This window comes from Plutella xylostella, chromosome 7, assembly GCF_932276165.1.
Source record: "Plutella xylostella chromosome 7, ilPluXylo3.1, whole genome shotgun sequence".
NCBI lineage: Eukaryota > Metazoa > Arthropoda > Insecta > Lepidoptera > Plutellidae > Plutella > Plutella xylostella.
The window spans coordinates 8,363,708-8,423,705 of record NC_063987.1 but is presented as its reverse complement, the minus strand read 5'-3'; the positions used below and the strand labels follow the sequence as shown (position 1 = coordinate 8,423,705).

At 39.4% G+C, this 59,998-nt stretch overlaps 4 protein-coding genes across 10 annotated transcripts; 1 reads left to right on the top strand and 3 right to left on the bottom strand.

Annotated features, from left to right (window-relative positions):
* Positions 1-1,969: 1,969 nt before the first annotated feature.
* LOC105394955 lies at positions 1,970-4,503 on the bottom strand. The gene is made up of 2 exons (XM_011566874.3): positions 4,318-4,503; positions 1,970-2,187 (listed from the first exon to the last, which is right to left on the bottom strand). Exons 1-2 carry the CDS (start codon positions 4,439-4,441, stop codon positions 1,985-1,987), a joined length of 327 nt encoding a protein of 108 aa, XP_011565176.3. The 5' UTR covers positions 4,442-4,503; the 3' UTR covers positions 1,970-1,984.
* Positions 4,504-6,280: 1,777 nt separating this feature from the next.
* On the bottom strand, positions 6,281-8,273 carry LOC105394953. Its single transcript, XM_011566872.3, has 2 exons — positions 8,143-8,273; positions 6,281-6,508 (listed from the first exon to the last, which is right to left on the bottom strand). Exons 1-2 carry the CDS (start codon positions 8,240-8,242, stop codon positions 6,303-6,305), a joined length of 306 nt encoding a protein of 101 aa, XP_011565174.3. The 5' UTR covers positions 8,243-8,273; the 3' UTR covers positions 6,281-6,302.
* A 31,945-nt stretch (positions 8,274-40,218) lies between these two features.
* Positions 40,219-48,818, bottom strand: LOC105396270 (ankyrin repeat domain-containing protein 49). 4 transcript variants are annotated; one of them, XM_048622162.1, is made up of 4 exons: positions 48,459-48,818; positions 43,994-44,126; positions 41,158-41,463; positions 40,219-40,671 (listed from the first exon to the last, which is right to left on the bottom strand). In XM_048622162.1, the coding sequence occupies exons 2-4, from the start codon at positions 44,022-44,024 to the stop codon at positions 40,424-40,426; spliced, it is 585 nt and encodes a 194-aa protein (XP_048478119.1). In that variant the 5' UTR covers positions 44,025-44,126; positions 48,459-48,818; the 3' UTR covers positions 40,219-40,423. The 4 variants fall into 4 exon arrangements, with proteins under 4 accessions (XP_048478119.1, XP_048478118.1, XP_048478117.1 ...); XM_048622161.1 differs by lacking the exon at positions 48,459-48,818 and adding an exon at positions 47,086-47,129; XM_048622160.1 differs by lacking the exon at positions 48,459-48,818 and adding an exon at positions 45,918-46,177.
* Positions 46,543-54,454, top strand: LOC105396273 (modifier of mdg4). 4 transcript variants are annotated; one of them, XM_048622158.1, is made up of 6 exons: positions 46,543-46,990; positions 49,401-49,541; positions 50,090-50,257; positions 52,066-52,381; positions 53,596-53,684; positions 54,298-54,454. In XM_048622158.1, exons 1-6 carry the CDS (start codon positions 46,940-46,942, stop codon positions 54,412-54,414), a joined length of 882 nt encoding a protein of 293 aa, XP_048478115.1. In that variant the 5' UTR covers positions 46,543-46,939; the 3' UTR covers positions 54,415-54,454. The 4 variants fall into 4 exon arrangements, with proteins under 4 accessions (XP_048478115.1, XP_037962997.2, XP_037962998.2 ...); XM_038107069.2 differs by lacking the exon at positions 54,298-54,454 and having other exon boundaries at positions 46,546-46,990; positions 53,596-53,893; XM_038107070.2 differs by lacking the exon at positions 54,298-54,454 and having other exon boundaries at positions 46,546-46,994; positions 53,596-53,889.
* Positions 54,455-59,998: the final 5,544 nt, after the last annotated feature.

Here is a 59,998-nt window from a genome sequence, read left to right as displayed (position 1 = left end):
CTAGCGCCTACAAAAGGTTCAAAGTGCAATTTAGATACTACTGCCCGTTCTATCGGGGCTCCCTATGAAGAAAAAATAATAAAATAAAGGTTTTAACCCGCTAGAGTCCACCCGGGTGCTGCCTTTGCAATCCTACATTCAGCAGCGGCGTTAGAAGGCTGATGCCGCTGAAGATTAATGGAAATCCTAAGGAAATTCCTTAGTATCCGCTCAACGAACATACAACGGCCAACCTGGACTGCCGGACGAAGCCAGGACAGGAGCTCCGGACGGCTCGTGGCTCGCTGACGGCTCTGGTCACCAACGACACCTTCTTGGAGGTTGGGGTCAGGTGACACGCGTCTGGCAATCGCACGCTTCACCGGGCAGGATTGAAATTGTCGGCAATTCTGGTTAGGTACACGTGGTGTGATGCTGCGTGGGTGTCTGTGGCACGTATCTGGTAACAGGAAATATGAAGCAAGGAACTTGGTACCAATACGGCCTGTGCCACGCGGACCGGGAAGAAAAATCTCACCACACACGTTCTACTCGAGACGTTCTGACAGAGAATGGCTCGCCTCCTTGCCAGTTCCGAAAAAGAAAAAACCTTCACCGGGATGCCAGCTCATCGTCGGGTCCAGCTCACAAAACTACTCTGTGGCCAGTCAACACCATCATTGTTCTGAGCGTCATATCGCCACTGACCACTGTCCGATGACGATCTAGCACGAGTTTTCTCAAAAGACCACAGACAACAACTGAAACTATATCCTGTGTGTCGAATTTGACAGCTGATACTTGACAAGACTAACAAAGTAAACAACAAACATAATGTTTATTGTAAACAATAAACGAAATGTTAAGTTACAAAAATAATGGTGTTACACGTGGCGTAGCGGATAAAACCTCGTTCTCGCTTTCGGGAGGCGGTGGGTTCGAATCCTGGCCTACTAACCAGATAATTACCATACCACGATGAAGGAAATCATCGTGAGAAAACCTGCACACTGCACAGTAAGTATAAGTAGATTGTTATGGCGTGCCTCGGAAGTGGCCTACAATACAAGTATATCCGACAGTGCACGATTATTCCCTCTTCTTACCGTATTACGGTTTGTCAAAGTGGTGAAAGGATCTTCCAGTCACAGCCCAGCCGCACAGTGCACCAAGTGTCAGAAACAGGTGATACACGTCATTCAATGAAACACCATCATTCATTCAAATCCACATCCATTTATTCCACCTTATCGTAGTACTCCAGTTTCACACACTTCTTGGTAGTCACTGCCGGCGACGTATGTATGCGTGCCTTCTTCGTAGTCTTTTGACACCTGCTGCTGGTACACGGGTTCTTTATCGCCGTATATAAAAGTTTATATTGCGATTTATCATAAATATGACGTGTGTTTTGACGTCGATAACGGGTTCGTTATGGCCATAGATAAACATTACGATTCTTCATAAATATGATGTGTGTTTGGACGTTAGTAACGGGTTTGCTAGCGTAATAGATAAACATCTATATCTATTCTATTCTCTATTCTATTCTCTGTGGGGGTGTAAGTACCTGCACCTGGCTCTCTCGAATGGAACCTTTGTGCATATGCCCAAGGTCTAAACTGCCTTCCTAAGCTTGGACCATTTCCCACCACGCTGGTCCACTGCGGGTTGGTGGGTTCACATATCTAGATGTGCTAAATCTAGATATGCAGGTTTCCTCACGATGTTTTCCTTCACCGTAAGAGCGATGGTATACATTGTACTTAAGTTAAAAGAACTCATTGGTACATGTCAGCGCCGGGATCGAACCCGCATCTCTTGCGTGAGAAGCGGGCGCTTACCCGACTGAGCTACCACCGCTCCACCCAACATCTATATCGCGATTCGCCGTAAATATGACCCTGGGTTTTGGCATTGATAACGAACCCGTGTAGCAACCACAGGAACAACATTTACGTCAAGGAAACGCCAAAAAAATACATTCAAAGATAGGGGCATCCATTTATTCCACCTTATCGTAGTCCTCCAGCCTCACACACTTGTCGGTGCCCTCGTGCCGGACGGTGGGCGCGTCGCAGTAGCACGCGGAGAAGTCGCAGATGAGCCCGCGCGACGCCGGCGTGGGCTGCGCGCAGGTGGGCTCCGACATCACTGTGGCGCAGCCCACCGCGTACGCGTGCGTGCCTTCTTCGCAGTCCTTCACGCCTGGAAAGAGGTTGAGGTTCACGCACGGTTCACGTTATAATTATTGTGCTTTGCTATATTACTCTGTGGTACTTTGTAAAATCTAGCATAAGCCATGTGACAGCTATCAAATTAATGAATTTTATTTATCACTTGTTCGTATTCTAGAAATTGTATTTGGGAAATTACTCCGCCTTCCTATACTTATTTATTAAAGTTTCATGATATTAATGTGTCAAAATCGTCTGAATTAGATATTTCCTCTAGTACCCACCACCTATGATTAGCAATTAACAATCCCTAAGCAGCGTCGCCGTTGCTCGCTTGTCAAATCTGACGTAACTTGTACAGAGTTGACTAATGTTCGACAGGCGCTAGGCGAGCGACGCCGACGCCACTGGATTGTTAATTTCTAATGTATCGGTGGTGTTACGGTAGCTGTTATAGTCTGAACCTGCTGGCCAGTAATTTCATTACGAATGACCTCTATATATGTTTTGTAGATTTTGTAGAGTAAGCAGACTATGTTGCATGGCTTGTACACGATTTGTATAAACACAAACAATAATATTATGTTTGTAGCAATTAACGGATAACACAACCAATTTACAATACAATACAATACAAAACACTTTATTTGCACCAAGAATAAAAATTACAAAAAACAAAACTTAAAAATAAAACAGTACAAAAAGGCGGCCTTATTGCTTATAGCAATCTCTACCAGACAACCTTTGGATGGAAGAGAGTAAGTCTATATGATTGTGAGGTAGTTGTGGTGCAAGTATATATATACATAAAATATATACTACTTAAACAGTACATACACTAAATAAATAAATAAAACAACAAATAAATAATACAATTTAATAGCTGTTGATGTCTAATCGTCTATAACTCAGTTTTATCTTTATCAGTAAGTTGTTATACCTAGTGGAAACATGAATTATTTGAAATAAGTTTTGGTCCAGTGGTTAAAAATATCTCAACTCATATAAGTATTTGCCTAATAAAATATAATTTGAATCAATATGAACAGTTGGTTAGTTTAGGATAAACACCACCACACACATACATAAGTATGTGTGTGGAGGTGTTTATCCTAAACTAACTAGATATATAAACCATAGCCAAAGCAAAACATTACGCAATGTACGTTTAAGTGTTAAGGCTCAGTACCTATATAACAATAGTACATGGGCAGTACAAATCCATCCTTGATTGGATTGGCATAAGGGTCTGTCTTGAACAATAGATAATACGGGGAATACCCGGTAAAATGACCTCACTAACCAAACTCAATACTTAACTAAATAAACTTCAGGCGAATGATGTTATGAGCATGGCAAAATACGATTTTCCTCTTATCATACATATACAGCCCATGTATAAAGTCATGAAAATAATTAGTGAATACATAGGTTGTTATACAGCCCAGGTCATGAAAATAATGATTGCGATTTTGCACATAAGAATCGAATAAAATTAATTTTCCTTTGTAAACCAACAAATGACAGATAGTTGAATGAATGGACAGCTGTCATAGGGCTCATGCTATATTTTACAAAGTGTACCGACTTATTTATATTTATAAGCTAGTCTACTTAAACTAGATTTTCAATCGTTCAATCTTCTTAGACAGTATTTTAAATATATTTTAGCTAATTGGTTCATCTTTAGTGCCAAAATTGTGCTTAGGTATATAATTTAAAATGACTGATTAAAGTTAATAAATCTGTTTATGAACTTATCCAAATTACTATGTAGGTACCAAAAAGATGACCAGCAAATTGTAGCGCGGGACGCCCTTCGGCAAACTGGACCAAGATAAAATAAATGTGCGCTGTGAACAATTCACAGTGAACCTATCGCGAACTTGTTTTGCAAACGTTTATTGGATTCAAATTGAATTAATTTTGACACTAATAATTACTTCTTAAATGTTACTTTGTTTTGATTTCGCGATAGGGCTCCTGGACTGTCAAAACGAGACAACCTTAGACATATGGCTGGTACTGACTGGACGAGGAAGACCGAGGACCATCCGAGGACAGAGCGTTGATGTGCTCCTTGTGGAAAGCCTTACGTCCATGTGACTGATGATGATGATCATGATGATGACAATAAGTGATAAAAGCAACATCAACTTACATCTTCCATTAATATAATAGCATCCTCTACTATGATTGGTCTGCGGCGCAGCCGTGGATAATGCCACCAAAAACGCAAGGCCTAAAATCACAGCCAACTTCATTGTAAATAAAGACTTTTTCATTTCGCCTGATAATACGTTGTTTCGTTGTATGCGCGAGAGGTCCACTAACGTGAGTAGTGATGACCTCTGGTTTTATACTATGAAGCGGTTATTCTGGTTGTTTTAATGTGTGTAGGTATTGTTAACAATACGAGTATACAAACAAGATGGCGATGACGGTCGAATGGCGTAGTGGGTAGTGGCCCTGACTGCTTTGCCGAAGGTCCCGGGTTCGATTCCCGGCTGGGGCAGATATTTGTTTAAACACAGATATTTGTACTCGGGTCTTGGGTGTTGATATTTATATTTAATGTGTATCTAATATCTATCAATGTATTTGTGTAGATAGCTCATCAGCTGTCCGATACCCATAACACAGGCTCTGTCTAGCTTGGGGTCGGATGGCCGTGTGTGACATGTCCCACATATTATATTATTATTATTAAGATGGTGTGTCAGATACAAGAACAAATAAAAAAAACCGTCCACACTTTTTGTTTACCGACTAACCGTTTTAAGTTCAACATTATGACAACTATTGTTCCTACCAATGAATAAAATCACAAATCTTCCAACCAAACTAATTCAAAATAAGAGCTCATGGTGTAATAATAAGTGGTGTGTTATTAATTGCCGAGACGATTTTTTGTTCGTATCGTATATTGTTAATCTAATATATATTGATAGTATAAAAAACACTGTATTGCGGTTTTTAATGACTAGTGCGCTTAGTGTCTTCACATAGGTTTACTATTTACTGACCACTACTAAATGTACCTATTTCTAATGTAAAGTCAGCTGCATAAGTAGCTAAGTATACACTTTTGTGCATTGTCAAACTACCTACATATCAAACTGCCAATGTTTGAATTTGAATAGGCAGTTTGTGAGTTTGAACAGGTACAAAAGTGTACAGATACTTATGCAGCTGACTGTACCTATGTAGATATTTGTAAGAAAATGAAGTATATACAGTGTGTTGTTTTTCGGACCCGACAAACTTTAAGGGTGGATTCTACAAGTAATGTCATCGAGAAAAAATCCCCATATGTGGGGGTCTAAGTAACTTAAATTAGATTTTTTTCTTGTAGAAAATCATATCTCGAGATTTAAACGCCTTACGGACATGAAATGAAATACTTTTATCCGCAAAAAGTCATCTCTATCCAATAAAAATATCCACAACTGCTTAAAAGTTGCATAAAAAAGTTTAAAGTAACTTTAAAATAGCCGCCATTTCTAGAATATTGAGATTTCACCCCACATATGGGGGTTTTTTCGCGATGAAATTACTCGTAGAATCCACCCTTAAAGTTTGTCGGGTTCGAAAAACAACACACTGTACATCGGATGAAGAGTTTCTAGCGTTTCGCATTATCTATAAAAAAACAATGCACTAAAGATAATAATACGTTCATAACATTTTAGTTTAGCACTAATATTTGGTAATGTGGCAACAACACTATCTTTTTATGCCAATGAATTATTTATAGGTTATCACTCATCACAACCTATCACAATAAAATTAAATATATGTATATAATCTCGCATAGTTTCGTACCAATATTATTATGTATACAATATACATAGTAAAAGTAATGTAATAGGGACTATGCATGTGATTAAAAAAAAAGGTCAAATATTTTAATTTTTAATAACCTTTGTTGTTTCAAAATTATGCCTTCATCAATATTTTTTATTATAATTTATTTTTTAACACAAAACTACACGTCTAACATAATTTAATATCAAATAGAAATATATTTTCCATAAGCCATAAAAACAAAAATTGACCCTGTGTTTCGACGTGGATAACGAATCCGTCTTCAACTCTTCGCCAGCCCCAATGAAACAACAAAACACTCAACCAATCCCCACCCATTTATTCCACCTTATAGCAGTCCTTCAGTTTCACACACTTCTTAGAAGCCTTGTGCCGGACGGTGGGCGCGTCGCAGTAGCACGCGGAGAAGTCACAGGTGTTCCCGCTCTCCACCTTCGGGGTGGGCTGCTCGCAGGTGGGCTCCGACATGACCGGGCCGCAGCCGCTGCCGTATGAGTGGGTGCCTTCTTCGCACTCCCTCATGCCTGGAAGAAAAGTTAGGATTGTTAGATACTATTAAAAAAGTGGGTGCGGCTGTATCCCCTTGGACACAACCGTACCGACGTGAATACAAAGTTAAAACTTTGGATGAATAAGTAGTTATGTAAACTAATATTAATTTAGGTACCTACTTGGCACCATAAACTTAGACTTCATAATTATTTACTTGTAATATTAATTTAAATAAATAAGTCGCTCAGAATTACCTTCTGGGTCACCCCTTACTCTACCACTTTTGCATCACCCTGTAGATAGCCGAGCGAAGCGGGGCAATAAAAACCTAAACGGCATTTCCTAAATCGTAAAGAGCCGAGCAAAGCGATGCCATGCATCTCAATCCTGCATTCCTTAAAGCCTAGAGAGCCGAGCGCAGCGAGGCAATACTAACCTTACCGGCATTTTCTAAACTCTAAAGAGCCGAGTGAAACGAGGCAATACAAACCAAACCGGTACTTTCTAAACCCCAAAGAGCCGAGCGAAGCGCGGCCACACAAACTAACCCCGCATTCCCTAAAATAAAAAAAGCTTAGCGTAGCGAGGCGATTCAGGTAATACAAGCCAAACCGACTTTTCCTAAAATATAAAGAGCTAAGGGAAGCGAGGCAATAAGTATATTTGGTTTTGCCAAATTGGTATTTCCTAAACCCTATTACAATAATGTTAGTATCCTTACATAGGTTTACTATTTACTGACTACTACTAAATGTACCTATTTCTAATGTACCTAACAGTAATGTACCTAAATGTACCTAAACTGATGATGATGATGATAATGATGATGATGATGATGATGATGATGATGATAATCTATACAAAAGGTCTGACTCATTACGAAATCTCAAAAACTACAAGTGCTAGGTGTCTTAAATTTTGTATGGGGGTTCCTTATAGGACTAAGGTGCTCACTAAGACGGGATTTTGCGAAATTCAACCCCTAAGGGGATAAAAAGGGGTGTCAAAGTTTGTATGAAACTTCTATAAGTAGTTTTAATAGCAGGGTTTTGAAATTTTGAAGGAACGTAGCTTAACCCGCCACTGGTGACGTCAATTTGACTTACATCGTTGGTGACGCCGGTCTCACGCACCGGGATTTTTAAACTTATTTTTTTTACATACCTACCTACCCGAAATCACAACAAAAATCGATGGATAATAAGAAAGTTATTGGACTTTTTCGAACCACCCGGTCTCACAGACATGTACGTCACCAGTGGCGGGTTAAGTACCGTAGAGGTGCACTAAAAAACGATTTACTCGAAATTCCCACAGGAACGGGAATTAGAGAGAAAATACTTTTTATGAAAAATGTAAACCCCTTAAGTTTGACGGTTGAATTTATTTTTTTTATTTTATTATAGTATATTTCAAAATTTTCCACGGCAACGGGAGTTAGCGGGAAAATACATTTGTGTGAAATACTTAAATATTTCATTAAAGTTAAGTAGGTTGGTTTGTTAAGTTTATTTGTTTGTTTTATATTTGTTTTCACTTTAAGCCAAAACTACACGGGTTTTGAACAGACTTATTTTTTTTCGCAGAATTCCCACGGGAAAATCTTACAAGGCGAAGCGAAGCTCGCGGGAAATGCTAGCAAGTGATAAAATCAACATCAACTTACAATGTCCAGAATCATCATAAATGCATCCTCTGGGATGATCCGTATAATTGGTCTGCGCAGCCGCCACCAAAAACGCAAGACCTAAAATTGCCAGCTTCATTGTGAATAAATAAAGACTTTTGATTCCGCCTGACTATATGTACGTTGATTCGTTGTATAGCCGAGAGGTCCACCGTGTGTGTGTATAATTATATAGTGATGACCGCCGCCGGTTTTATACTATGAAGCGATTATTCTGGTTGTTTTAATATGTGTAAGTATTAATGGGTATCATCGGCCGCAGTTTAGATGATTAAATTAATATTATTATTATTGTTTTCAAAATAGTATGCTTAGTGCCAATTTCTCTAACCGACAGGGATTGATTTATAAATTAAACGTCAAAAGTTAACCACTACTCCCAGGTTATGCTCTAACCGAGAATGGAGAAATTGGCACTTAGTTTTTAATGACTAGGTTGCTGACCTTTTAAGGTAGATATTTCTAAGAACATGAAGTTAATTTTATATCGGATGTAGAGTTTTCAGCGTATCGTATGATCTACTTATACAGGGTTATTGGTAAGTAGACCTGATCCTTTCAGGAGGTGATAGAGGATGGCATATCCAGTCGATTGAACCCTATAATGCAATAGCCGAAACTTAACCATTTCTAAGATATTTAATATTTAAGTAAGTTTTTTTTTCTTAAAACCGAAAATAAAAAAAACCGAGCCATATTTCAATATTATTTTTTTTGTTTTGTATAAGTGACATCTTAATAAACTAATTACCTAAAATAATCAAAAGTGCATTCTTCGACTTAAATTAGACACAAGACCTCAAAATAGTTGAAAAAATATTCAAGACTTAAAAACAGATACTTAAGTTAGATTAAAAAAGAATGTCATGTGACAATTTTTGTGCATTTCAGCTTAAAAACATTGTCAACTTATAAGCTTTCAAATAAGATATTTCAATATCAAATCGATTTAGGTATCACCAAGATATGGCCAAAACAACCCAGAGAAGGCTGAGGAACTTCAACCGGGGTTTCCATACTAAAGTCAACAGGACTGAAAACAATCACACTTTTTACCTTTAAATTGGGCTAATTTTGTTAGTTTTCCTGTTGAATTTTGTGCGCCCTTGCTGGTTGTTTTGGCCATATCTTGGTTTGGTTATACCTGAATCGATTTGATCTTGAAATATCTTTTGTTGTTCGCATTTTATGAGTAGAACTATATTTCATATATATAATAGAAACAGACCAACATGAATAGGCATCCTATAATAGGTAAATACCTCACATTCGCCACACAAAACTACACGTCTAACATAATTTAAACTCGAATAGAAACATATTTTCAATAGGTAAGCCATAAAAACAAAAACTATAAAACGTATTTTCTACGCCAACATAATCAGCCAATTTCCCGCCAAATGTTCAGATAATGCATTTATAGAGGACAAAACTCAACTTTTTCTTCCAAAAAAAGGCAATATAATTTTGTCTTTATATTTTTTTGATCTGTGTGTATCGGGGACGTCGTAAACCCGTTTTACCGTGGATCGTAAACATCCCTTTGGGTTAGGTCCTGCACGACTTTTAGAGTCGACTCTGAATTAATAGTGAAACACGATATTTTTTATAAGGCAAGACCTAGACTGCAACTACACTGCAATTTCCACACTATAGAGCTTCCACTATGTTATTGTATTTTTGACGTTTCCTTATGTCTGGTAAGTAAAGTTGGTTTTACTTTGCAGTCATCAAATATGTATGGGATTTCGAATGTCAAAAAACCAATAATATAACGGACAGAGTATAGGACACTGCAAAGGAAAACCAAATTTACTTAACAGACATAAGCAAACGTCAAAAATACAATAACAAAGTGGAAGCTCTATAATTAGAATAAAATATTAATTTACTAATAATTATAAAATTAAATAAAAATGAACCAATTTTAAGTTCTAAGCAAGACAAGCCCTTCAAGACTTCTCAGACGGCAATTTTACAATCGATCTGTTACAACTTGAAAGAGTTTATCCTAACCTTTTATGTTTATTTACATTGACTGACAAAACTCAATGGGAGATTTTTAACCATAGACAACAACCATACACAAAAACCGATTATAGATGGCGCTAGTAAAACTTTATACTCAACAGCACTGCATTTTTTTTAGCAGGCATGGATTCCAGTCCTTTCATCCAATACAAAAACCCACACACACACACACACTCACGCCTTGTACTAATGTACTCCCTTGCGGGGTAGGCAGAGGTGCATTGCTGCACCCACTTTTCGCCAGAGTGTTATGTTAGTCCCAATATGTAATAGGGGGCGGGCCTATTGCCATTTTACGGGCACATCCAAGACCCGAAAACAAATATCTGTGTTTAAACAAATATCTGCCCCAGCCGGGAATCGAACCCGGGACCTTCGGCTCGGTAGTCAGGGTCACTAACCACTACGCCATTCGGTCGTCTACAAAAACCCAATGAATGTGAATTCAACCATATGCGATAACTAGCTGTTATATTATGCATAATATTAAGTGTTAACTAGTTTAAGACAGCTTTATACCATTTATGACATCTTCCGTTCCCTCAGAAGAATGCAGCTCATAAAAAACGACAGGCCGAATGCCATCTATCGGACGATTTTGACACTTTCAAAATGTAGACATCATAAAAATTATCATCCCAATTTTTAGACCATTTAACTTAGAATTAGATCGATATAAAATATTAACGCTTTTAGTTGATAATATTCTGATGAGCTTTTAAATGTACAGTTCCTCAGAAGCATTATTAATATGAGGGAGGTCAGGTTTCTCTGCACCTGACCGTACGTAAAATACGTTTTCATTGGAGTAATTTGGTGGTATTGTCACTGGACTTGCAAGCTAATAAGGATACCTATTTACTCCTATTTAAAAACGCGACTAGGAAATCATTACATCGCAGGAATTACAACTAACATAGTACCCGTAGTATTCTTTGTATAATAATTCACACAGGTGTGTCCATTTCCTCGGCATTCATACATTTATGACAATCCCTTTGGTGCGATACCGATAGGGGAACCTTAACCCCGCGTTGTTCTATGGTTTCACAAGGGTTTCACTTACATTAGTAGGTATAGGTTTTGTAGTAAGAACAATAATATTTTATATTCATGTAAGTTGGTATTTGTGATATTTTTTAATATATAATTATTCACATAGCGTCCACAAGAACATAGCCAAATTAACTATCCAGGGGCACCTGAACGACACACAACTATCTGTTCTAAGTGCTAACTGGAAACTTCCCGACTTACGACCTAAGATAAGTGGCCTGCCCGTTGCATTAACCTTCCAGCAACTTCACTCGATGTACTTCGGATACTTAGGTGGGTACTTACTTACCTTTGTCCATCGATTTCGGACTAAAATACAAGTTTGTCCTATTATAAACTAAATTTGAAGTTGACCCTTAGAATACATAAGAAAATGATGAACAGATATTGACGAAGTGACACGGAGCTCTCTGGATATAAAATATCTTGCGACGTAAAATGCATTCAAATTCTTGCAATTTTACTTACTTACCTTCACGAACAAATATACTTAAATGACACCATAAAATTATCAAACGATGCGTGTAATAGAACTAAGTACTAAGTACATGCCATCAAAGTTGATTTAATGTAAGTTTTGTATTTAATTATTTATTAATGACTTTTTTCTGACATGTAATAATATTATTAATCATAAATACAATACATGCGGAGCAGGCTGTTTACACAAGTGTATTAGTTAAATTAGGAATATGAGCTAATTATAATATTTTCTACCTGAAAATACCGTCTGCATTGAACCGTCGCGTCGCGTGGTTATACCTAGGTCCAAAGGTTCCGTGCCTAGATCTTGGCTAGGCAGCCTAGGCACAGAGCGGTGCGCAGTCAGCGCGGATCACAGATTAATTACGACGTCGTCGTCTGCCGATGCGGGCTGCTTTTATCTATTCTTCGCAATCGGGGCCTATTCTCAGGTTTTCTTGAAATTCTTCCAGTAAATATACACTCCCGGGCAATGAAAAAGTTCCACACACAAAATGCCGGCACCAAACGACTTAAATTTTTTCAAAGATTTAATTTAAAATTGGAATAAAATATTGCCGTTTTTAGTTGGTCATATCCTGAGACTCCGTTAAATGTACTTCAATGTTGTAGAAGATGTCATTAAGCTAGCCTTTTCCGTTTAGAAGTAATTTGGTGCTTTTCTAAGTGGAACCTTTTCATTGCCCGTGAGTGTAATAAGCTACAAATGCCAAAAATACGAACAATGATGACCGGTGGTAGCGCAGTCGGGATAGCGCCCGCTTCTCACGCCAGAAATGAGGGTTCGAATTCCGGCGCTGTATATCATCGCTCTTACGGTGAAGGAAAACATCGTGTGGAAACCTGCATATCTAGATTCAGCACACCGAGATATGTGATGTGAACACACCAACCGCAGTGGACCAGCGTGGTGGGAAATGGTCCAAGCTTAGGAAGGCAGTTTAGACCTTGGGGATATGCACAAAGGTTCTACTCGAGAGAGCCAGGTGCAGGTACTTACACCCCCACAGAGAAGAGAATATAGATAGATAGATAGAATACGCTTTATTTGCATACCAACGAAGAATCATATGAATAACAAATTACAACTTAATTAGGGTACAAAAGGCGGTCTTATCACTAAAAGTGATCTCTGCCAGACAACCTTTGGATGGACGGAATAAGACATGATAGAATTCGTAAAGTGCGATATTCTAGTAATTCATATACATATTAATTAAGTGCATAATAAACGTGCGTTAAGCGAAATTGAATGGCTAGAAAAACATTTCAATTCGCATCTTACGTTAGATGACAGCAGAAAGATTACTAACACGAAAGTTTACCCGACGAACACCCGACACTTTGCTACCGACAGAAACTTTTCGCACCTGGCAACATTGACAAAAGGCGACATTTCCTCCAATCACACGCTCCAACTGACCCAACAGACCCGCAACTTTCATGCCCTGTGTCCTGTGAACTTCGGGCGTGCGGGTCCAAGAATAGGGCCCCACAAACTATGCCCACTCCCCTGTATCTTGGCCTTTGCTTTGAGTAAAGTTTAATTTTATCAGTCGGAACTTCTGTCCCAACATTTGCTTCTTAGAAATTGTCTTCGTCTCGTTTTTGGGGTCGTGTCGTTGTAGTTATGGCCGAAATTACGGACGTAAAGTCGTGAAAATAAAAGAGTGCAATTTTGCATTTTTTTATGTGTCAGTTGTCAGTTAGTAACATCATGTAAAAACTAAAATACCGTAGGCAGTTGGAGATCGCAGTATAAAAAGTTCATACTATCAGGGAAACTGCTAGGGGCTTACCTGAAAACTTGGTGGCTTATCTACTCTTGAAGTCTGCTCGCAGGCACGACAAGTTGCGCACTGGATATTATTATATATATATGTCGCAGGCATCTGGTTTAATCTCCTGTTTGATTGAACCGCTAGCCCGTTCATTGGATGACGCTGCTTAGTTGTATGACTAGGCCGAACGTTGATTGTACAAGCGTCACAAAACGTCCAACTAGTTAGCTGACTTAAAATCAGTCAGGTGGTGAATAAAACAAATATGGCGTCTAACAGCTAACAGCTGACACAAAAAGCACCTATATTGTTACTTTTTTGCAAATAAATTAGCTTTAAAGTGCGTTATTTTTGTTAAAATAGTGTAACAACATAAATTAACCTATTATTACACCGCGGGCGGATAGTTTCAAAGAAAAAAAGTGGCGAAACTGGAGAATTATGAACAACAATATGAAGGTACGTTTATTGTTATTGTTTAGTTAATTTGTGAGATAAGAGCTTTGTAACATAGTATTTTTGTTGACTCTTGTCTGTTGATGTTCACCCTAACCAGACATTACAAAGTTGCAATACTATATCCCATTCAACGACTTCGCTGAATGACGTTCAGTCAAGACGTCGAACGTTACAATCAACGACTTGACGAGTTGTCCTTTAGTCATACAACTGAATAGCGCCATCCAATGAACGGGCTAGTGGTTCAATCAAACAGGAGATTAAACCAGTTGCCTGCGACATATATATATATATATATATATATATATATATATATATATATATATATTATTATATATATATATATATATATATATATATATATATATATATATATTCATTTAAAATACATACATGTTACACACATATAAGTATAAGTTGCGCACTGGATATAGTCATGAAATCGTGGCCGGAGGTCACTCTCTAAATGGACGAACGAACGAACAAAAATTTTCATACAATCGGCTCGCTTCATACAGCGAGAAAGAGCCGTAGTTCGCACAGCGCTCTGCAGGTCTAGTACAGGTTTGTTAAATTGTCGGAAACTATAAAAGTTTACGTTTTCTCGCATACAAAGTGACGCCCCTAGCGGAAACTATCATGGAACTTTTGACAGATAATTAGTCTAGTCTAGTCGGTCTAGTACAGGTTACAACGTAAACTTTTTGCGTTTTCATAAAAAGCAACCCGTACTAGAGGGGCAGAAGAAAACGTAAACCTTTATAGTTTTCAAAAATAGCAAAACCTGGTACTAGACGGCCTGAAGCTTCGGAAAATCAAAACTGCACCGCTAACGTTTCGTTGATTTTGAGAGTGACCCCTCTGTATGGATTTTCCCGATCTTACAAAGCACAAATACCGCGCCATATTTTCTGGTCAACGTTTAGGTCCGACCTAAACCCAGTTTACGTCACAGAGTTAACTTTTTAGTACACAAACGCATTACACAAAGCTTCATTAAGCTTTCACAGTTAACGAAGACAACGAAAACGTTTTCATGAAAAGTTCTCATTTGGTTCCGGTCTAGGTCCTACCAGGTGGCAATTAGGACCTGTCTAGCACTTAGTGCACCGGCGCTATGGCCCAGTCTAGACTTCAGACCGGAATTATGCTCAGTTCTCAGTTTCATCTGGGTAAATTAAGCTTTTTAAAGGGGTAACTAGGTAGAGTGAAAGCCTTTGTGGTCTAATTGAACTCTTCAAGAATGAAGGGTCTGACGCAGACTTGTTCCTAACCGAAAAACAACAGAAAACGTACGTCATCACAAATTTACTTACATGAATTTTAAATGGGTGGGCTAAGTCATTCGCCCACCTTTTAGTTTGACAATATATGACCAAGATCAGACCAGTGCAAAAGAAACGTCTCGACAAATAACACCCCACTTCCACTTTACAGTACATGGTCAACTGAATACTGAATTTACAGAATAGCCCCGCTAACACGGCAACAACGCGTGAGGCGGCTCGACCAATCAGGGCGTCCGGAAAATTTATAATCATTTTAAAACTTCATTCATGTGGTAGGGATTAAGAAAAAATGGAATTTGATATTTCCAGTTAATTAATAATTCGCTTGCTCAGGGCCGGCCCAATTGGATTTTCGTGTGGAAATTTAATGAATTTTGTGCCCCTGGCAGTAGGGTGGCCATATGTTAGCTATATCTGATTTTTGTGGACCAAGAATTTTCAAACTTTCAGGACATCAGGGTCTCAAGTGTTTTATTATTATTTGTTTGTTTTTCTATCTTATCTTAAATACGGTGTAAATAAGCTCTATAGTAATCTTCTTCTTGATCTTGGTCTTGTTATCTTTTCTATTTACCTGATATTATACTTAGTAATAAAAAATAGATATGCAAAAAACCATAGATATTATTATCCTATTAAATTTAATGAACATACAACAATATGGTCACTGTAGCCGTGAATGACGAGGGTGACCATGTTGTGCAGAATCGCTCGTTATCTGATTACAGTGAATTGTGGACACCCTATTTTGTACGTCAAAGCATAAACAGCATTTGGCAGTGTTTGTCATTTGTTTCCGTTCATAAATACATATTAGATTAGACCTCGCGAGTTCAAATATACTTAGGTACTACCTATATTTTATGTACTCGAGCATTTTAAAGAGGTAAAGTACCTATGTGATTGTTAAACGCTGGTCAGTACGTCTAGTACAGGTTTGAAATATTGTCAAAAACTATTTAAAAAAATGTTTTGTCGCATAGAAAATGACGCCTTTAGGAAATTATCATGAAACTTTTGATACATAATGTAGATCACAGAAGAAAACCTAAACTTTTTCCTTTTTAAAAATTTCATGCAATCGCAAACACTGTACTGAAGCTCAAAGCGAAATTAAAAATATATTCTCCCTAGAGTAAAAAGTCACGTCACCAAAAAAGTTTGATGGAGATTCTTTTTTTCGAATATTTCCAAGTCTTAGGGCCACTTGCACCATCATATTAAATCTAAATTTAGTGCCAAATCTCGATTTAAGAAACGTCAATCTAGATTTAATATGTTGGTGCAAGTGGCCTTTAGACCTAAAGTTGTACACATAACAGAAGAGACCTGTTATACATCATTACCTTTTTTGAAATACCCTGTAGGTCTACGTCTATAGGCCTTTTATTTATTTATTTATTTATTTATACTTTATTGCACAATTAACTACAGTAATAATGTACAATCAGATGGATTTAATGCTAAAAGCATTTTCTGCCTTTCGTTTAATACGGATTATTTTTCAGGCGCCTGAATCTGAAGTAAAATTTTGAAGGCTTATACAATCGTATTCCTATAAAATTTACGTCCCGTAAAGTTGCAAAGATTTGAGATAACACGAAATTATGATTCGAGATAGAAACCCAACGGGAATTTTAAATTCCGATAGCAAAGATGTTGAATATGTCTGAGTATACTAACAAGGTAAGTTTATTTATTTAATTCTTTATTGCACAAATATAAAAATACATGTACAAAAGGTGGGCTTAATGCTAAGTTTAGATTACATTAAATGAAAATCTTTTAGTTATTTTACTAAGTGACGTAGTTAGATATATCATTATAGTTAATTATATTTTATAATGTGTAGAATATGATTAAATAGTTAATTTAAATTTTAGTAATAGGTATTTTCCAATTTTAATTTTTGTAGAGAATATACAAAATCTAAAATTTGTCCAGAATTAACAGCAATATAATTCTCTCTAGGTTTAGGTTAATACTTTATCTTATCCTCAAGAATCACAACACACCTCTATAATAATTACCCTATATTTCCCAAAAACAATATTCTGTTAGAAATTTCAACATAATTTTCTAAAACAAAAATAGTAAAGAAAAACAACAATTTAAACAAATTTAATCAATCGAAGTTTTTTTATCAATAAAGATAAAGAACGTGAATCTTTTCCTAACTTGTTTCACAGCGCCACAGAGGCACAATAATACAGTGGGATCTGTAAGGTTCAGGAATAAAATAATAAAAAAAAGGATACGAACAATATTTCTGTACCTGTGTGGTTGTGGTTAAGTGCACTTTTTGGAAGTTTCTTTTTACGACCCCAAGCTAGGTACAGCCTGTAATCCACACCCATGTGTCGGACAGCCAGATACAAACTTACATATTATATTCAATATTAACACCCAAGACCCAAGTAGGTAAGTATTTAAAATATCAACGCCCCGGCCGGGGATCGAGATCGGGACCTTTGGCATAGCAGTCAAGGTCACTAAAGACTACACCATTCCGTCAACAATCGGTCGAATATTGCTTCAGTCGTCATGAAAAGCGATCAACATAAAAAAAAATATCACTAGTATTTAAATGTAATACGTGTACACCTCCCTCTTTTACTCAATAAGTCTTTCATTCACCCAAAGGTTGCCTGGAAGAGATCGCTTTTAGCGATAAGGCCGCCTATTGTGCTTAGGTACTCCTTTTGTTATTTAATGTATGTTGTGTGTTTTGTTCAATAAAGTTATATTGTATTGTATTGTAAGAATAGAACATTCTCTTTTATAATATTGAGGGATGATTCACTGTATTTCCACAGATGTTAGAAAGTCATAAGTAGAGTTTTATCGGGTGGTGCCGGCTTACAAACAAAACATTTTCCTTATAATATACAGGGTGTTAATACAATATATTTTATGAACATTAATGTATTTTAGGACAGATATTTTAAATAAGTAGGTACTTACATATTGCTGTTACATGATTTTTTTTTAATTCTTATTTTCCTAGAGTTGTAAGAAACATTAGAAGTTAATCCATATTTATTTTACCAAATATTTTGAACCCCAAACGAAATGGGTGACGGCTCTGGGTGTGTGAGTGTTTCTGGATCACCATTTTTGCGCCACCCTGTATACGAGTATTATAATAATGTCTGGGAGAAATAAATCGTTTACACACGCTTGAGCTTAAATATACTAAGTAGGTATCATTGTCGCGACACCAAGCCAATGTGTTATTGTACATATTTCTAAAGAAAACTATATTTCACTTTCCTCATCTACTCATTCTACAGGATGTTAAAAAAGTGGTAAGTATTTTTTGTATTTTCTTTTTGTATTGTATTATCATAATCATTGTGTAATTTTATTGCGTGACATTCAAATACAATGTATTATTGTGAAAGAATAAATTTAATGAAATTCCGTCTTTCCCTAAGCTTAGAATTTATTATTTTAAGAAAAACGAAAAGCACTTCTACTTCACCTAGGTACATAATAAAATGAATCTCATAAAAATAATAATAATCCTACTAATATTCTTTATTTCAGGCAACTGATAGGCCCATAGAAACAATACATACAAATACATAATACAATTATTAATATACTAATATTATTACATAATATTCTTAAAATGGTATGTCATTATGAACTGCATACCACTCTAGCACTAAATAGGGTTCTATAGAAAACAAACCGACTTCTTTCTACAAGTAATACCATTACTTCTCTTCGGTAAGTATACGCAAAACAGAGTTCTAAAGGATTTTTTAAAAGGTCCTACCGCAGTTATGTAAGGCGAGCCTAACCGAATGCTAAGGTTAGTCGAAAATAAAATGGGAAACAAGTTTCTGTAAATAGCCAATATCGCTTCCACTCCCGTCGACCAGAGGTTCTCAACCTTCGGTGCGAGCTGGAGAAGTAAATATAAATAATATAAATTAAACATCTCACACACGGCCTTCCGACCCAAAACTAGACAAAGCCTGTAAAATGGGTATTGAACTGCTGATAATATATACATATACCTATAGATACCCTAGTAGAAATATCTGTCTTTAACTATTTTATTATTTCACGGCTGGGAATCGCACCCAGGATCTTCGGCATAGTAGTCAGGGCCACTAACCACTACACCATTTAGCTGACATACGCTAAGTCTGGGCACTACAGCTAGTAATATTCCGCTCCTGAACATAGGCCTATACCGCTCTATACTTTGCCTTCCTCCTTCAGTAATAAACTTCAGTCACTCCGGCAAAATGACTAAGTTCGTCGGTTCAGCTGGCTGGAGGGAGTCCCACACTACACTTGCCTGCCTTGGTCTGCACTCGGGAGCTGTTTTATATCGCAAGCTTGGGCTTAGAGAGTAGTCGGGTAAGCGTAACCCGACTGTCAGATCTTTTCAAGCTGCCCGAAGCAGTAACCGGGAACCACGGCTTAACGTGCCGTCCGAAGCACGAAAGCGTCCAGAAAACAACTACTTGAAATCGGTCACCCATCCAGTGGCTAACCGTGCTATGTGTTGCTAAACTTCAATAATTAGATACGATCACTGAAGCTAGCTCGACTACGGACGCTCCTATAAATAATATAGGTAATTTAATTATAGAAGCACAAGTTGAGAACCACTGTTTCGGGCAAAGCCACATCTTACTTATCTGGGGCATTCCACATTACTTCAATCTTGGAAAAGGGTAATACCGGGGCGGCTTCAGAAAACGAACATCTATCTGAAAATACTGAAAAAAGAAAATCTTGTCTCTACTTAAGGGTAACAATTGAACTCAATTTATGGGCCTTTTCAAGGACTTCGCTATACCGCACCGGGAAACTGGCTCGCGAGTGGGATGTGTGCTTTCATCATTATTCTGTTAGCCTTTATTTAGATTTAGATTAGATGGGGTTTCTGCTACTGCGGCCGTTTTCTGGGTATCGCAGCGGTTTCAGTGCGATAACGAAATTATCTTGAAATCTTTTTGTTGAAATCAGCAGCGAATAGAGGTCATCGGTGCGATTCTGTATACTTTTGAAACACCTAGCTGAGTTATCCCGAATGCAGCAACCTGTAAAAATACTACAGGTAACTATACAATGTGTTTTTTTTCGAACCCGACAAACTTTAAGGGTGTATTCTACGAGTGATTTAATCGAGAAAACATTCCATATGGGGGGTCAAATCTCAATATTCTAGAAATGGCGGCCATTTTAAAGTTTTAGATAGGTACTTAGGCCGGGGTCTCCTATTTACTCCGTAGGTCGCGTCAAGTGTCACCGCCGTAGGCCGCGTCACGATTCTCACTACATCTACGCGCCAACGTCGGCGTGTGAGGGAGACCGCATCAGTACATTTCTATAGTGAGCATTGTGACGCGGCCTACGGCGTGACGCTGGACGCGCCCTTCGGCGTAAATAGGAGACCCCGGCCTTAGTTTTCATAAAAAATCATATCTCGAGATTTAAACGCCTTACGGACATGAAATAAAATGATTTTATCCGCAAAAAGTCATCTCTATCCAATAAAAATAGGCACAAATGCTAAAAAGTTACATAAAATAAGTTACAAGCACCTAATCTAGTTTTTTTGACAAAAACAACAGCAAAAATTTACATATATCTACGAGTAAATTCATCGAGAAAAAACCCCCATATGTTGGGTCAAATCTCAATATTGTAGAAATGGCGGCCATTTTAAAATTTTAGATAAGTAATTAGTTTTTTTAAAACAACACATTGTATAGGTATACTGGTATACATTATATTGACGATCGAATGATGTTATAGGCGCTGACTGCTACGCCGAAGGTCCCGGGTTCAATCCCCAGCCAGGGCTGATATTGGTTTAGTTTATTGTACTCGGGCCTTGAGGGATAATAATATATGTATCAATGTATCTCTGTACAATATATCAGATGTCCGATACCCATATTACAGGTTCTGTCTAGCTTGGGGTCGGATGGCCGTGTGTGAGATGTCCCCACGCATTATCCCAAAGCCAAGCTCGTGTGTTTGCATGGACACAATAAGAAGATGAATAGGTATAATGTCAAAGGTTCGTCCATACCTGGCATATTAACTTACAACAATATTTTAGTGTTTATATTTAAAACAAACGTTAATATAAAATGAGATAGAGTTGTCTGGAGCTAGTAAATTGTTTTCCGGGCCGGCCCGGGGCAAATCGGATTGTAGCGGCGGGCAAGATGGACTTTGCAAACAATCTTTGTGAATATTTGCATAGCCAGCCCTATATACAGGGTGTGGTACAACTGGTGTTGCTATGTAGAAATTAAGAACCAAAGCGACTAGCAGATTTACGTACGGTTTCCTAGCTAAGAATTTTTGTTGATATCCTATAATTAACTTGTAATTTTCAGTACAAAATACATAATAATGAATTATTATTTCCCAGCATAAGTACTATAAGTACCTTTGAATCATCATAGGTATAAAAAATAGAAGAATCAAACATTCTGTAAAAGTAACTTTTATACTATTACTTAAAACCTTAATTTTCAAAGATCGTTTTTTTATAGTTGTAATTACCTAGTCCAGTATTACTTGTTTCTAGCATTGTACGTCTACGATTCAATAAATGGCCATGTAAAATTCACAGTACAATACCGTGTAGAGCTCTACAAACTATTTTTAATTCTAAATTGATTAATTTAAATGTTGAAAAAGCGGTAACTAGACGCGGACGGCCAATTTCCTTTCTTTCATCTTGATAAAATTAATCAGCCACTTACATTTGACGAGGCTGCATACAAAGTAACTCTGAGTAGTAAAAACTATTATTACAGTTTTACAACCACTACAATGTTGCTTCTTAGAGGAAAAGAAAGGTTTGGATAATTAAATTTACTCTTTGCGATATCGTTTCAGTGTTCAATTAAGTTTTACTTCTAGTTGTAGTATTTACAACCTAAAGTCGATCCCTCCACGGTGATAAACCCTAGGATCTCGTGTTTTTCATCTCCAATTGGTCTGTTAAACAGGAAAGACGAAAAAATATGTGTTCTACTTCTTTTTAACCGACTTCGTTAGCGTGTCAGTTACAAACACTAATCCTAGACTAAGGTCTTGAACCGTAGTGAAAGGACTACACGTAGGCAGTTAGATTAGCGTCAGTCGGTAACTGACAAGGGTATGCTGGACAAATATTTTACCTATTTCCAAGACACAGTTGATACGTCAGTCGAGGAGGTTCCTTTCGTGCAACCATCACCCCCGAATTAATAGAGCTTTTTGTCACTTTAAAACAGATTTACAAATTAATTACGTCGTGATATATTTACGAATTTTGAATTTTTGACTGACAAAAACAGCTGAAATTCCTGTGTTTTGAAGTCATTTGTAGACGTTCTCTAAACTTGTATTTTAAGTTTAGTATTTCATACGGCCTAGCATAGGATATCTCGGGTAAATAATTGAAAGTAGCCTTGTTTCCCTGAAACGATAGTAGTGCAGTGAAACGAATAAACGTTTTTCGTGAGCCCGCCCGTCCGTCTCTCCTAGCAGTTAACTTAAAGATTTCTCTAGAAATAGTAACTTAATTAGCTCTAACTTAACTCGAGCACATCGTAACTTTGCTAATTTCAAGTTGAACTTGTCTGGGTGTCAGTGTGATATAAACACGGTTCTCAGCGACGTCTTTTAAAAGTAATATTCAAGTTAAGTTTGGAAATTATGAGACAGGTACTCTGTTCCTTTTACGATCAAGTGGTTCATTATTGAATATTATCTGATGTATGGTATATTTAATAATATGGCGTTATAATTATAATAATCTAGATCAAAATACAGCAATTTCGATCCCGATGCTACGCAACAGTAAGGGTAACAGGGTGTTTCCAAAGTGGTGTTATAATAATAAACCGAGAGAAAGAAGTCATCCTAAAAAAATATTCTCTATAGAAACTTTGTTGACACGTGACTAGATGTTCTTTTTACTCGATGAAAATAAGCTTTGTTTAATATGACCACTTCCGAAACACACTCAAAAACACATACAAAAACTTATGACACTCCTCTTTTTCGGTCGGTCGGTGAATTACCCAGTTACCATACGCTCCCTCGCGGGTCGCAGCCCGTTGGCTGGCTTATCCCAAAAGTTTATTTCATTATTTTATACCTTAGCATAGATACCATCTAGGACTAGGACAGTGTTTAAGGTGAAGTGTAGGTAAGGTCAAGAGTAGCTGCCTATTGAAAAAAAACATAACTTTCGTTTTTCTAAAAACTGCTTATTATACCGTTTATTGCTAATTCTAATCTTAATAACCTACCTCCAAATACGCAGTACGTGTGGAAAGTAGACGTCTGCGTCTGAGTAAAAAACGGAAACAAAAGCCATTTCTGATCAATATCAGTCGTAATATTTTTGGATTCAGTGAATTAATGCGTCTTTCAGAGCAGTGCATTACTGCTTGGGTACGTTATGGACGCATAAAGGCTAAGATACATAACACTTCACCATTGTTCCACAGAACAGACGATGGAAGGGTCCTGCAAGCACAACATTATTATTAGACTCCTAAAATAACTCAACTTCCCCCAGGAATTCTGCTTTTGTATCGTTGTATAATTTTAATTAATTTAGTTTTTAGTTTAAGATAATTACTGGTGAAAAGTGGGTGCAGCAATGCACCTCTGCCTACCCCGCAAGGGATTACATTAGTACAAGGTGTGAATGTTTATATTAATATATTATTTTTAGTTTAAACATCACAACACATTCTAGATGGCCAGTTACGTTGAGAGGTATAGGCTCGAGTTTTTAACAGGTTATATACTTGTATAGAGAGGTAGGTAGACTAGGTAGTAAGAGATTTTTATGTAAGTAAATAAACGATACTGGTCGGTTAGATAACCGACCAGGGATTGGTTATCAATTGTACGTCATCTCCATATAAAATTGTTGACAGGTGTCTGAATGTCAAGTCTGACTGAAAAGTCAACCACTAATACCTGGTTATGCTCTAACCGACTATGGAGAAATTGGCACTAAGTATGTCAAAGGTTAAAAACTTCGAAATCACAAAAGTCAACTTTTCCACCCTCTTGCTCCCACATAAGCCACGGAAACCCACTAAATCTACTACACTACACACAATGCGAGTATAAAATCAAATTATAAGTTTGAAGTCACAAAACTTGCTCAAGTACAATGGCGCACGGAATATTCTTTCTTTCTATTCTTTCTCAGCTGAGAAAGAATTATGTGATCGGCGTGCGGTCAATAAAATATGGAATCGACTCGTGTAGTGTGAGACTGCAGTTTGTAGCCGGTCGCTACGGTGACCATGCTGCCTGGAAATACACTCGTGAACAATGAAAAAGTTCCATTGACAGCACCAAACACTTGCTAAGAATCACTTATTTTGACTGGCACGAGCCGCATGAGCGGCCGAAACCGAACCGAGTATCTTTGTTATATGATAGGCGTGTTAAATAAACAAAGGTTAAATATAACTTTATATTCCTTATAGTAATTTTAGACGACTAAAACACACACGAGATACGTCTACCTATCATATAACAAAGATACTCGGCATACACACAACAGCAGATAAACAAAACTTAAGTACACAATACATTAACAATCCCAAATTAAAAATCACCTGTAGCATGATTGTCACAACTCGTGGTCACCCAGGTTAATGCGGGACGATGTTTCAGATTGTGAGAATTTTCCGGGATTCCCCAGTTGTCCCGGCGCGCTGACTTGGCGGTGCCGATATGTGCGAGCGGTCCGGGGTATAAGCGATAGCGGTTGCTCCGATTAGGGTCAATTTATACTGGGGCAGAGTCGAAGCGCAGCGAAGCGTCAAATTCTTCACAACTAAAGCAAAGCCGCACGAATGGTTGGTTGCGTTGGTCACTTTTTAAAATCTCAGTAGCAATGTGTGCGTTATGCTGTGGAGTTAATGTTGTATTTGTAATGTTCAGTATTGAATAGACGCTTCGATGCGCTTCGACTCTGTACTAGTATAAATTGACCCTTAGTGGGGTTAACAGAGTTACCACCACCGAAAGAACGCTCGCCTGTCAAACGTCAGTCGGATCCATACAAGTTGAAGATTTGACCAAGCGAGCGACGCATTGCTAATGTACTATGGTGGTAATTATCATAATTTAGTTAAACTCTTCGTTTCACCTTATTTATATATTTTTACCATCGAAACACAATAATAGACGCATTTTTCCTGAAATAAAAATGACATATTATGTATCTAGCCTATCTGAAACCTAGTTAAACATTGTGAGATATGGCGTTTCGACTTTCTCCGTGTTCGGCATCATAAGGGTCACAGTGACAGTTAAATAAAGTCCATTTTTCTCTCCACCTTTATTTGCAAGGTGCGGGTGCCTATATAAATAGAGTGAGTCGCCCGCGCGCCTCAGTTGTAATATCACCATGCAGAAATGACTAGGTTTCAGATAGGCTAGATACATAATATGTAATTTTTATTTCAGGAAAAATGCGTCTATTATGTAGTCTGAGCCTATCTGAAACCTAGTTAAACATTGTGAGATGTGTTTATTATCGCATGGTGGAGAGAAAACCAACTGTGACCCATAAGCTACTGATGAGTATATCAGTGGATAAATATTTGAATCTATAAATTTATAATGCATAGATTTCTAGGTAATAGATATACTAAAAAGAAAGGTATATGTATACATAAGACTTAAGTACTTCCTTATTATTCCTGACTTGTCAGAAAGTTATGGAAGGTATGTACCTATACCTATAGGTAGGTATTTATACATATGGATACACACAGTGCCTCTTCGAAAGCAATACTTATAAGTAGTTATTGATCAATATCTTGTTATTGTCAAGGCAATATTTTTAACATACACTAGCCGAATGGATGGAACCAGTGAAATACTTTGCAACAATATTTAAAAGCTGTAAAATGTAGAATATCGATCCAGGCCGCTGGGGCTCAGGTCAGCACATGCTGACTAGGGTATGTAATTCTGGACTGACCTCAGAAATGCAGCAGCCGACCCTGGAGCCTCTTGGACCTGCTCAGTCAGCCCCGTACGACGACACGGCCTGCAACACCTGGCGCGGCATCTAGTCCTTGGAACGAGGAGTGGTGCTTGAAGGGAAGATAATTTTACTAAATATCTCAGCCTCATCAGCTACTGGAAAAGATTAGATGAAGGCTGTGACACTGGCGGATAACTAAGTATTCAGTTTTTCAAAACATGATGCAGGTCACTATATTCATATTCTAGATTGACAAGTAACACACAGTCTAATTTTGTATTCTAACTAACTCGGCGGTTAACGAGTTCCTGTGCAGTCCTACTAGGAAGGAAAGTTATTTTATAAGCCTTTGCACCGATTTTGTGGGCTACTATCATTCTGTATCATCATGTGTGAATATTATGAGCTCTGGCAGCATTCCTTGGTAGATGACATCAATTAATAAAGATTGATTAACACAACAATAACAATTATAATAGTTGATAAATGAAACCCGGCTAACATTTCTTAACTGGGTAAGTAAATGATCAGTCATGCCACCAGGATAAGTAAAATGTTCAGTACTTCATATGAAAAACATTAACAAGGTCACCTTTAGGTATGTTCGTCAACACTAAGGGCAGGTCTCGGCCAAAACCTTAAGGCTTCGCCTTATTGCAACTTCAAAGGTACGTAGGTAGGTACCTACTTACATTGTTGTAGGTTCGATTTTGAAACCATCAAGTCAACCTGGATAAAACAAAATAAAATAGCTCGATTAAATAAAGATGGTACGTAAAGATGTTAGTTGTACCTGATCAGACCTGATGCAACGACAGCCAACATAGACTCTCTAATCCCCTGGTACTCAACCTTTTTTTTTTTTCGCGGGCCACAAAAACGTTTAAGTCATGGTTTCGCGGTCCACAAGCAATATTTTTTTGTTTTTTTTTAACTATTATAAAGCTATGTAAAATATCGAATATAATATAAAAAAAACACATGCATATTCCCTATTATCTCTCATGGCACGCGGGCCACTGATAAAGGCCTGGCGGGCCGCAGGATGAGTATAGCTGCTCTAATCTGTGGAAGCAACAATCATGGTGGCGGGAACATGGACAGTTGGACGAGCCACCTCGAGCCTGACTTATCAATCAGAACTGACAGTTCGCCAACAGCAGATAGCTTGCGGCTATCTATAGGTAAACTTAGGTAGTTAGCTATACCCAAGAAACAGTCCTTGGACATCGATATGACAGTGGAACGGCCAATAACTGTGACATTCTTTAAAACAAAAAGGCTTGTTGTTGTCCAGCTAAGGAAGGTTACCTACTTCAGCGACCTGGTATTGCATTCTGAAAGAACTGCGAAGAGTTAATATTATGACTAATAATTATTACTTATTTAGAAAGTTTTCCGCAAACTCTAATAAATCAAGCAGCTACCACGTCAGCGCTGCCCGGTTATAACTCTGTACTAGCTTAGTAGATATATATACCAGTTCTAGCCTTCAGCTAGAGGCCAGAGAGCTCCTAAATGAGATGCGAGTACGGGCATGACACAAGTAATTTTTTAGGTACGTAACTAACTGAAAGATCCATAAAACAGTTGAGGATTACTCAGAATGGAATTGTGAAAACGGCACGTATGCATCTTAACCAGTCAGTCTAAGTAGTTTCAGCAGATACAGTGTTGAAAAATAGTTATGAAACGTTTGCGCCAGAATCGAATTAAAAATACATTTTCATTAGAGAAGCCGTTTAGGCATGAATAGGTACTTTCACCCTTTGGATTGTGCTCCAAATGATGACCTTCGAAATTCATAGAAATTTAATGACGACTGCCATTGTTTATTATCTAGCCCCGTACATTGAGTAGGGCTGCGGCTACACGTGATGTGATACACAGTACACAGTAGGTATATGCATGTTCCCAGAATAGTGGAAGTTATAATTTTACCAAAAGGTAGTCGTCTCGTGCAAGAGCACCGTTACTCGATTTATTCGATACACAACTAGTAGACAGCTGCTGCGTAGGAGGTTCACGCATTTTTCAACAAAGAGCTCGGATTATACACTCTCACAATCCACTGGGACATAAGGAAGACAGCTAATATGGTGCCACTCAGAAACCGCGATGACACTCCGATCATGATCACCCGACAGTAGGATCATAATAAATTCGGTAACTTGTGAAGCGGTATGGTATAGCAACAGCGACTTTCACGAAATCAGGAATTAGCTCAGTGCTTTTAGGTTGAACACTCGCCGGTGGGATTCACTTTGCTCACAGCCGAGAAAAGAAAAGACTCAAAGCTGGAATCTGCCGATGTGTCATGACACTTAAGATAGTGTCTGGGGGGTCACTTTATATGACGAAAAACGAACTTTCAGTGCACTGCGGCGCGAGCCGCTCTATCTGTTTGTATGTATTAAACGTGCCGATTGCACGACAGCTCTCGTTCGTTCGTTTCTCATCAGTATAGAGTAACGTTCCTGTACTTACCGTGCGTCACCATTCCCATGAGCAGTCCAATGATCTTTAGGCAGTTTAGAACAAAAGCTGCATTAGACAGTTTCTTCAGCAGAGACATCGAAATAAAAAATTGATTGCACAACTATCCCCAGGAGCAGTCTACAGGTCACTTTGGGGAGTTCAGAAGAAAGCTGCTTTAATAGAATACCCTACCTCAGCGGAGGTATCAAATTGAAGTGCTATAACACTTTTAGAAGCGGTGCACGTTACCCGATTTGTCGTCATCCATGCCGATGCGGCTACGGCGACTGCAGGTGGTTACTCATGCTTCGTTGGTGTGCCCTTGTATGGCTAACATGACCAACCTTGGCAGTAAACGTTCGTCTGCATATGCCATAATCACTGATGAATAGCGCACGTTACTCGATACCTTCTAAATAAGTCACTCATAATGATGGCTGATGATGATGATGACCGTGCTAGCAATAGTGCAGGTGGTTCCGCTGAGCATAAAATCTCTTCCCAGACAGGGGGCGTTTGGATCTGGCAACCAGAACAGGAGTGCCAGGTGTGCGCAGCGATGCAGGTGGGACAACACAGCCGCCAGGGCAGGAGTACATGGCTGGGTCTATGCAGCGATGCAGGTACCACAAACCGGTGGCCAGGGCCAGGACCGGGTGTACAGCCGCCAGGGCAGGAGTGCATGGCTGGGTCTATGCAGCGATGCAGGTACCACAAACCGGTGGCCAGGGCCAGGACCGGGTGTACGCTGCGATGCAGGTGGCACGAGACGGCGGCCAGCGCAGGAGCGCAGGGCCGGGTGTACGCTGCGATGCAGGTGCCACGAGACGGCGGCCAGCGCAGGAGCACAGGGCCGGGTGCAGGTTACACGAAACTTCAATTTCACCGAATCGGCCTGCCTACCCTCAGCGGGTAGGTACCGGCGGATCACATTACTCGCCGCACATGCCACAATGTCCCAACATACTGAAACTCGGAGCCACGTACTTCCTGTAAAAAATCCTATGACGGTCCTGGAAAGCTCCTGTTTGTAAAGCCTTACATAAGCTGTAAGTGCATTATTGTAATAGCAAAGTTTTTATCAACTGTTTTCTAAAAATATTAGAAATTGAGGGTAGAAAAATATATTTTTATTATTTTTTCCTGTAGAAAATTAACATATGCTTTACTTAAAGCGGTCATTAATGTAAGTATCTAGCTCAAGCGCCACTAGTAGGACCGGAATATGTGATCAATCATCACCACGACTATTGAATCGGACCCTACTGCGTGGGATGAAAACCCCAAGCGCCGGAGCATTATGACCAGTGGCTGAGTTTTTAAAAGCAGTAAATAATAGCATTTTACTCACGGCTTATCAACTCAAACCTTCGTTGCGAAATCCTCAGCAATGGCTGCGTGCGCAGCAGCCGGCAGGCCCCGCGCCGCCTGGTCCGCATCACGCTACAGCTCCCGGCAGCGAGGACTCCGCAAATTCAATATTATATTTTTCCCCGTCGGAGCGAAGCCGACGAGAACCGTGGCTACATTGAGCCATTTTGCCGAAGTGTTCACTTCAAAAATCAAAAACCAACTGAGGCGCGCGGGCGACTCACTCTATTTATATAGGCACCCGCACCTTGCAAATAAAGGTGGAGAGAAAAATGGACTTTATTTAACTGTCACTGTGACCCTTATGATGCCGAACACGGAGAAAGTCGAAACGCCATATCTCACAATGTTTAACTAGGTTTCAGATAGGCTCAGACTACATAATAATACATCTGCCACACTCTGTTGGTACAAGTACAAGTGAACAATACAGAGAGTTTGATCTTACAACTTGGCCGCCACAATAATCTCTATAGCCTTGTAATACACAACCATATCACTAGGAAACTGATTTATGATGAAGCAAGTTTTCTCATCCCTAATAATTAATTGTAGGCATTGTTGCCACGTGAACCGCTAATCGACTTGTTGACACAGCAAGAAAGAGATCCGAAACCCTATTCAATACTATAATAATGTAAGGTAATTTATAATATAAGTCATATTGCAATATTGTAATAATAAATGAACCTAACTTACCTACACTATGCCATGGGTAGGACATGAGCTCTGCTATCATCATCATCATCAGCCTATAGTAGTCCACTGCTGGACGTAGGCCTCTCACAAAACACGCCACTGAATGCGATCTTTAGCTTTCCATGAGCTTATACTTACTGACGTTATTAATTTTGTACACTTTGTACAGGTAAGTATTTGACAGAAAAACGATACTGCTTAAGCATATGTGTTTGGTATAGGCTGAATATGGAAGTCCGAGGACACTGTGTTGGCAACGCTCATTGGAAGAAATTTAAAGAAACCTGCACTAAACCTATTTATAAACATCTGAAACTTCGATCAAATTAGTGAAACTAAACAAAGCCGGTTGTGTAGGTAAGCAGTAAGCACAAGCAACACCACTGCCGGGGTCCTATTCAAGATAACTTTATAGAATACTCATTAAAATACGGCGAGACGGCTCGCAACCTATCACGTGAGTGGCTCGCTTGGGTGTCACCTAAACTCTGACTACACCGTCTGGGATTACAATCTATTTATATTCTATTCTATTCTCTGTGGGGGTATACTACATGCACCTAGCTCTCTCGAATGGAACCTTTGTGCATATCCCCAAGGTCTAAACTGCCTTCCTAAGCTTGGACCATTTCCCACCACGCTGGTCCACTGCGGGTTGGTGGGTTCACATAAATATGTAGATATGCTAAATCTAGTGGTATGCAGGTTTCCTCACGATGTTTTCCTTCACCGTAAGAGCGAAGCTACACATTGTAGGTACTTCAATTCAAAGAACTCATTGGAACATGTCAGCGCCTGTATTCGAACCCGCATATCTGGCTTGAGAAGTGGGCGCCTACCCGACTGAGCTACCACCGTTCTCTAAGATCTACATTCAATAGTAGGTACAATGATACATTAATAACCTACCTATATATAGGTTCTATTCTATTCTATTCTCTGTGGGGGTGTAGGTACCTGGACCTGGCTCTCTCGAATGGAACCATCATTATTATCTTGATGTGCTATTATTAATATAGATATGCAGGTTTCCTCACGATGTTTTCCTTATAAGAGCGATGGTATATCAAAGAACTCATTGGTACATGTGTATATAGGTTATTTTCTGTTATTTAATATCCGATACTTGGCTACCAATATTTGTGGAATCGCTGAGTTGACCGGAATAGGATAGTGGATAGGTTTACCGCCATTACTGCTTTAAACATACACTTGCGGCAAAACAGGCCTCGCCGTAGGGTTGTCGAAAATGCCGTGTTTGTAAACAAACAGATTTCACCTAAGCTGGGATTCAAACCGGGAACATCAAGTGGACAAAGGTAAACGGTAGTAGATAAAACTTTTGACGGTTGACCCTAGAGGAGAGAGGTGTACGGGGGTAAAGGGAGGAAGTTGACAGTGGATAATACAGAGTGTAAAAGAGATGCTCAACTCTTATTTCTGACTGAAATGCTTTTAATCGAAATAACCTAAAAAATTATTGTGTAGGTATATTAAAATAGTTTTTTTTTATTATTCCATTCAGAAATAAAATCAAATACTTACTAAAATCTTCCTCTTTATATGTGCAGGCCACACTAGTATGAAGACATAGCTACGAATTTATTAGCTTATCCCAAATTGTTAAATTAGTTATTCGTAATTCAACCCAAAAAGATACAGTATCTACAAAACAAACCAACAACAAATAAACTACCAATCTGTAAGCGCTTTTGAAAAGTTGTTCCAAGATTTCCAAGAAGTCGGTTTACCTAAGCCGCAACTTACCAAAGCCCGAACTTACCTGGAGTCGGCAGCCCTAATCCAGCGGCCGACATCCGATGCGATCGCATTTGCATCGAACTAGACATATCGATTCCACATCGATTCCCGGTGCCGCCTCTATTTGTTCCAATGTCGTGAATTTCATTGCACTCCGTACATATTTGCTCTTTCATGTTTTGCTTCTTCTTGCGGTTTGTAACTCTGTGTAGGTATGGACGGTTTGTTTTGTTTTGGTGTGTTTAATATATAGGGGTTTCAAAATTGGTATTAGACAGTATTAGTAGGAGAGTAGGTACAGTATGATACTCAAAAACGTTGCCTGTTTCACGATTTCAATAATGTCCAAAACTGTCCGCCATAGATACCTACTTTATTACTTATTACATCAAAATATATTATTTTATAGGTACTTAACTATAAGGTAAATGTTAATAATTGAACACACATCGTAGGTATGTATAATACAAACTAGTGTTGCCACGAATAGTGATTTGGCCGAATACCGAATACCGAATATTCGGCCGGCGCCCTCAGCCGAATACCGAATATTCGGCCACCGAATATTCGGCAGGTGATCCAGTATAATTCAATAAGTTAAAGTTTTATTTAAAAAGTGTTCTTCTTAATCTTACGGCAGATCCCTATAACTGGTTAACCACCAGTTGTACCAACTCGAATAAGTAGCCAAACCTTATACAGGGTGTTGCAAAATTGGTATATTAAGCCGAAAAGGGTCCACACAACTTATCCCGGAGATAACGTTTTCGATGTTGGAATCGGGCGCACGACATTTTTATCGTCCCATACAAAATTTAATCCATATTTTAGTCTGTATCGTTTTTGGCAACCCTACGTTCTAATATCATTACGTCAAAAGCTGACGTGTTTATTGTAAACAATAACATAACCTCAAAAACATATGATAAATCGGAGGCCGCAAATTAGAAATATTACTGATTAGAAACACAAGAGTATGTTTGGAATTTGTACGTTATACCTCCCTAGTTTTGAAACATTGCAACAAGAACATTCTTGGGATACAATCAAAGAAAAACATACCTAGTTAATTCCAAAGTTCAATCCATTTTCACAACAATCCTTTTCCACAACAAACACAACACTACATCTTCAACTCTTCACAGACATCTGATGAACCACCGCAGCCTCAAATAATCACATTAATCACATTCCACTTTCACAATACTAACTGTTTTGAAGTAATACTTAACACGAAAAACAACAAAACACTTGAACCACGAGAAAAAGGTTAAATCGGTCAGACTTGTGTAAGTTCCAAGTGTTTCGGTTTAATTATGCTAAAGTTTAAATCCGCACTGAATCTCGATTATAATTATTCCTATGAACTTCCAAATTAGTTACTTGTAATATTATTTAGTAAACATAAAAAAGCAGAAAGCAATTTTTCCACCCGTTGCCATATTGTTGCCTTGTTGCCAATAGAGAAAATAAACTACTACTACATGTTGCCAGTAACCAGTAAGTCGAAGACCCGTTCCCGTTTCCGGCATTTTTATTTCGTCGGATTTCATAACCCAATTAAATAAACAGAAATAGTTTCACTAAGTCTTTTTTTTCACTGTCTATTATTTACGTAATATTAGAGACAAGTAAAAATAAATACCGGCGTGAACTCGCAATTTACGCTTTCGCGGCGCGAGTGTAGCGCGGGCTTAAAGAATAAAATATTTAAAAATGAACGGATCGGTTTCCATAGGTACGTGATTTTATAAGGTCGTTGACACTCGTTGATATGTAGGTCACTGTGTCACGTCAGGGTTGTTGGTACCCAGTTTTCGAGTAAAACTTTGGACGTTAATTACTCAAAAACGGTAACGTATTTTGAGATTCTGACTTCTTTCCCGGGCTTAGATATAACATGCTGCACATGCTGGTTTCGGCTTGATATACCCTTTTTGCAACACCCTGTATATTTTGTTAAAAAATACCTGTGTCTCAGTAGCAGGTATTGTATATTTTATGAAGAAAAGCGCAACTGTCGTAAGCGCGATGTTGTATTCAGGTTTTCGCAATTAATTATTGTTTGATAGTTAAATGTTTCGATTAAATTGATTTTTTTATTCCTTTTTGTAAGATATTTGCTACTTTTTTAAGTATTCGGTATTCGGCCGAATACTACTTACTATTCGGCCGAATACCGAATACTGAAAAAACTGGCCGAATAGGCCGAATACCGAATAGTTGCCGAATATTCGTGGCATCTCTAATACAAACATATCGAAAACCAGCACTTATACCCCGGTACACTCGCCGGCACAAGTGATTAGGAAGCCCGTATGCAGAAGTCAGATTACCGTACTGCAGGCAGGTAATTCAACTTGTTCGTGGTACTGTTGTGCACACAAATGTTTTAGCTTTGATTTATTTAATTTTTAATGAAAGGGCGCAGGGAGATTCTACGAGTGACATATCGTGGTAATCTATAGGGTTATAGTGCCACAAACTTATCTGTTCCGGTGAGAGCTCACGTAAATAATATTTCTTCATTCAATAAGATTTTACGTTTGCCTGTAGTGGTAATTCGCTCTTGCGGTTTTAATAAACCCACCTAATCTATATCAAAACATAATTAATTAGTAAGTAATGATATATGGATCAATTTAGTTAGCCCTCACCGGAACAGATAAGTTTGTCGCACTGTACCACCACGTCCACCACCGAACTAAGCTGACGTAACTTTGTTGCTTGCCAAATCTGACGTAACTTTGTATGGATGTGACAGATTTTTGACAGGCTAGCGATGCTGCACGAGACGACACGGCAGTTGATTGCTAATGTGTGTCGGTGGTGGTTCGATAGCTGGTCACTCCTTTCACCATAAGAACGATAAGAAAAAAATCATAGGGTAAATATTTATTGCATCATCTGTACTGTACTGTATTTAGGGAATACAAGCCCGGGATCCCGCTCCCCGGGATCCCGGGATCCCGGTCATTTTCCAGTCCCGAAATTTTCGGGATTAAAATTTGCCAATCCCGGGATTTTCGGGATTGACAAAAAAGGGTAAATTAGTATGTAAGGGTATTCTCGTAGCTTTTTTGTCATTAGTTAGATGTCAAATGATTGTTTTCTACCCGTGTGACGTCACAGATGTGATAATTTATAAACAAATATGACTGACACCGTTTTCGCCTGTTTATGAAAAGTAGAACTTTTAAGTTAAAGCTTTGCAATTGGCGAGGTCCAAAAAAATAACAGATTATTTTGTTTGGTCTAATACTCGTAGAGCAATTATTAATCATATTAGACCTACTTACTTTAAAAAAGAATCAAGTAGCCTATTATTTATCTTTTTTTAAGAAGTATATTTTTTTTTTCAACTAAGTATGGTCTGAAAAAGTTAAATTATAAAAAGAGTCAAGTAGCCTATTATTTATCTTTTTTTAAGAAGTTTATTTTTTTTTCAACTAAGTATGGTCTGAAAAAGTTAAATTATAAATACTATGTCTTTATTAAACCTAAAAACTTTGATTCGTTAGACGTGTTTTTGTTTGTGACCTTAATCCCGGGACTATCCCGGGATCCCGGGATTGTCTTCATCTAGTCCCGAAATCCCGGGATCCCAAATAAAGGCCGGGATTGTATTCCCTAACTGTATTGCACCTGTAATTAATATAAAATGTATTTTCAAAATGTAGTTATTTTCCTAAAACGTAAATTAGGTACTACATAACATCATTATGTTCAAAAGAGCCTCTATCCATCCATTCGATATTGACGGAAAATTATAGATAGATAGATAGATTGAGGGCGTATTATCTGTATTTTACACCGGAAACCATAACTATTGCCAGCAATACGTACGCTTCAGCAGCTAAACTGTTTCGCAGGCGAGAATAGCCGTGGAACAAATACAGCTGGTAATTTCTGCTGAACGTGACTGTACTTTCAAATTCCTGTGCAGTTTATTTATAGCATTTATTATACCTAGCTGCCCCGCTGGTGTAGGGGTTATTGCTTGGGACCACGAGGTCCCAGGTTCTTCCAAATTGGAATATTAAGCTGGAGGAATGCTGGAAGGAAACTGGTGATTGTCGTAGAAAGGGTCGTTTTTTTTAAAATATAAGTTTTTATTATGATTAGTTTATCAGCTTATGTGTTCCTTTATTAAAAAATCATTTTCCATTTTCTAGCAACATTCTTGGTCGAATGACTTTTATGGATGGAACTTTTGTCTTATTTTATTTTCGGGCTTACATAGATATAACATGCTACACACGTAGTTTTCGGCTAAGTATACCCTTTTTGCAAAAACCTGTATATTGAAATACAATACAACTTATCCAAAAAATATCACTAGCCCCACACTAGGATACCCTGTGTTGCGTATTATACGGTACCATAATATGTCCTTATTATACACGTTGTCCACCAACCCGCACTTGGCCAGCGTGGTGGACTAGGCCTAAACCCTTCCTTCATTGGAAGGAGACCCGTGCCCCAGCAGTGGGGACGTAATGGGTCGTGATGATGATACACGTTGACCATTTCTCCACGACTGTACCGGCTACGGGGGCGTCCCACGGGCGCTGCGCTACTCGCCGCCGCATGCATTTAACATTCGCGCACAATTTATTATCATTATCATACTTTACCGACTAGATTTAACTCGTTATAGGGTTCCTTTATCGATGGCGATAATTTGGGTGAAATTATGATGAAGACATTCTGGTTACATACGAGTAGCTGTAACTTTTCTCTGCTCTGCGGTTTCAGTCATAGCATAGGTAGTGCACTCACGAGAAATGAAAAAATTCCGGTGAGAAAAGCACCAAATTACTCCTAAACGGAAAAGGCTAGTTTGGTTAGGCTTGATGACACCGTCTACATCTACAACATTGATGTACAATTAAAAACACTTCACATTATTACCAATCAAAAACATAAATATTGTGGGTGAGGTCATTTATTATTGTCATTTTGTAAGTGGAACTTTTTCATTGCTTCCGAGTTGCAACAATGGTAAGTTAAGTAAGCCAAACTATGCACAACTCAACATCCTTCAGGTACCTACCTATTGTTCGAAGGTGGGAAACTCAATAAATTCTTCCTATTATGTATCATGTCTGATGTTGTTTCGAAGCTTATAGTACGGAACCATTTTATTCCTATTGCTATTTTACCAATCTTTTTAATGTAGAGAAAAGACGTGAGATTTGGCGTTTGCGCATTGTGGCACTCGTAAAAGAAAACTAGTTTAAAAGTTCCACTAAAGTCCTGCGTTCCCGCTCCAAATAAAATTCCCCTTTTGTATTCGGGCCAAATTTAAATCTAGCTAGCTATGGCGAGCTTCCTCCGATCCGTCCGAATATCGTAGAGATACTTGTGTTTAGATGGAAATGTTGTTTGATAGCTTCGATACGACTAGTCGACTACTATGGTAAGGTACTTAGAGGCTCTAAGTACACGGATCATAGGGGTACGGTCAGCTGCATAAGTAGCAAACTGAAGAACCGTCAATGTTTCAATTAATTGATAAGGTTTCAGATTGACAAGGTACAAAAGTGTTATAGCTACTTATGCAGCTGACTGTACATGGATGTGGGGTGGGATACAGTCGGCTTCATAAGTTCATAAGCTTTATCTATATCGACACATTTATGAAGAGGGCGTGAAACGTGTAATTTTTGGGAAAAACGCTTTCAAACGAAAATTACGTTTTCTTTTTTCAATTGGCGGCGCTAGTTGGCCTTACACTTCAACTATGGGAAAGATTGATATAGACTCCTAGAGTCTATATCAATAATAACAACATTATTTATACGAGTACTTTTGATTAATAACAAGCTATTATCCGAAGCAAAATGTCGCAAGTAGTCCCAAAAGAACGCCAATTCTGAAAGGCATAATGTGCAATATTTCCACAGACTTACAAAGAGTTAAATCCGCAATTTATTTAAACAGATGGCCGTTATTAATGCTTTCAGGATGGCATTTTCGCAAGTGGAATACAAATGTTGTTTCTTTCAATGGGCATACCGCCATGTGTTCCACAAAACGAATATTTTTTTATCGAAACACAAATACCATTATAGTTAATTAAATAATTTCAAACGAACAAAAGTTGACCCCTTCATCATCATTCCTTTCGGCTATTGACTTTTGCAAACATCCTGTATAACATGCCGAAGAACCAGTGGCCGGGTGTTGTAAACAAAATATCGAGTGGAGACTACGAACAGGCAAGCGTAGCATTGTGGGACGCCCTCCGCTGGACCGACCTAAGGCCGTATACAGAAAGTAAGCTGGAAACTTATAAGCGCTTACTTTACTATGGATATTTTTCCCGTGCTTATCAGCGCTGGTCCAGCAACGTATGAAATAGCGCTTATAACGTTCCAGCTTTGTTTTTTTGTATGATACGGCCTTAGGTATTGGATGGATGTTGGATGAGCAAGTCAGAGGACAAGTTTTATGGTAATGCGATCCTTGGGGAGGCCCACATCCAGCATTAGACTAACACGGGCTGATACCTCTGATAACCAGCTGCCCGAAACTTTTGCTGTCTTAATGAATACTAACACAGTATTAGCGATGAATAGTTGATAATAAGTCCTAATACAATAACCAAAAGGGCGGAGTTTGGCCCTCAGCATGACGAAGGGCAGATTGCGAGCCGTGAAGCTGATAAGACACGATTCCGATACTCTGGAACTTTCCGCCCTTATCTCTGTGGTTACCTAATAGGGGGGTGTAGGGGGAAGGATTGTGTTTAATTGGGATGGGTTCATCTGACATTTATGGTGGTTTATGTAAGTACCTATTGATTTAATTTTACACAAATTAAATATTTCAGTAGTAAACCTTTTGCTAGCTAGTTATTCATCAATCTGGTCGTTTAGAAATACATTGTATTGCTGTTTTCTTTTTGTACGGTTGATAGTAAGACTTTTCACGACAGATACTTAGAACTCTATAGATATGTATGTATTATGTATATTGGTACAATCAATTCGTAGTTTAGTAGGTGCGTAGTAAGCCAAAATTCCTAGAACTGAAGTTGCTCAAATTCAATTTTCGCCGTATGAGTATTTAGAATGTAGTCTAGTCTATAGGCACGATACAATAAATGGATTATTAGCCTGATAATACTTCGTAGAAATTACTAGCTTCAATGAAAATACTATAAGTACACCGAAATGAAAATTACCTGCGCATGCCTGCTCTCTAAGCAATCTATAGAAAGAAAGAAAAGGAAATTCTCTCCAAAGACATCTTAGAACATTTTAAAAAGTAATCCGATTCGGCGAAGCTACGTATCTGTTTGAACACAAAGACTTTAAGTTTGCTGAATGTCCACGATGCAAAGGATGTCTTAAATCTTGGAACAAAGTTTTTAGAATTGCCCCATTTTACGTGACTAAGTACCACAGTCGCAGCTAAGATATGGGCGACTATTCCGATAGCTAAATAAGTCTTGGGTCTTGATTTTTATCGGTTCGCGTCCTAGTTTAAAATGTCTGTACCTACTTCAGATTTGATTCTAGATTCAGTTTCAAGTCAAGTTACCGCATTCGAATCCCTTCATCTATGGTGCACATGACTAATCAGTTTTATAAAACACCTCTTTTTAAGATACTCAGTTTATAAAAACAAACGATTAAACAGACATGTAACATTATAGGTAATCAAATTGAGACCAGACCCAGACGCAAAATAAAATTTACCTAAACTATTTATGTAGATACAATTCACAACAACCAAGTACCTACTTAGATACAATAATTTAACTTTCAAAAGAAAAAGTTTAAGAATAGTAAAAGTTAGATAGGTATAGATAAGAAAAATACCCCTTTTTAGAGTCCTCAACATCCCACACTGCCCCGACAGTAACCATTGCAAGTGAACCCGACACTCCGAATGTACGAAACCGCTGGGACAGCCATTTCGAACAGTCCTCCGAATATGGTTCTGTCCCGCGCAATATCCTCCGCTGTCTGCCTCGCCGTGTTCCGAACAGTCGCCAGCTTGGTTATATCCTCTTTGGTGAGGAGAAGGAGTAGGGTATCCTTGGATTCCTGCGTACTGGCAGCTAAGTGGAGGACTGTTTGTGCTGTAATAAAAAGGAAACAAACTTGATCTAGGTCATTCTAGGTAGTTATTTGACCATTGATCGTTGCGTGAGATTTTTCGTTGGTCACAAATAGTCACAACAGCTTTACGAAAAGGGTATAAGAGCGCTGCCGCCCGGCTTACCGCGACTGTAAAGGTGCCGATTGCATAAGAGCTCTCTGAAACATAATTGTCGTCAACCTAGATTGGCCCTTCCAGCCCTAAGGACCGACGGCCTTCGATAAAAAGCCAGTGATAGTGGTTGACAAATCAACTGTTCCTTATACATGCTGCTTATCTAATTGGCTAATCCTTTCACCACGGTGCAAAGCCTAGTCTAGCTTGTATCTGTCACCAACACAATAATAACAAAGTTTATTACCAAGGCAGAATATCTCTTCTGAGAGAGATATACAACTGTACATACTCGTACGTCTAGCCATGGCCGTAAACTCTTAAAGCAAATCATCACGATAAAAACACCAACCTTCATCAGCAATAGCCCCCACATCAGCACCGGCTGCCAGCAATCTACCCACAACCTCGTAGTGGTTCAAATTACACGCAGAATGCAGGGGAGTCCACTTCAGATGTGACATCTCATTCACTGCAGCACCCTGGCTAAGTAAGAACGAGACAGCTGCCAACTGGTTCCCGTCAGCCGCGTAGTGTAAAGGTGTTTGTCCTTCAGCGTCGGTGGCGTTGACCAGCCCTGGTGAAGCTGATAGAATTGTTCGGAGGATGTCCAGTTTGCCGGTCCCAGCTGCTTTGTGCAAGCGCTTTATGATGCTCGCTGAAAGATAGAGGAAAGGTTTGGTTGAAGGGCATCTAATTCGAAATGAGTTACAAGTAATTGTATTATTATTAGGTAGTGAATAAAAACTATGTTACTATCCTTACATTGAATAGTTTTCTCGTTCATATTGGAGGTACAAAAATTAAATTGTAAATAAATTTGCCGTGTTGCGTGTTGAAATTTTTGTTAATTAATTAATGTTTATTTTCTCTATGATTAATGCCTTACCTACTCTGTGTTAATGCCTCTGACTTATGTCTAATCGTTCGTAGTCACAGAACAAAAAGGAGGTTATCTATAATTATTTTCTTTGCTCGTCGGCTGTAACCTGCACCTTGCCTGCACCTAGCCTACTCGAATGGAACATTTTTGCATATGTCCAAGCTTCCTAAGCTTGACCATTTTTTACCACCATCTAGCCACCATGCTGAACACCTGCGGGTTGGTGGGTTCAATCTAATTATAGTTACTGGTTTCCTCACGATGTTTTCCTTCACCGTTCACCCATACACCCCCAATGATATACCTAAGTACATTTTACTTCAATTAACAAAGCATTCTTTGGTAATTACAGGTCCTGCATTGAACCTGAATCTATAGCGTAAAAAAACACTACCCTCTTCTTTCGGCAGTCGGGTAAAAAGAAGCATGCGCTTTGCTAATTCGACTGAGCTACCACCGCTCGCTCCTGCATGTATGACTGTATAGGTGATGATGGCCTCCTCGTCGTATCCGACGACAGCGACCCTGTCTATCTTCTCGCATGTGCTCTGATGTTGCTGGAGAATCCATGTATAAGCACTTAAATAAATAAATAAACCCTCAACTAAGTACCTATATCTCTTCCCATTAGGTAATCAGCGGTTGGTACCATCAATAATACACTGCCGGGAAATGAAAAAGATCCACCCACAAAAGTCCGACAACAAACGACCCCAATTTTTTCAAAGCTTTAATTTAAAATTGGAATAAAATATTACCGATTTTAGTTGGTAATATCCTGATGCTCTTTTGAATGTACTTTAATTTTGCAGAAGACAGCAATAAGCTAGCCTTTTCCGTTTGTTGTGTTTTTCTCCGTGGAACCTTTTCACTGCCCGTGAGTTTATTTCGGAAACCGGAGATTAGTTGTATAGTCCATTTCACCGAAGTCAAACTCGCTTTACTTTGTTAAGAGCGTTATTCATGGTCGAATTTGTCACAAGTCCTGAGAAAGCCTTTAGCGTATTTTAATATTCGAAATTACTTAGAAAGTTGGAGGCAGCGTCAATTAGCATGTCAAAAGCCATCGTCTTGTTAAGATTAAAGGGTTCACTCCAACTATTTTACATTTTATTTTAATGCTTGATTAATCACTTCGATATGTAATTTCTAAGCACAATTGTTTAAAAGAAGAGGATTCCAGTTCTAAGATTCATAATTAGTGTTCATACTACCTACGTATCTAGACTACCTACACAACACAATAGGTAGAAAGTACCTTATAGCTAGTGGTACTGAAAAAATGAAAAAATATATCTAACATTCAGGGATTACGTAAAAAAATATACCTATACTCAGTATTAGAGATTAAGAGGCGGCAAATCGACAAATGTGTTGAAAACCGATTTTTTTATACCATTACGAACAAACTACTTACTGACGTCTTAATCTATTTCTTTCACCACAAAAGAAGAATAAAACATTTCCCTAGCTCGTTTTATTTAGACGAATAAAAAAGTATGGGGCGTTCAGTGCTTGTGGGTTCAGTATTTTCTAAGGTTATTAGAAGATTTTTAACGCATTAATCCTAAGAGCCTGTTTCATAACAAGCTGAATAGCTGTTAAATTATATCTCAGTGACAGTGAGATTTTTATCACACCGATAATATATATCCTACATATTATTATATTATCCAAGCACACCTTAATCTTATACTGGAAGGTTCAAAATCTTAATCTATTTATGTACTTACATACATAATTTAATACCCCCTTTTGTTATTATTATTCATTCAAACTTATTTTTATTTTTGTACATATTTGACCATAACTATTCACATTATGGAACCCAACTCTTATTCGTCTAAGCATGACACCTAATTTCGACTATCTGGGGAAAGCCGCTTATGCCATCGCACTTGAGGTAAGTATATTTTCAGAAGCGGGAAAAGTAAGACTTATGATTGCTTCGGAGGCGCTGTGTATGCATGCATGTGATCGATAACAGGGTTCAATTTCAAGAATATATAATTTAATTTCGAGTCAGAGATACCTTGAATATTCTAGAAGGGACCAGTTTTAGCTTTTTATACTTTCTGTACCATATTTTGTACACAAGCATATAAATATTTAATAAATCTCTTCGTATTGCAAGTGCATGCAAGGTGTACAAAAAATGAATATACTAAATAATCGTTAAATTAATTAACACTCTATTTAAAATCCATTAGGTATTAATTTATTTATAAAAACACTTTACGAGTATGCCGCCATTCCATATCTCGGCTTGATACTTAAGTTGAAGTGTAAGCTCTATTCGTTTAACCTGGTTTAAGTCTCTCTTTTGACACTGCCATGGCCGCTGCTGATGGATGTCATTCCGAGCAGCTCGCTGACATCCACCCACGTGGACGCGTCTATTGTGGACATCAGATCCGACTCCAGGTACGCTGCTTCCACTGTAAAGGAACGTAACCTCAAAAACACGTCACACATATTATGCTCACGACTGTAATCTCCGAAGGGGTAGTCAGTGGTGACTCGCAAGCGAGTCGCATCGCCGTTTTGGAAAGAATGAACTTAGGGTACACATCTAGAAAATCCAGATGCGCAGGTTTTTATCGCGATGTTTTCCTTCACCGTAAGAACAAGTGGTATAACTGTACTTAAATTCCTTATTGCTAAATAATTCATTCTTCCACCTCATGAATGAAATTCAAGGAACATAACCATGGGAGTAATAAGTAATGAAGATGACATAGATGCAGTCGGGGGTAAATAAAGCTGACTACTCTCAGTGTGGCAATGAAAATACTACCTGAAAATGGTCAGTTTCTTTGCATCAGACTGAAATTAATGTAAAAGTAACATTAGATAAGATAAGATTTAAGATTGGTTGCTTGACGAAGGCCGAGGAAAGATGATTATGGATAAAATTATGTCCTTGGGAGAGGCCTATGTCCAGCAGTGGTGAAATAAGTACCTATACTTAAATATTACCTACTTCTTAATCTAAACTTGTCTTTATCGCTAATGCATGAAAATGTGTATGCTGATGTTATGTTATACCCCATTTACACTCTCGCACGAGTGGCGAGGCGAGCGACAAGGCGAGGGGCGAGGCGCGAGTGTGAACAGACGCTCGTGGCTCGCCTCCTCGCTCGCCTCGCCACTCGCGGCGCTCGCGTCCGGAGCGGTTTTTGGGGCACGAGTCAAAGGAGCTCGCGTCGAGCTCGCGTCGCACGCGAGCGGGTGTTTACACTCTCGCGTCCGCTTCATTCTGGCTTCTACATCGTGCCGCGCAGGTTGTGTTCGTCGTCGTATAATTATAACGTAGTGTTTTTTCCTCAGTTGTATAATGGATTGGTCGCAAGACGAAACATTTAATTTCATATAAGTAAATATTTCAATAAAATAATAATAATAAAAAAACATTAAAACGTAAGAAATAAAAGCAGTACTTACCTGCTTAGATATATTAGTACTGTCACATAGAATAGGTCTAAACCATGTCTAAACCTTAAATTATTTCTTACGTTTTAGGGGTTTTTTGAAGTCGTTTTTTTTATCATTATTTTATTTTATTACTTATTTATACTTAGTTTATTTGCAATAATTGACAATCAAAATTAAGAAGCAAATGATACCTATAAGTCCTACTAGTCAGTAGTAAACACGAAGTAGTTGCTATATACCTACCGTTGAGGAGTTCCCTTGACAACCTTCCGTTTCCGTCATCAGATCAGCTCAAGGTCACCATCATATTTTTTTTAATGTTAAAAATATAGGTAAGTACTTATGTACTTTCTAAATTTCATTAACTACAATCGGTTAATAGGTACCCAAAATGGAAATTCATAGCCTGTTTTTAACCCTTTACCCACCCTTGGAGGTGGAATCAAAATTTGAAAAAATGGGACCACATGGGATCTCAACCCAATACATAAAAAAAAGAATTTACAAAATCGGTCCATAAACGGCGAAGTAATCGGTGATCATACATAAATTCTTTATTGTTGCGGCTAAAACTTCGACGTCCTCCATCGTTGCTAGCTCAAAGACAACTGAACTCGGCACGAGAGTGTAAACACCCACTCGCGTCACACGCGAGTGGGTGTTTACATTCGCGCCTCCGCACGAGTGACGAGGCGAGCGAGGAGGCGACGGCCGAGGCGAGAGTGTAAATGGGGTATCACGATTGTACAAGAATGCTCCAACAATTAGACTAAATAAATAAGATTATTACTTACCTCTCATTTGGCTTATATTATTAACAACTTTTTTTAACTCCGATAAATTCTTCTCAATTGTTGATTTTATATTCACAAAGAATTCTGTATCATTTATATCCGGTTTCTCAGAAGTCATTACAAACATTCGTTGCTTGCTTTGCAATGTATTCAATTAAATGTACTTAATAAATATTAAACAATGCCTGTACGTTGCCGTTGTAGAAATATTTTGTAGAGAAATATTTATATTATTTTGCTCTTTTTTCGTGGAAATGTAAAATACATTCCATAAAAATCCCGCCATATTCTTAAAAATAAAAAGTTAAAAACTTTTTAACTCAATGGATATGACAATAGTATAAACAGCCAAAGATTTTATATAGGTAGTTAAATTAACAGAAAATCTTATTCGTGTTAGAGGATGGTCGTTAACTCGTAAAGTTCGGTAAGTATGTCATAGACATGTATCATGAGTCATATAAGTTATCTTAATTAATACAATGTAATGAGCTACCTAATAGCGGTACATTGTTGGAATTAATTAATTTTAATCTCTATTTAAACTGCTTTAAGAATTAGAACCGTTCACTTTGTAAGCCGAAAACCATTTGGCCGCCTACGCCGAATCAATCGTCACAGCTCACTATCAGTCACCAATCAGAGCTGACTATTTTTAGCACATAGCTGCGTCTGTTGACACAAATATTTAATTAACGTTTACGTTTCTAAACGCATTTTCACGCGTGAACGTTCTAAATTTCAAAACGCATCGAGGCGCGTGCATTGTTTAAAAAGACAATCGATTAATTTTGCCGCGAAATCTTGTTTTGGGTGCGTTTTCGATACGATGCGTCATTGAATGTCATTGGTGTTATAAATACAATGAGCTCGCTTCCAGAAATAGGTGCCACAGGTTCTCCAGGCAAGACGAAAATAAAGTACCCTGGATTCGACGGGTTAACAATGAGTATTATTGTCAGTGCGTACTCGATTGGACAACGTGGGTGAATCTTTGCTTTGTTTTTTTTCTTTTTGAAATAATGGATGATGATCAAGTGCAACAGTTTAACTTGCGATGGCACAACCACCAGGTAGGTAAGTAATATTATATTTTCTGAGCACACACCTACACAATGGACATTGGGATGGGACAGACAGGTACACACATCATTCATTACGTACTTACATATAATTTTATGTACCTATGCTTGCTGTGTTTATGATAATGATAACCGCCCACTGTAAGTGGGTGAAGTAATTTCAGTGGCGGTAAATACCGAGGTAATGTTTTGTATTTATGTTTACGTACAGTTTAGGGCTTCGATGATACACTTTGACCACCATATTTAGCAGTAAATTATGTTTTATCAAAGGCGATAAGGCTATTTATTTTACCGAAAAATACTTGGAGGAAATAATTTTATTTTTCTAATACAATAGTTTCAGTTACAAAATCAGCAAAAACAACGATACATTTTCAGTTTTTTTTCTGGTTGATTTTGTGTTTTTTTGTAATTGCAGATAATTATAGTACACACATGGTTTTGCTAAAGTAGCGCTTGTTTTTAGTACTTTATAGTGAGTAGGCCAAGGCACTAATTGTTATCACGAATTTTAAAATATTTTAAATCATTTTTTTACCTACTTATTTATGAATACGGGCAGCAGAGGAACATAGTTATATTATCTTCGTAATAACATAGGAACTATCTCCATAAAAACGTGACCTATATATGTATTTAGGTAATACTTACCTATATTTCAGCAACAAGCATAGCTACTTATCTAAAAAATCTTACTTTTTACTAATGACAAAAGCTTGCTTAACCACCGGCTATCCTTCAGAGTAATTATCTTATCTGTGTTTTCAGCTGATCGCTCCCTGAAGGGCAATTACAGTTGAGTACAAACTTTAGCTATTTAGACCAAACCTGAAATAAATTTAATGCTTCCAATTTAACTTACGGTAGTAACATGCTTGGATTAAAGTTATTGTCTGCATGTTGGAGGAACGAAGGTATTATATGGCGGGGTAATGTCCCGTTGCAGAAGTGAGAGGTTACAGTATCATATACAGGGTGTTGCAAAAAGGGTAGGGTTTTTTTTCGCGAATTTTAACATTGGTTTTTTTTCCGGCCTTAGATATAACAAACTGCACACGTAGGTTGGCTGCTTAGTATACCCTTTTTTCAACACTCTGTAGATATAAAGGTAGATTCGGCAAACAGTAGCTTCGCAAAGCGTAATTTTTAAAGGAAGTTTATATGTAGGTATGATTTAACAGTTAGCCCTGAATGGATGAAGTACCGTCAACTATTTTTTGTTGCAAAGCTTTATCTGACCCTTGGGATATTCACGTCACATCACACTATAACATAGTACATCCACTATTAGTTCAACCATTAGTGAATTAAGGGGTTAGTAAGTAATAAAAATTAGTTACTTTAGTGAGATATAAGATATAATATTATATTAATTAATAAAGTTTTTAAGGTTACAGCATGTTCTTAATGACGCGATCTGTAGGGCCTCTAAATTATTTATTAGTAAAGTACGTACTTAAGTAAAAGTAGGCACCTGATGTCAAATCTTGAAATACCATTGAATTCACGATCAAAAATAGAATGATCTGAAAAACAGATCTTGAGTCTTGACTTCTTGAGTGACTTGGAAATCCTTTTGATCGCCGTCTGACAAATAATTTTGTGGAATGGAAATAAATATTTGAGCACGCAGAAGTGGATAATAAATTAGAATGTAAAAGAAACAAAAACAGTTAGGTATTTCTAGAGTAGTGAGATAGGTAGTAAAGATTTAAGTGCTTCCTCATATATTGCCAATTTTATTAGTTCGAGCTGGAATTTCGTAAATTAAAACTATACAGTCGAATAGGTAGTTACAGGATTAATATACTTTAAGATACCGTTATTATCTTATTTTTATGTCATATACTTAAAAGAAAAGGATATAAGTAACTCATATAAGCCATAACCTTTTTTTAACATCTATCATAACTAACTATGTTAACTATGTATTACATACCTGCCATTTAAGTATTAATAAAAAAACACAAAAAAAAAAATCTTAAACCTTGTACTAAATGTACTCCCTTGCGGGGTTGGCAGAGGTGTATTGCTGCACCCATTTTTCGCCAGTGTTAATATGTTAGTCCCAATGTAATAGGCGGCGGGCCTATTGCCATTTTACGGGCACATCCAAGACCCGAGAACAAATATCTGTGTTTAAACAAATATCTGCCCCAGCCGGGAATCGAACCCGGGACCTTCGGCTCAGTAGTCAGGCTCACTAACCACTACTCCATTCGGTCGTCATAATTAGTATTAATTCAAGTAATAATTAGGTATCATAATAACTGACATTAAAAAAAAACTCATGTTACATTAACTACACATATGAACAGACTACGGGATCAGATTTCAGTAGCGCTATTCAACTTTCCCCCCTACCCATAACTTATCAAATCCCAACTTCCACCACCAGAACAGCGTCATTGGCGCACTCAGTCAGATGTGGAATACAGGAGCGCTGACTGACGTGACTCTCAGTGCTAATGGCACCATCCTGAAGGCACACAAGCTGGTGCTGGCGTCTTGCAGCCAGTACTTCGCACAACTGTTCAAGGTGAGGGGTGGTGATGGCTATAGAGCGGTCGTACAGATATGGAACCACTTCTTTGATTGAACGTTATCCATCCTATAAGTATTCCGTGAGAGCGGTGGTACCTCAGTCGGGTAAGCGCTCGCATCTCACGCTAGAGGTGCGGGTTCGATCCCGGCGCTGACATGTACCAATGATTTATTTTGAATTTAAGTAGAATATTGGTTTAACATCACTCTTACGGTGAAGATAAACATTGTGAGGAAACCTGAATAAATTGGGCACATCTAGATATATTATGTGAACCCGCATGCACAAAGGTTCCAATCGAGAGAGCCAGGTACCTACCTACACCCCCCCAGAGAACAGAATAGAAAAGTAATAAGGGTTCCGTATTTACCCTTTACATCACTTACCTACCTACAAGTAGGTAGGTATGTAACCTACACCCCCCCAGAGAACAGAATAGAAGAGCAATTAACAAGGGTTCTGTACGTGTTTACCCATTACATCACTTACCTACCTACAAGTAAGAAAGAAGGGTTCCGTGTTGACCTTTACGTCTCTTACAGGAGGTGGACCATGACAGCACGCTAGTCGTAGTCCTCGACTGCGGCGCCTCCTCGCTGCGGCTGCTGCTGTCGTTCATGTACAGCGGGCAGGTGACGGCGTCGCGCGCCGCGCTGCCGCCGCTGCTGGCGCTGGCCGCCGCGCTGCAGGTCGCCGGCTTCACTGACGCTGTGAGCATCTTCAGCAGCCACTAACACGTTTCTTAGATTTATATTCACTGCTGATGTTACTCAGTTTCGTTATCGACATAGATAAGCGTCACTATAGCGCAATTTGCCATAAATACGGCACTGTGATTGGTGGAATACGCTTTAAACTAGTTTATCGACACTGCTGCCGCTACACGGGTTCATTATCGACGTCGATAAGCTCGTGGAATGCGTGTTCCACCAAGGTATAGAAACGTTTATCTACGTCGATAATGAACCCGTGTAGCGGCAGCTGGTTTTTCTAGACTCGCTAATACGGCTGGAATCACTAAGCGTGGTGTGGGAGACCCTCCAATTCGCTGGACCGATGGCTTTAACCAGGTATCCGGTAGTAGCTAGATCTATCTATCTATAGCGGCGATGTGGAGGTGCACTCTAGCACGCTAGTGGTGGCGCTGGACTGCGGCGCCTCCTTGCTGCAGCTGCTGCTGTCGTTCATGTACAGCGGGCAGGTGACGGCGTCGCGCGCCGCGCTGCCGCCGCTGCTGGCGCTGGCCGCCGCGCTGCAGGTCGCCGGCTTCACTGACGCTGTGAGCTTCTTCAGCGGTTACCGACACATGTTTTACATTACAGCCTTTGGGTTAGCTACACGCAGCGAGCATACAGCGACCTGCGAGTCCAATATAACAATGCATTCAGGGTTTTGTTGGGGTTGCCGTGGCGGTGTAGTGCGTCACAAATGTTTGCTGAGGCGCACACGGATGATTTTCACGCGATTATGAGGAAAAGGTGCGCCTCGATGATGTCTCGCCTCCGCGGCACCACCAACACTATCCTGAGTGTGTTCGCAGACCGGTGGGACATCCCCAATGCTGCGTCATTGGGTGTTACGTCACACCAGTTATGCATAGGATTGGTATTAAGTTAAGCACGTATAATTATTATTTATTTGTTTTACTAACACTACATAGAATAAGATAAATTGTTACTAACACGCTATGGACTATGTATTTTGGTCTGAAATAAATGATTTATTATTATTATTATTATAACTTTCGTTTAGATTTAGATTAGATTATAACGTCGATAAACTCGTTTAATGCGCTTTCCACCAATCACAGTGCCATATTTATGGCAAATTGCGCTACAGTGACGTTTTTGACATTTATCAACGCCGATAACGAACCCATGTAGCGGCAGCTGGATTTACAGTCTCGCTGATACGGCAGAAGGTTGGATGGCATTTCAGTTAGCTGGACGGATGGCTTTAAACAGTTAGCCAGTAGTACCTAGATCTATCTCCCTATAGCGGCGATGTGGAGGTGCACTCTAGCACGCTAGTGGTGGCGCTGGACTGCGGCGCCTCCTCGCTGCGGCTGCTGCTGTCGTTCATGTACAGCGGGCAGGTGACGGCGTCGCGCGCCGCGCTGCCGCCGCTGCTGGCGCTGGCCGCCGCGCTGCAGGTCGCCGGCTTCACTGACGCTGTGAGCTTCTTCTGCAGCTACTGACACATGTTTTAGATTATAACTGACGGCCCCCGGTTCGCTGGACTAGTAGGCCGAGAGAATGAGGGGCTCTTTAGAAAGGCGTAGTTGGACGATTATGGGCTGATGTTGGTGTAATTGTATTGTACCTGTGTACCTAGCTATCTATAGTGGCTGATTCACCGCATTGAGCCTGTAAGGTGACTACATAGATAGCTGTTATGCCACCCAAGCTCACGCCCCAGAAAACCAGTAGACGATCGACCTAGGTTACTGAACCTTAATAAAACCTTAGACAAATTATCCACTATCCCTGCAGCAAACGCGTTTTCTTCTTCATTCCAGAGTCCAACCTTCCTACCAGCGGAACCAGAAACAAAAGAAGACCCAAAGCCAGAACCAATCTCACCAATCAACTTACAAAACAAACCCGAAACGAACGATAACTCAAACTCTTTAGACAACAATAGCAACTACAGATTCAACTTTGACGACTTACCAGGCAATACTGAGAGGCAGACCGAGTACAGACATGAGGAGAGATTGAGCAAACTTGATCAGATTGTCCAGAATTTGTACAGTACGCACCGGATTGAAGGACCCACGTTGCCGGTTTTGCCTCCCGTGCCTACCACTCCGCCTGTTTCCAGCTCTTTTGACGGTGAGTTTAGTTACTATTATTGTTTCCTACAGGTTTAGTGATCATCATCAGCTAATTAGCCAAGAAGTAGACGAAATGTTGGACATTAGCCTCACTAAAGGCACACCACAATACGCTGTCCTCGGCCTTCCTCAGGCTATTCAGACTCTGCCCCGCATTACGCTGCATACTTGCGAGAGTCCAGATCTATAAAATCGTGCCGGTTTTTTACGAACTCACGACACATTCCCGTCTGCAGTGTAGTGATAGATATGCTTACCTAGCATACTTGCCTACCTAATATCTGCTCGGCAGCCCAGGCGACGACTGAACAAAATCAAAAGTCTGCCGTTTTCAAAATGGCTTTCATAGTATTTTGTATGGACGCGATTTCAACTTTATAAGCTCGTTAATAAAGAAAATGATAGCATTTCTTTAAAAAATGGCGAGACAAGTGAAAATTTAGAGTATATTTGAATTTATATCATCTAGATACTTTTCTTGATTTCTCGTATAGTTTCTCGTAACAATTGGCTTCAATATGACTCTACGCGCGTGTTACCAAAACAGAGGCATGTTTAGCGCCTAATAAAACTATCAAATCGAACACCAAAATGAAAAAAAGAGATTTATCAGGAAGCTGAAATCCTCTGCTTTAAAATTAATGTAAATTGTATCTCAGTTATGTCTTTTAAACACCTATAAAAATATACCTATTTGTTTTCTGTAAATTCTGCGTTTTGCTAGACCGTCCCCTTAAGAGCTCATTCACACGAAGACGAATCGTGATTTTTCACGAATCGTGTTTTTTCACGATTCGTTATTTTTTTTGACGGGAGCAATGCTTTTTATATACCCATGTTCACAAGCTTCACGAATCGTGAAAAAAGACGTAGACGGATACGTCGGTCACTACGGTCATTAGAATGACGATTCGTTAAAAATCTATTTCTATTCGATAAAAATTCGTTGAAAAAACACGATTCCGTATTCAATGTGAACATCTATCCGTCAAGGCGAATCGTGTTTTATACCGAATCGTCAAAGACGTATCCCGTGTGAATGCGCCCTAAGGCTTGCGTCAGACAGTGTCTATAGAGCAATGCAGTGACTGCCTAGCAGGGACTGCTTACTGCTTAGTTAGGGCAAAGAATAACAAGTAATAACTACATACTAGTACTCATTATTCTATGGTTACGGCAACCTCTTGCTTACCTCACCAATTTACCCTCCAGAAACCCCAGAAACCCGCAAATGGCGATCGCGCGTCACCTGCCCAGTCTGCCACAAGCGCCTAAGCAACCAGTACAACTTGCGCGTGCACATGGACACGCACGCGGGCGCGCTGCACGCGTGCCGCGCGTGCGACCACGTGTCGCGCTCGCGGGACGCGCTGCGCAAGCACCGCGCCTACCGACACCCGCCCAGACCCAGCCAGTAGAGGGGTTCTATCAGTGACCGAGTTACACCACCAATGCCATCGCCATCGCTCTAGGGTGGGATTTTATCAGTGACCGACGTCATAGGGTGAGGTTTTATCAGTGACCTAGTCATACGCTACTGACGCCATTGCTCTAGGGTGAGATTTTATCAGTTCGTTCAGGGTGGGATTTTATCAGTGACCGACGTCATAGGGTGGGATTTTATCAGTGGCTGACGTCATTCTTCTAGGGATTTTATCAGTAATCGACGCCATCGCTCTAGGATGGAATTTCATCAGTGACCAAGTAACATGATTGCCCTAGGGTGGGGTTTTATCAGTGCGCTTAGGGTGGGATTTTATCAATGACCGAAGTCATCGCTCTAGGGTGGGATTTTATCAGTGCGCTTGTGTAACTCTAGTATATAGGGTCGGATTTTATCAATGGGCACCAGGCACATTCATCAGCTACTGGCACAGTCTCTCGCTCAGCGACCAGTACAGCCCGCGCGTGCACATGGACACGCACGCGGGCGCGCTGCACGCGTGCCGCGCGTGCGACCACGTGTCGCGCTCGCGGGACGCGCTGCGCAAGCACCGCGCCTACCGACACCCGCCCCGACCCCGCCAGTAGAGGGGTCTATCAGTGACCGACGACGTCATTGGTCTAGGGTGGAATTTTATCAGTGACCGAGTCAAACCAGCTACGAAATAGGTCTAGGGTATGATTTTATCAGTGACCGAGTCACACGCTTTCAACTAAATTGCTCCAGGGTGCGATTTTATCAGTGACTGAGTCACGCTACCAACGTTACTCCACTCCAGGGTAGGCAATGATAAAATTCCAAATTAAAGGAACAAAAATACAGCCGTTTTATAAATAGCCAAAAATCCAATGAGAAGTGCACTGATCAAATACCACCCTATACCTATAAAGTGACACAATAAGCAGCCTGATTAAATCTCCCTGCAGCAGTGGCGTCGGTGGTGCCCACGCCTAGGGTAGGGATTTATCAGTGACAATGCCAATAGCAAATGAACACCCGTCATGTGCCAACGGAAACGTCAAGTCCGTCCAAGAGCGATGTAGAAAGGTGGCTGCTATCCTCTTATTATGTATCTCTATACCTTGTTTCACGGGGAAAGACATCGGACAGAGCCCTTATTGCATTCGAATAAGAGTAGTATTTGTTTGTATCAGATGTTTTTCCCCGTGAAACAAGGTATAAGTAGGTACTTGCATGTGTCAGAAAATCCGTCGGTCAGATAAGTTTCCAGTAAACCCGTAATTCAATTAAACAGTTTTACATTTACGATATTTTATCTGACGCATAGATAAGGTAATTTTAACACGTAGTAAACATTATTTGACTATTCCAGACATTCAATACATAACTAAACCACATATTATGTAGTCTGAGCCTATCTGAAACCTAGTTAAACATTGTGAGATATGGCGTTTCGACTTTCTCCGTGTTCGGCATCATAAGGGTCACAGTGACAGTTAAATAAAGTCCATTTTTCTCTCCACCTTTAATTTGCAAGGTGCGGGTGCCTATATAAATAGAGTGAGTCGCCCGCGCGCCTCAGTTGGTTTTTGATTTTTGAAGTGAACACTTCGGCAAAAGGGCTCAATGTAGCCACGGTTCTCGTCGGCTTCGCTCCGACGGGGAAAAATATAATATTGAATTTGCGGAGTCCTCGCTACCGGGAGCTGTAGCGTGATGCGGACCAGGCGGCGCGGGGCCTGCCGGCTGCTGCGCACGCAGCCATTGCTGAGGATTTCGCAACGAAGGTTTGAGTTGATAAGCCGTGAGTAAAATGCTATTATTTACTGCTTTTAAAAGCTCAGCCACTGGTCATAATGCTCCGGCGCTTGGGGTTTTTATCCCACGCAGTAGGGTCCGATTCAATAGTCGTGGTGATGATTGATCACATATTCCGGTCCTACTAGTGGCGCTTGAGCTAGATACTTACATTAATTACCGCTTTAAGTAAAGCATATGTTAATTTTATACAGGAAAAAATAATAAAAATATATTTTTCTACCCTCAATTTCTAATATTTTTAGAAAACAGTTGATAAAATCTTTGCTATTACAATAATGCACTTGATTATAGCTTATGTAAGGCTTTACAAACAGGAGCTTTCCAGGACCGTCATAGGATTTTTTACAGGAAGCACGTGGCTCCGAGTTTCAGTATGTTGGGACATTGTGGCATGTGCGGCGAGTAATGTGATCCGCCGCCGGTACCTAACCGCTGAGGGTAGGCAGGCCGATTCGGTGAAATTGAAGTTTCGTGTAACCTGCACCCGGCCCTGTGCTCCTGCGCTGGCCGCCGTCTCGTGGCACCTGCATCGCAGCGTACACCCGGCCCTGCGCTCCTGCCCTGGCCACCGGTTCGAGCCACCTGCATCGCAGCACACACCCGGCCCTGTGCTCCTGCGCTGGCCGCCGTCTCGTGCCACCTACATCACAGCTACAGCCCTGGCCACCGGTTTGTGGTAAGTACCTGCATTGCTGAATAGACCCAGCCATGCACTCCAGCCCTGGCGGCTGTACACCCGGTCCTGGCCCTGGCCACCGTTTTATGTGCCACCTGCATCGCAGCGTACACCCGGTCCTGGCCCTGGCCACCGGTTTGTGCTACCTGCATCGCTGCATAGACCCAGCCATGTACTCCTGCCCTGGCGGCTGTGTTGTCCCACCTGCATCGCTGCGCGCACCTGGCACTCCTGTTCTGGTTGCCAGATCCAAACGCCCCCTGTCTGGGAAGAGATTTTATGCTCAGCGGAACCGCCTGCACTATTGCTAGCACGGTCATCATCATCATCAACCATCATTATGAGTGACTTATTTAGAAGGTATCGAGTAACGTGCGCTATTCATCAGTGATTTTGGCATATGCAGACGAACGTTTACTGCCAAGGTTGGTCATGTTAGCCATACAAGGGCACACCAACGAAGCCTGAGTAACCACCTGCAGTCGCCGTAGCCGCATCGGCATGGATGACGACAAATCGGGTAACGTGCACCGCTTCTAAAAGTGTTATAGCACTTCAATTTGATGCCTCCGCTGAGGTAGGGTATTCTATTAAAGCAGCTTTCTTCTGAACTGCCCAAAGTGACCTGTAGACTGCTCCTGGAGATAGTTGTGCAATCAATTTTTTATTTCGATGTCACTGCTGAAGAAACTGTCTAATGCAGCTTTTGTTCTAAACTGCCTAAAGATCATTGGACTGCTCATGGGAATGGTGACGCACGGTAAGTACAGGAGCGTTACTCTATACTGATAAGAAACGAACGAACGAGAGCTGTCGTGCAATCGGCACGTTTAATACATACAAACAGATAGAGCGGCTCGCGCCGCAGTGCACTGAAAGTTTGTTTTTCGTCATATAAAGTGACCCCCCAGACACTATCTTAAGTGTCATGACACATCGGCAGATTCCAGCTTTGAGTCTTTTCTTTTCTCGGCTGTGAGCAAAGTGAATCCCACCGGCGAGTGTTCAACCTGAAAGCACTGAGCTAATTCCTGATTTCGTGAAAGTCGCTGTTGCTATACCATACCGCTTCACAAGTTACCGAATTTATTATGATCCCACTGTCGGGTGATCATGATCAGAGTGTCATCGCGGTTTCTGAGTGACACCATATAAGCTGTCTTCCTTATGTCCCAGTGGATTGTGAGTGTGTGTCCGAGCTCTTTGTTGAAAAATTCGTGAAGCTCCTACGCAGCAGCTGTCTACTAGTTGTGTATCGATTAAATCGAGTAACGGTGCTCTTGCACGAGACGACTACATTTTGGTAAAATTATAACTTACACTATTCTGGGAACATGCATATACCTACTGTGTACTGTGTATCACATCACGTGTAGCCGTAGCCCAACTCGATTTACTGGGCTAGATAATAAACAATGGCAGTCGTCATTAAATTTCTATGAATTTCGAAGGTCATCATTTGGAGCACAATTCAAAGGGTGAAAGTACCTATTCATGCCTAAACGGCTTCTCTAATGAAAATGTATTTTTAATTCGATTCTGGCGCAAACGTTTCATAACTATTTTTCAACACTGTATCTGCTGAAACTACTTAGACTGACTGGTTAAGATGCAGACGTGCCGTTTTCACAATTCCATTTTGAGTAATCTGTTTTATGGATCTTTCAGTTAGTTACGTAACTAGTTACTTACCAAGTAAAAAATTACTTGTGTCATGCTCGTACTCGCATCTCATTTAGGAGCTCTCTGGCCTCTAGCTGAAGGCTAGAACTGGTATATATATCTACTAAGCTAGTACAGAGTTATAACCGGGTAGCGGTGACGTGGTAGCTGCTTGTTTTATTAGAGTTTGCGGAAAACTTTCTAAATAAGTAATAATTATTAGTCATAATATTAACTCTTCGCAGTTCTTTCAGAATGCAATACCAGGTCGCTGAAGTAGGTAACCTTCCTTAGCTGGACAACAACAACAAGCCTTTTTGTTTTAAAGAGTGTCACAGTTATTCGCCGTTCCACTGTCATATCGATGTCCAAGGACTTTTTCTTGGGTATAGCTAACTACCTAAGTTTACCTATAGATAGCCGCAAGCTATCTGCTGTTGGCGAACTGTCAGTTCTGATTGATAAGTCAGGCTCGAGGTTGCTCGTCCAACTGTCTATGTTCCCGCCACCATGATTGTTGCTTCCACAGATTAGAGAGTCTATGTTGGCTGTCGTTGCATCAGGTTTGATCAGGTACAACTAACATCTTTACGTACCATCTTTATTTAATCGAGCTATTTTATTTTGTTTTATCTAGGTTGACTTAATGGTTTCAAAATCGAACCTACAACAATGTAAGTAGGTACCTACCTACGTACCATTGAAGTTGCAACAAGGCGAAGCCTTAAGGTTTTGGCCGAGACCTGCCCTTAAGTGTTGACGAACATACCTAAAGGTGACCTTGTTAATGTTTTTCATATGAAGTACTGAACATTTTACTTATCCTGGTGGCATGACTGATCATTTACTTACCCAGTAAAGACATGTTAGCCGGGTTTCATTTATCAACTATTATAATTGTTATTGTTGTGTTAATCAATCTTTATTAATTGATGTCATCTACCAAGGAATGCTGCCAGAGCTCATAATATTCACACATGATGATACAGAATGATAGTAGCCCACAAAATCGGTGCAAAGGCTTATAAAATAACTTTCCTTCCTAGTACGACTGCACAGGAACTCGTTAACCGCCGAGTTAGTTAGAATACAAAAATACCCCCTTATTCATAGAGAAGTTACAAAACGTTTTAACTAATAAACTGTTTTGTCCCTCTCCGACAAAGAACAAATTGTTCTTTGACAGAGAGGGACAAAACAGTTTATTAGTTAAAAAGTATTGTAACTTTTCTATGAATAAGGGGGTTAGACTGTGTGTTACTTGTCAATCTAGAATATGAATATAGTTACCTGCATCATGTTTTGAAAAACTGAATACTTAGTTATCCGCCAGTGTCACAGCCTTCATCTAATCTTTTCCAGTAGCTGATGAGTCTGAGATATTTAGTAAAATTATCTTCCCTTCAAGCAACACTCCTCGCTCCAAGGACTAGATGCCACGCCAGGTGTTGCAGGCCGTGTCGTCGTACGGGGCTGACTGAGCAGGTCCTCGAGGCTCCAGGGTCGGCTGCTGCATTTCTGAGGTCAGTCCAGAATTACATACCCTAGTCAGCATGTGCTGACCTGAGCCCCAGCGGCCTGGATTCTACACTTTACAGCTTTTAAATATTGTTGCAAAGTATTTCACTGGTTCCATCCATTCGGCTAGTGTATGTTAAAAATATTGCCTTGACAATAACAAGATTTTGATCAATAATTACTTATAAGTATTGCTTTCGAAGAGGCACTGTGTGTATCCATATGTATAAATACCTACCTATATGTATAGGTACATACCTTCCATAACTTTCTGACAAGTCAGGAATAATAAGGAAGTACTTAAGTCTTATGTATACTTATACCTTTCTTTTTAGTATATCTATTACCTAGAAATCTATGCATTATAAATTTATAGATTCAAATATTTCTCTACTGATATACTCATCAGTAGCTTATGGGTCACAGTTGGTTTTCTCTCCACCATGCGATAATAAACACATCTCACAATGTTTAACTAGGTTTCAGATAGGCTCAGACTACATAATAGACGCATTTTTCCTGAAATAAAAATG

Coding starts and splice junctions, on each gene's coding strand:
- LOC105394955 (XM_011566874.3), bottom strand. CDS start 4,441: ATGAAAAAGTCTTTATTTACAATGAAGTTGGCTGTGATTTTAGGCCTT. Junction 2,188..4,317: donor CTATTATATTAATGGAAGAT/GTAAGTTGATGT, acceptor ACCTCTTTCCAG/GCGTGAAGGACTGCGAAGAA.
- LOC105394953 (XM_011566872.3), bottom strand. CDS start 8,242: ATGAAGCTGGCAATTTTAGGTCTTGCGTTTTTGGTGGCGGCTGCGCAG. Junction 6,509..8,142: donor TTATGATGATTCTGGACATT/GTAAGTTGATGT, acceptor CTTTTCTTCCAG/GCATGAGGGAGTGCGAAGAA.
- LOC105396270 (XM_048622162.1), bottom strand. CDS start 44,024: ATGGCAGTGTCAAAAGAGAGACTTAAACCAG. Junction 41,464..43,993: donor AAAAGAGAGACTTAAACCAG/GTTAAACGAATA, acceptor TCTATCTTTCAG/CGAGCATCATAAAGCGCTTG. Junction 40,672..41,157: donor GGGGGCTATTGCTGATGAAG/GTTGGTGTTTTT, acceptor TTTTTATTACAG/CACAAACAGTCCTCCACTTA.
- LOC105396273 (XM_048622158.1), top strand. CDS start 46,940: ATGGATGATGATCAAGTGCAACAGTTTAACTTGCGATGGCACAACCAC. Junction 46,991..49,400: donor TGCGATGGCACAACCACCAG/GTAGGTAAGTAA, acceptor TTCCACCACCAG/AACAGCGTCATTGGCGCACT. Junction 53,685..54,297: donor AGTACAACTTGCGCGTGCAC/ATGGACACGCAC, acceptor CCGCGCGTGCAC/ATGGACACGCACGCGGGCGC.